The sequence below is a fragment of the Gossypium raimondii genome, chromosome 8 (assembly GCF_025698545.1).
Source record: "Gossypium raimondii isolate GPD5lz chromosome 8, ASM2569854v1, whole genome shotgun sequence".
NCBI lineage: Eukaryota > Viridiplantae > Streptophyta > Magnoliopsida > Malvales > Malvaceae > Gossypium > Gossypium raimondii.
This window is the reverse complement of record NC_068572.1, coordinates 44760465-44832241: the sequence shown is the minus strand read 5'-3', so window position 1 is coordinate 44832241 and position 71777 is coordinate 44760465. Positions and strand designations below refer to the sequence as shown.

The 71777-nt window shown below is 32.7% G+C and overlaps 5 protein-coding genes and 1 long non-coding RNA gene across 8 annotated transcripts; 2 read left to right on the top strand and 4 right to left on the bottom strand.

The window, feature by feature from the left end:
* Positions 1-911: 911 nt before the first annotated feature.
* LOC105791594 (transcription factor MYB17) lies at positions 912-3391 on the bottom strand. Its single transcript, XM_012619719.2, has 3 exons — positions 2531-3391; positions 2130-2259; positions 912-1741 (listed from the first exon to the last, which is right to left on the bottom strand). The coding sequence occupies exons 1-3, from the start codon at positions 2661-2663 to the stop codon at positions 1114-1116; spliced, it is 891 nt and encodes a 296-aa protein (XP_012475173.1). The 5' UTR covers positions 2664-3391; the 3' UTR covers positions 912-1113.
* Positions 3392-23814: 20423 nt separating this feature from the next.
* Positions 23815-25616, top strand: LOC105793657 (uncharacterized). Its single transcript, XR_001133532.2, has 4 exons — positions 23815-24004; positions 24318-24436; positions 24738-24821; positions 24962-25616. It is a non-coding gene; the product is annotated as an uncharacterized LOC105793657 (long non-coding RNA).
* A 2372-nt stretch (positions 25617-27988) lies between these two features.
* On the bottom strand, positions 27989-32827 carry LOC105791593 (DEAD-box ATP-dependent RNA helicase 8). The gene is made up of 10 exons (XM_012619717.2): positions 32183-32827; positions 31900-31960; positions 31139-31373; positions 30383-30621; positions 29360-29611; positions 29095-29275; positions 28835-28923; positions 28674-28747; positions 28454-28578; positions 27989-28327 (listed from the first exon to the last, which is right to left on the bottom strand). The coding sequence occupies exons 1-9, from the start codon at positions 32461-32463 to the stop codon at positions 28500-28502; spliced, it is 1491 nt and encodes a 496-aa protein (XP_012475171.1). The 5' UTR covers positions 32464-32827; the 3' UTR covers positions 27989-28327; positions 28454-28499.
* A 2908-nt stretch (positions 32828-35735) lies between these two features.
* LOC105791592 (LIM domain-containing protein PLIM2b) lies at positions 35736-37356 on the bottom strand. Its single transcript, XM_012619716.2, has 5 exons — positions 37100-37356; positions 36908-37007; positions 36743-36765; positions 36567-36656; positions 35736-36101 (listed from the first exon to the last, which is right to left on the bottom strand). Exons 1-5 carry the CDS (start codon positions 37232-37234, stop codon positions 35826-35828), a joined length of 624 nt encoding a protein of 207 aa, XP_012475170.1. The 5' UTR covers positions 37235-37356; the 3' UTR covers positions 35736-35825.
* A 9562-nt stretch (positions 37357-46918) lies between these two features.
* On the top strand, positions 46919-55991 carry LOC105791589 (K(+) efflux antiporter 2, chloroplastic). The gene is made up of 21 exons (XM_012619708.2): positions 46919-47230; positions 47403-49056; positions 49410-49581; positions 49680-49770; positions 50069-50205; positions 50303-50362; positions 50441-50560; positions 50926-50994; positions 51394-51459; positions 52032-52121; positions 52535-52639; positions 52743-52871; positions 53307-53516; positions 53835-53984; positions 54354-54407; positions 54541-54599; positions 54911-54977; positions 55050-55226; positions 55318-55374; positions 55482-55556; positions 55648-55991. The coding sequence occupies exons 2-21, from the start codon at positions 47456-47458 to the stop codon at positions 55774-55776; spliced, it is 3618 nt and encodes a 1205-aa protein (XP_012475162.1). The 5' UTR covers positions 46919-47230; positions 47403-47455; the 3' UTR covers positions 55777-55991.
* A 43-nt stretch (positions 55992-56034) lies between these two features.
* LOC105791590 (phosphomannomutase) lies at positions 56035-58924 on the bottom strand. 3 transcript variants are annotated; one of them, XM_012619710.2, is made up of 12 exons: positions 58608-58924; positions 58393-58486; positions 58210-58254; positions 58055-58121; positions 57812-57888; positions 57597-57632; positions 57210-57265; positions 57004-57103; positions 56818-56913; positions 56633-56722; positions 56420-56471; positions 56035-56303 (listed from the first exon to the last, which is right to left on the bottom strand). In XM_012619710.2, the coding sequence occupies exons 2-12, from the start codon at positions 58459-58461 to the stop codon at positions 56248-56250; spliced, it is 744 nt and encodes a 247-aa protein (XP_012475164.1). In that variant the 5' UTR covers positions 58462-58486; positions 58608-58924; the 3' UTR covers positions 56035-56247. The 3 variants fall into 3 exon arrangements, with proteins under 3 accessions (XP_012475164.1, XP_012475168.1, XP_012475163.1); XM_012619714.2 differs by having other exon boundaries at positions 58393-58519; positions 58622-58924; XM_012619709.2 differs by having other exon boundaries at positions 58622-58923.
* Positions 58925-71777: the final 12853 nt, after the last annotated feature.

Sequence of the window (71777 nt, the reverse complement as noted above, 5' to 3'; positions counted from 1 at the left end):
ATTTTTAAAAATGTATAACATGAAATAGAAAACAATTTAAAAGAAAAAGAAAAATCCATTATCTAGAAACTATTTTTTAAATTGGTTGTACAAAAATAAAAAAATATTAATTCCTGAAAGAAAACAAATATAATTTTAAAATTAATTATTTTAAGCACTTTAATTAAAGTTAAATTAAATTGGAAAAGATAGTAAATATAGATGAGTGTATAATAATACTTTATTATCTTTAAAATTAAATGATGTGATACTATTTTATTGGTGCCTAAAAATTATATTTTTTATTCAAATTAATTTTTATGTAAAAATATAAATAAGTTTGATTACTATTTTTAAAAAGGTAAAGATTTATTTTCCGTTAAGTCACTTCAGACGCTAAATGATGAGTTAGGTTTTCACTCCAATTGTTGTGCTCGTTGACTTGAATTTGAGGTTAAGGAAACAGAGAAAAAATTAAATGAAACTGTGATTCAACGTAATCCTTATCTCTTTCTAATAAGAGAACGACAAATCAAATTTTTCCTCCTAAAAAAATTCAAATTCAACTAAAAATGCTAAAAGATCAGGAGAAAAAAGTTGATTTGTTATTCTCTCATTAGAAAGAGATAAAAATGACATGAAATTACAATTAATCCCTTCTCTTATGAAACTGTAATTTTACGTCATCCCTATCTCTTTTCAATAGGAGAATGATAAATTAATTTTTTCTCCTAAATTTTAATTTTTCCTCTAAATAAATTTAAATTCAACTAAAAATGCAAAAACTAAGAAAGAAAAGATTAATTTATCATTCTCCTATTAAAAGAAGATAACATAAAATCATAATTTCATAGCAGAACATTTAGTAAGTATTTTTATACGGGGTGAACGTCATTGGATACAGTTACGTGTAATGCACGCACTGAAATAACTTAAGGAAAAAAGCATCATTTGGCTTTCATAATAATATTCATATTTACTACTACCATATATAATATTAATAAACTGTCTTCAATGGTTTAATCACCTAGCATACCAAAAAAGTTGAGCCACTAGGCAATAACCTACCTTTGGCACTATAAGCCAAACCAAAATTCAGGCAAACATTCTATCAATCATATCATGCCTTCACTATCAACAATTTTCCAAGAAACTCATGTCATTGTTAATGGGGAAATCCAACAGCAATTGCAGTGCAGTGTCGGATGAATCTTCGGACTCGCTCGAACACGACGAATCCGATGGTTCCTCAATGCAAGACTTGATGAAGCTCTTGCACTCTGTTTCCTCGATTGGATTGCTTGCAGGGTTCAATGACCCTGCTATGTTGGGGCAAACATCCATCGTGACGGCCGAAACCGATCCACATTTTGTTGATGAAGATGTCTGCGATATTGGGCTTGGACAAGGATACACAGTTTTATATTCCGTATTTATCTTCCGGAACGATTCACCGACTTCCGAATTCCATAACCGTAGAAAATGATCAGAGTCCGGTTTTGCAATTGGTGTCGAATTTGTTTGCAATGACTCCTTAGAAAGGCGAGCCTCCGCTTCGAGCCTAGCGCTCTCCCATTGAGCCATGTGGCGAGTGGCGGGAGACGTCGGGGCAGCTACGGTTGGACCGCCGCAAGGGGTAAAGGGCTTGTGAGTTTGTGGATCGAGACCCATACAAAGCAGTCGTTTCTTGAGGTGAGTGTTCCATAGGTTCTTAATCTCATTATCCGTTCTTCTCGGTAACTGAGCAGCAATGGCCGCCCACCTGAAATTCATCATGTGCTATTCAGTTAAAAAGCCACAAATTCACCACCCGTCTTGCATAGATTTCATTATTTTTTTTGCTATATGTTATTAAAAAATCATATAACAAATACATATAAAATAATATTTTAGCTAAAATAATAAATGTATTTTTTTTAGATTTTACATGAAATTATAAAATGATAAAATATGTAATAATATCTGGTATTTTATACAAAAATGAATCCGCAGTCATTTCTTAACTGAGTTGCCATCCATCTCTAAGTATGGATATTAATATTCGATTATCTGAATATCCCTAAGTATACTCAAATTTAACCCAATTTTACAAGTCTGTTTCGTATTCTAAAGAAGGCTGATAAAATCCCAACTATAAAAGAAAGAAATACCTATTTCCAAGAATGGCATGAAGCTGAATGACAAGCTTCTCCTCTTCAAGGGTAAAGGGACCCCGTTTTATGTCTGGTCTTAAATAGTTCGTCCATCGAAGCCTGCAACTCTTGCCGCACCGAAGAAGACCTGTAAACCCCCATGAGTTTAAACATAAGCCAACAGAGAAATAGCACACCAAGTTACACTTAGCTCTAAATCGAAACACGCCCATCAACTTGAAATATCAGTAAACTCAAAAAAAAAAAACGAAACCCAATTATATACTAGTGTATAGGAAATCCGAATGAACTCCCCTTTGGTCCTGAAGGAAAACTTCCAAAATGCTTTTAAAGAAGAAGAATAAAAAGGGTTTTCTTGGTACTCAAGTCATAAGGCCAAAAAGGTGAGCAAAAAAAACCTGCAAGTTTAGGAAGCGATCGCCAGCTTCCATGGCCATGTTTCTTGATGTAATTTGTAAGGATCTCATCTTCTTCAGGTGCCCATGGCCCTTTCTTTAACCCCTTCTTGTCACAACATGGTGTCCTCCCCATCTTTTTTTTTTTTTTTGTTCCTTTTATGAATACTGTTTTCAAGCCATAATCACCTTCACACTACACACTAAATTCAACATAATAAAACATAGGCATGATTTTTTTTTTTTAAAGTAACTTCACTGAGTTCGCTGAGTTTTTGTGATTTTTGAGTGACAAGTGTGTTGTGAAGTTAAATCATATAAAGAAATTGAACAAGAGAGAGAGAAAGAGAGATCTGCTTTAAATGCGAGTTTTGATCTTATCTAGGCAAATCGAAAGTGATTATCAAAGAAATAAATACGATATGAAGTGGGGATGCGATGCCATCATCAGTGAGTTTCAAGCTGGCTTCTGTTGCTAAAAAAACAACAGTGAAACTATTGATGGTTGACGAATACATCATAAACATTAAAGAAACCTGAACCTTGAAAAATCATCATTGAGACAGAAAAATAATGACAAAAAACAACAGTGAAGAGAGTAAATGAGGGTGGGGGGTTCCTTCTTTTGAGGTGTTTCTTTTATTAGTTGCATAGAACTGGAAAAAAAATGAAATTGAAAAAAAAACAAAACAAAACAAAGAGAGGGCAGTGAAGATGAAAAGGAAAAACCATTAATGGCAGATTCTATCAGACATAGGACATGGAAACATTTATGGGGAAAGAGAGGGAGTAATGGCTATGAAAAGGACATGCATCACCTTGAAATAATTCACCCCCACATTTTGTTTTTGTTTGTTTAGCGAGAAAATGAAGGAAGAACAAGTTGAACCAAGAATCTTAATACTGTTTACTGGGGGACTGAGATGCTAAATAGAAAAGGAATGGTAAGTCTTTTCAGCATTGAAGGAGAAATAAATGTGGTCAATGCAAAGTCAAACAACACATCATGTCAAGTGGGAAGAGAGATTTTGCTGTGCATGTTTGGACCTTGGACTTTGATTTATGGAAAATGGACGAAAGATGTTGTTACAGATAATGTCATGTGTCCATATCTAATATCTGTTGTTTATTGTCTATTTTCCCTTTACCTTTTCTTTCTATTTAGAGAGCATGGATTTTTTTTGACTTTAACAAGCGAATAATGGGGTGTATACTTTACTATTATTTATGCAATTATTTGTTTTTATAGGTTTATAATATAAAATTTAATATTATTTATTATTATGTGTATAAGAAATTTATTTTTCAGAATATGATTTTTATAATTATTTTGACACCCACAAATATCTAACTCAATGTTATATCAAATACATTAATCCATATCATGCATGTCACAAGTTAGTCCTATAATGTACATACAGATTTGAGTTCCCCAAAATTTCAGCCATGCTTAAAATTTCTATATTTTTTTTTTCTAACAACAGGAACAGAAATTCAGATTCAAAATTGAAACTCTAAGCTTTATTCCCGAACGAAAATTAAAATACCGAATATGAAAATGAAGCGTTTTAAGCAAAAGTTGCTTGTTTTATCTTTCTCTTTCTTTGTTGAGTAGGTTCTGTTGGTTATTTTAATATTATACCTATATATAAGACTAATGTGTATATTCTGCTATTATTATTAATTAATGGTGAGAGAGTGTATCAAAATGGAGTCACCCATAATATTTTTTAAATAGTTAATTGATACAAAAAATAGATGTTTCCCTTAGAATAAGGACATACATATCTTTTACTGTTATTTGTTCATGCATATAGTTAAAATTTTGATACATATGTAAACAAATATACTTATGTGACATTTGATTTTCTTGATTGTTTTACTGGCTGAAACGAATCTGTTCGTATACACAATAGATGAGTACTTCGGCGGTTGAAGTTAGTGATGAAAAAGTGAAAGCAATGTGGGATAAGAGATTGACTGAAATATTTTGTGATATTTGTATTAAAGAGGTATTGAAAAGCAATAGGCCTGGTACTCATTTCACAAACAAATGGATGGTTGAAAATAATGACCACCTTTGAGAAAGAAACGGGCAAGGGTTTTTCACAAAGACAACTTAAAAATAGGTGGGATGCCCTAAAAAAAGAATGGAAAGCTTGGAAGAAACTTAAAGGCGAAGATACTGGTCTAGGGTGGAATCCTATAAAAAGAACTGTTGATGCATCGGATGATTGGTGGGAGAGTAGGCTCCAGGTGCATTAATAATTCTTAATATTTTTTATTTTTTCCTTATTTATGAGGTTATTGATAATTACTATTACTAAACTATCATTTTATATGTAGGTTGTGCCTGAAGCTAAAAAATTTAGAACATCGGGCATTGATCCTGAATTCGAAGCGAAGTTGGACCAAATGTTCATGGGGATAGTTGCAACAGGTGATAAAGCATGGGCACCTTCTTTTGGTACACTCCGTAGTGATTTTTTTGAGGATGTTAACAACGAAATACCTGAAGAGAATGAAGAAGAAAATATGAGAAATGATGTTCACATTTTAAATGATGTTCACATTTCAAATGATGTTCACATCTCAAATGATGTTCAAATTGATGGAAACGATCAAAAAAGAAAAAACCCTGAGATATCAAGTTCACGTTTTAAAACTGGAAGAAAGAAATCCTCAAAGCAAATTGGAGGGGCTGCAAGATTGTCTAGTCAAATAGAAAAATTATGCAGTGCAGCTGACAATATGAGTCAAGCCACATCTAGACTCTTGTTATGGATCCATATGGTATTCCACAAGTAGTCAAAATGCTTGACAGCATGTCGGAAGAAGTTCCAGAAGCTAGTCCGCTATACTTTTTCGCACTTAAATTACTGCTCAATAAGGACAAGCGAATTATGTTTTTATCAATTAATCCCAAGATTAGAGCTTTGTGGCTTAAGACGGAAATGGAGGATAGTTGAAAATTTTTTGAACTTCTAGGGTTCAAAGATATCTATTATGTGACTAGCTAACAATGCTAAACTAGTTTTATCAATAGTTATTTATGTTTGGTTTTTGAATATTGAATTTATGTTCTACTTATTTATGTGTAATCTACTTCTATTAATAGTTGTTTATGTTTGGTCTTTAAATATTGAATTTATGTTCTACTTATTTTTATTAAATTAGTTTTATCAATAGTTGTTTATATATGATTTTACAACGTAAATTTATTCACAGGTGATGAGTATAGTTGACGATTACAGCGGTGATGAAAGTGATGAAGAAAGAGAAAAGAAAGAGATTTTACAACGCATAGAATGTTTTAAACGATTATTTGTTGTTGCATCTTCTTCCGTGCAATTATATTACGAGAAGTATATATTGAGGCAACCATGCATGGATTCAAAACAGTCAGGTGAGACATGGATTCGAGAGATCCTTGACGGTCACGAATCACGTTGTATGATTAATTTTAGGATGTCTAAAATGGTATTCACAAGTTTGTTAAGAGTTTTGGAGACAAGATACAACTTGCAAACTTCAAGAAACATATCTTCTAGTGAAATGTTGGGAATTTTTTTATACATCTTGGGCACCAGAGCAAAAGTTTCCCAATGTCGAGAAAGATTTCAAAGGTCTGGATCAACAATAAGTCGACACTTTGCAATTGTGCTTGAGAAAGTTTCAAGGATGGCCACTGATCTAATTGCACCTGAAGATCTTTTTTTTAGCTCAATACCCGAACAAATACGTAAAGATTCTAGATATATGCCGCATTTTAAGGTTAAAATTTAATTTTATATTATTATAGTTTGATATATTTGGTCAACTAAAAATATGCACGAGAGTAATATGATTATTTGTTCAGGATTGCATAGGTGCAATTGATGGTACTCACATTGCAGCTATTCTTCCACCAAATGAACAAATTCCCTATATTGGAAGAAAAGGTATCCCGACTCAAAATGTTATGGCAGTATGTGATTTTAATATGTTTCACATTTGTCATGGCTGGATGGGAAGGATCGGCACATGACACTAGAATATTTCTTGATGCAATTCGATATCCAAAATACAAATTTCCGCACCCACCAAATGGTTAGATATTTTATTTATATGTGATTTTTTAAATAATAAAGTATAAGTTCTTTAATTGATAATTTTTATAAAAAATTCTTGAATTAATTGTTTGTTATATTATTACTTGTAGGAAAATATTATCTTGTTGATTCTGGATATCCTCAAATGAAAGGTTATCTTGGACCATATAGAGGTCAGTGATATCATTTACCTGACTTTCGTAGAGGTAGACCAATATCTGGTAAAGAAGAGATATTCAATCATTCACATTCATCATTACGTAGTGTGATTGAACGAACTTTTGGTGTTTTGAAAAAAAATGGGTCTTTTTAAGGGATATGTCAAGTTATAGTTTTGAAAAGCAAACGATGATCGTTGTTGCTACAATGACGATACACAATTTTATCCGAAAATATGTCGGTCAAAATGATGCAGATTTTTTGGAATACGAAAATATTAACTGGGCATATGAGAATATTATTGATTCAGAAAATGCGCATGGTCGAGAAAATGATGATGATGACGACGACGATGATGATAGTGATGATGACGGTGAATCAAACAATTCAAGTGGTTTTGAAATGGAATTAACAAGAGATGCTATAGCTTCTAGTTTAATGAATTCACTTTAAATTGTAAACGCTGCTGTAAAATTTTTAGCACTTATAATTGGTATATAAATATTATCCCTTTTTAAAACTTTAATCCAAATATATGTAATATTTTAATTTGTTAGGTTTATGTTTTCTATATTATGTTAATATGTAATATGAGTTATATATTCAAATACATTTAAAAATAAAATAATACAAATATGTTAAAAGCATTAATTAAAAATAAAAATAATTTTTATAATAATACAATTGTGTCAATATCTAATTACAAATATTTAATTATTATATTTAAATATTTAAATATAGTTTATATATTCTAATTAAATTTAATAAATAATTAATATTAATTACTTAGAAATATTTAAAATTAATATTATATATTAAAATATTAACAATAAGTTATAATAAATTATTTTTTATATTTTTGCTAAAATATCATAATATTAACTAATTTGAACATTATTTAAATACATATTTGTTACTTTATAATATCATGTCTAAAATGGCATTTTATTCTTCAAAAGCACTTTTTGACAGCAATACCAAAACTCAAATTTTTTAAAAGCACTTCTCAAAAGTACTTTTCAAAAGCAATGAAAAACGGGCCCTAAATATAATGAAAGTCGATTTTCATGGTTGTCGACTTCCGTCCTATAAAAACTTAAATATTCCTCCTTTCTTTCCCCTCAAAATTTGTTCAAACCCTTCTAGAAAAACTTCTTTTTTTTTCTTTTTACTTTGTGTTTTTAAAAATAGCCAAACACATTGTCAATTACATCGTCAATATAGTGAAATCTTCAACTTAAATTTTTTATTTTTTTTGTGCTAAAATGTTTTTAAGATTTTGTAAAATTAATATTGTTCTTTTGTGATTTTTCTTAATAGTCGATAAGTTGAATTCTCTGGACCTGACATAATTTAAAATTCTTGGAGCCCGATCTTTGTATTGTAGAATGCCTGAAGGATGTCAATTCATATGTGGTATCATTAATGGCAAAGTTCAATATTATTCTAGAGTTGGTTACCACCATTGAAGGATGGAAACTGAAAACATTTGCATTTCATTTTTTATGTGAGTAGACGATCATTATGCTACAAGATACTACTTTAATAACCAACCTTCTAATTAATAAGGAGGCGGTATTCGCAACTAGTTGCATCAATCCGAAGTACGAGTGTAGTTGGTTGTTGGATGTCGTGCCATCAAGGGAGAAATAGAGAATGATTTAGACGAGTGTTGAGTGAAATATATACGGTTGGAAAAGCTTATCAAATTGAACCCTACACTACATGCCATTGTGGAGGAGATGGATTGATACACACAAACCTTAGATGTTCTATCTCTCAGAAAGGTCCATACCATGTATCTTCCTCTATTTGACTATTTTAAGGTTGTTGATAGATTAAGTCAAGGTTCTACTACTCTAGCATATTTTTATAGAGCGTTTTGTAAGACAATTTGTGAACTGATCGGCAAAGTAAATGGTTGTTGCTTGCTCTTGCTAACATGGACATGACTATATTCTATTGTATTGGATATTAAAATAGATTTAGAGATCGCTTGGACCATACTTGCTATAGGAGGGATTTGACATAGATGAGTCAAGAAAATGGTAGAAGAGTCAGTATAAAGATATGTTGATGTTGCATTCACATTCAATGAAATTTTGTATTCCTATTAATGAATATAAATGTATTTGTATATTTTTGCAATTCTATTAGATACCAAACTTGAACAACTTAGTGTTTGCCACCATATTAGAGATTGTTTTCCGACGATATGCTTTATTCAAGAAGTAGATGCCCATCACTTGTTATGTACATCGTGGAGTGGTAGCACCTTGATTAGGTAAATTGCCAATTTAGGTTCATCTAATAAATTTCGAAGCATCCCCAAGACATTGAGTAGTTTTAGATGATAAATCTTAAGGGGCAAAATCAATATTGGCCAAGAAGCATGTAGAGTGGGTCCAACTTTAGGTCGGCGAACTAAGCATATATGAGAAAATTATTTAGGATAGTAACTTTTAAGCCTGAAAGGTACATATGAAATGGTTCAATTGGACATGCCATAAGCAATTCTATTTGGCGAAGGAGTATAATGTAGTACAAGAATGTAGCAAACTATCAAGCCATCGATGAGTACATTAGCAAGGTTATTCCTGACCATCCTAAACTCTCCAGCCAAACTTAAAGCCATCAATGTAGTAGTTCAACTATTTTGCCTCTTCGACCTACTATCTTGGTTGGTCCTCCTATCATGTTGTCGAGGGATCCAGTCATGGCAATATATCTTTGTCAATATTCTTAACTTTAGAGATGAAAATGATATTGACAAATCTAGAGTTCCAAATAAGCTTGAACACACTTCAACTCTTGCATCTTAATATTATATTACTTCATTTATTCTATATAAAAACTAAATTACTTTATTTATTTTAAGAAAAATTAAATTAATCCTAATCTATAACCTCATTTATGCCTTAAAAGGCTTAGATTTTTAAAAAAAAAATTAGAACCATATGATACGTGACCACTTGGCCAGAGTAATGATATAAAAAAATAATTAAGAATTTTTTTATCATCCCTAAAACATTTAAATAAGAGTATTATTTACCTACTTAGGGCCGCAAGCCTAAGATGCAAAATATAGATCCCAAGCTTAGTTTCAAGTTTGATGTGTGTTGCGCTACTGACGTGAAAGCAAAGAATATTATTAAAGGCGCATGGCAATACAGTGATAACAACTTTGTGGATAAGCTTGATAATATGTGTTTGTCGATGGGTCCGTGGTAACGTGGTAAATATAATAAGATGAAGAAAGACATTCAAAAACTGAAATACAAGATTGATAGGATCATCGACTAGCCACAAGGAATTAACAGTACGTCAGTTTTGAAAGAAACCCGAAGTAGACTCAATCATCTCTATGCAAAGGAAGAGAAATATTGGTCCCAAAGAGCACGGTCTCTTTGGTTAAAAGAGGGTGACAAAAATACTCGTTACTTCCATGCGAGAGCTACTAGTCGACTGAAGAAAAACAATATTGAAAGGTTAAAAGACTCAAATGGAAACTGGGGGACGGATAATAAAGACATTTGCAATGTTGCTAAAAACTACTTCTGTAATTTGTTTCGGTCTAATAACCATGTTGATTATATCCATGTTTTGAATAATATCAAGGAGTGCGTTACCAAAGAATCCAATGATTGGCTTGCAGAGGTCTACACGAAGAGTGAAATCGTCCAAGCCATTAAGCAGATGGATCCTAGAAAGGCCTCTAGAGTGGATGGTCTCTAGGGGAACTTAATTAAGTACAACTGGAAAATTGTTGGCAGAGATACTATTCAGTTTTGCCTTGAGATTCTAAATGGGAATAAAGATGTTTCCCCTCTAAAAGAAACTATGATAATTCTTATTCCTAAAATTCGTGATCCTAACGACATTACTAATAACCATCCGATTAGCTTATGCAGGTTCATTTATAAGGTCTTCTCCAAAGTACTTGGCCACCGAATCAAAGTTGTTCTCCCTAATTGTATAAGCCCAAATCAGAGCGCGTTTGTCCCTAAGAGAATGATACATGACAATATTTTGATATGTCACGAATTACTGCACTATCTTCAAAGCTCCAAAAATGGTTCCAATGAAGGCCTCATTGTTAAGCTCGATATGAGTAAAGCTTACGACTGAGTGAAGTGGGACTTCTTGGAGGCGGTAATGTTGAAGATGGGGTTCGGTAATAGTTGGGCAAACCGTCCGCTATATTGTTAAGTGTAACAATATGTTGCCTGATGTTATTATTCTTGAGGAGGGACTTCGTCAAGGAGACCCCCTCTCCCCTTATTTGTTTTTATTTTGCATGGAAGCACTCTCGAGAATGTTTCTTCATCTCAGGAGAATAATGTCTTACGTGGTATCCGGGCTAGTATCAATGGCTCTAGAATTAACCACCTTTTTTTTTTGCAGACGATGCCCTTATTTTTGTTAAAAATAAAAATTATGATGTTGTTGCTTTACTTAATATTTTAAAATATTTTACTATTGTTTCTAGACAGGAGATAAATTTTAGTAATTCTATGGTTATTTTTAGCTAAAACACTTCAATTGAGCAAAGGTCTAGAGAATTGGTGAGTTACTAAAGATAGAAGTTATGGAGAAACTGGATAACTATTTAGGGCTCCCCCTACCTATTAGTAAGAAAAAAATCCTTGGCTTTTCATGAGATTAACAATCGATTGTCATGCAGAATTAATAGCTGGACAAAGAGGCTATTATCATTTGGAGGCAAAGAGATTTTTATTAAGGCAATTCTCCAGTCTTTACCAACATATGCAATGTCAATTTTTCTTTCTCTTAAGGGTGTTGTCGAAAATATGCAAACAAAAATGAGCAGAGTTTGTTAGTTTAGCAAAGATCGGGGTAAATTTTGGACAATGCTATCTTAGAAGAAGTTGTGTCACCCTAAGGGTATGGGAGGGCTCAGATTTCAGGATATCCACCTTTTTAATTTGACGCTTCTTGGTCTATAGGTTAGGAGGCTTATTAACAATAAAGATACTATTTGTTATAAAGTTCTCAGTTCCAAATATTTTCCTGCTAGGAATATTTTCAACTCTAAAAAAGTCGATAGATCCTCGTTTACTTGGAGAAGTATAGCTACTGCATCTAATACCCTCAAGGATGGATTCGAGTGGCAAGTTGGCTGTGGTGACCGTATTAATATTTGCACTGTTAATTGGGGGTTGGAAGGACTAAATGGGGAAGCTATTATGTCAAACATGTTAAACCATAATGAACACAGTGTTAGAGATCTTTGGCATGTTGAAAGTAGAAGCTGGAATACTTGTAAAGTGCGGGAGCTTTATGGCCAAAACTTAAGGGAGAAATTTTGTAACTTACCAATCGAGGGCGAGAATCACAACAATAGAATGGTGTGGTTTCACAATTCTTTAGGAGAATATACATTGAAGTATACTTACTCCTGGCTCCTTTTGAAGCAAATTGGGTTTGGTCCTCATAGGTTTTTTTTAGAGCGATTTGGAAACTTGACACTCTTCCTAAGATCCGTGTGTTCACTTAGCATGTAGGTAACGAGATCCTGCCTACTAACGTCAAAATTACTTCTATTCATAGTGGTTTTAGTCAAGCTTATCCCAGGTGTGGTGCCAAGTTTGAGACTCTCGTCCACGCCCTTAAAGACTATTCAAATTCGAGGGCCACTCTAATGTTTGACGGTCTGGACAACAGCATTTTTTCTAAGAGTATGATAGATGTATAGACTAGCTGGAAGATATGTTCAGAATTCTTGACAAAAAAACAATGGCAGACTTTATAACCATTCTGTGGAATTGCTGGAACAACAAAAACAATCAAGTTTTTAGGGGAAAAGAAGATGAGGCAAAGGACATATGGAATAAGGCCAGTATGCTCAGTAAAGAATTCTGAATCGATAACCTATTAAATGTGCCGATGTTATCTGCCCAGGTTGACGATAGAAAATGGGTCAAACCTCTAAAAAACTGCATTAAAATTAACTTTGACGCTTCTATTGGGAATAACAGAACTGGATATGGGGTTATTATAAAGGATGATGACGGGCTTTTTTTTGGGTGGAGGTGGTGGCTTCAAAGAAATAGAGTTGTCTATTGAGGAGGCTGAGTGGTATGCTTTTGACGAAAGTATTAAAATTGCGTGTCGTCTTAATATTCAAGGTGATGTGCTTTTTAAGTCAGACAGTGCAGGGTTGGTCAACAAAATAAATGGCCAGAAAAGGGATTTGACAATTATTGGCGAGCAGATTAAGGAAAGTATTAAGGCCTTTGTTAATTTTCGGTCTACTACCTGTATTTGGACTAATCAGCATTGTAACTCTGTGGCAGATCTTATTTGTATAAAAATGTTTGTGGATGCTTGTAATTGGTTCTTTGATATGGATTATCCATAATGATATAATCTGTGATGCTATTTGAATGAATTTGTCTTGACCTTTGTGTTCGTTTTTTACTCAAAAAAAAAAAGAGTATTATTTACCGATGAAAGCTTAGTTTTGTTAGCAAAAATCTTTAAGTATTGTTATAAGTTTTATTTAATTATACTCCGAGAATTCTTAAAATAAAAATCATAATAATTTTAAAATGAAAATTATGATAATCAAATTGTTTTTATCTTTAAATCAAATTAATTTTTTGTAAGTTACGGATTCATGATTTAACTTATTTTACTAAAAAAAAATCTTACAACCCATATTCCAATTTCAATTAATTCTCAACACTATTATGCAATTAATTGATATTAAAATTATTGAAATCGGGCTTTTACTTGTAACGCGAGGCTAGACTCCCTAAAATATAAAATTTTATTTTTAATTAATTTAGTAAAATGTAAAATTATACTTCTCTGAATGATAGAATTTTAATTTAGTCATTTAAAATTATAAAGATATAAGTTATTAAAAATCAATTTATATTTTAATTTATAAAAATATATAATTTAATTTTAATTTTGAGAGAACTTTTGACTCACCCCTACTTGTAACATCATAGTAAAATAAAAACAAAGTTGGGTGTTATGGTTTTTATTTTAGTAATATAGAAGAAGGATTTAATTCGATCTAATGATTAAAAACATTATAGTTCTCATTGTTCTTATTTTAAGAGTTTTCATTATGATTATCATATTATATTTCAATTTTTGTTCATTTGTAATTTATATTTATTTAATTTGATTTTATAATTATTTGTATTTATTATTGCTTACACTTATAAACTCTAAAAACATTTATTAACAAAATTTTAATATTAAAGAAAAGTAATTTAAGCCACTTATTAGCAAAATTTTAATACTTGAGGTAGTATGGAACAAAGGCTTTTCTAAAGTTTGCTTGGGTTGGTGCCAGAAGGGTGAAACTGAAGTTGAAAATTTTTTATTCTGATAGAAAATTTGTTGCATTTAAGTTTTCGGCTAAGTTGTACAGAATGGTTTCTTTCAATTGCCGACCAATAAATGAATGTAGACATTCTGACATGCCAAAACCAAGTCCCACAAAGCTTCAATTTCAGGGCCCACAAGCCTAGTACAATTTCAAGAGCATCCCAATGCTTCAATCACTTATAGCTTAGCTATGAGAAAATAGAAATTCTTAGTAATATTTTGTTATCCATAATTTCTAAAATGAGATATTATTATAGTGTAATTTTATGGGTTCATTTTAAATCTATAGTTGTAGTTAAAAGATAATAAAAAATAGGAAAATATAGTAGTTTGATCAAGTCACGTTAGAAATTAAGAAATTGTGTTGGTAACTTGAAACTTGTTAGACCAATTTTTGTTGCGTGAAGATAAAATAAACTTCCAAAAAAATTAACGAAGACATCAAGGCGTGTATCAATGCTACCTTTTTTAAGGTTTTATTCGCCTCACCTATATTATGGTGTGCAAAAGAATTATTGGCAAATAAACTTTAAGGATACAATAAAGCCCAATGACTGTTTACGTTTTACACTGGCGGAAACAATCTACTGAGCACCGAGTGGAGCATAGCAAGGATATCAATTTCTATAAAGAATTTCTATAATAATTCTTTATAAAACAACCTAGGAATATAAAATATGGTTGGAGAAATAGAAAGAAACTTTATTTCTATGCTTTTGGGATTGCTATACAAATGAAAATTCACTTATTTTTATAAGAGACCTCGTGTCTTTTCATAGGGATATAACTACCCAAATGGATAGTCATATCTTTAGCAATAACCATAATTACTTAATAGATATCTATTTGAATAATTATGACTATTTATTAATAATTGATCGTCGCCAGACGTGCAAACATCTAAATTAGAAATATTGCTACAAAAAGATATAAAATTAAGCAGCGGTGTTCGCAAGTATACAGGTCAAATTGTAATATAGATTTGTGTTACAACGAAACACTTCGGGAAACATTCCGAGTATTGTACCCAAAGAAGGTTGAATTAAAACTAAATTAACTCTTTACACAACTTTACTATCATTGTTGGGCTCAGTTGATTGATCCTGAAGAATAAATTATAATTAATCAAAATTCGATTAAAATGAAGCCATACAAATATAAGCACTGTAATGGTACCTTATCAAACTAATAATCATCGGATTAATGTCCAGTCTCACTTAATTCATTATCCGATATATTATAATTTGAATCACTTATTTCTGCAGTGGTTGAGGTTTTACTAACATCAACACCAAAGATTCGAAAAGTTCAAAAATTATATCTAAGTTTTCCACAACTTTAACAAGTATGACTTCTTTTCTTCTATTCCTCCTGTTTCTTTGGAATCTGGTTGTATTGCTTACAAAGGACTTCAACTCTTGCATTTTTACTCAAGCCTTTGTTTTTTTAATTTAGAAGAAGCAAAATAAGTTGCAATCATCTCAGCTCAAAATCTTCCAACTCTCTCAAAATCTTCTTAACTTTTTGAGGTAGAGTACAAAACATGATTGAAAAGAGAAATTAATGAACCTTCTCGCAGTTTCTCCATTGCATCACTTTCAATACCAGGATAGAAGGATGGCAAAGTGGCATCTCTTGCATTTTTTGTCCAACAATTCATTAAGCATAAATCTGATATTGACTCCATATGCTCAATTTTCATTACAAATATAGCATGTCTGAAAGGAAACCCTTCCATTTCAAACATTTGACATGAACATTTCATAGTGTCGTCCATTGAATTGTAACACAATTTTGTCTTTTTCTCAGGTCACAAATAACGTCTTAGCCTATAAACTCTTATATGCTAGTCCATTTCTATAACATTCCCTTTTTAGATGATCACGCCCTACCTACTTAGCTCTTTTTGGAATCACTTGAATGAATTTTGGGTATAAACTTCGGCGGCATGTTTCTCAACTAGTTGAATGAAGCTTATAGCCACAAGTTCACTTTGCCTCATATCAAAAAAATAAAATTCTACTTCCAATCTATGCATGGTTACTATTACACTATCAATCGAATATAAAAAGTGAAGCAATAAAGATCTACTTCTCTTAATATACTTCTTTCGGAATGAGTTGTACCCTTTACAACTAAATTCCATTTTCGTACATCTAAAGAATTTACCAGTCAAAAAAGTTAGCACCCACATCCATCTTGTGTTATATTTGTCTAAAATCCAAGGATTCTTATGTAGGTCATATGTCTCAATCATGTTTTTCCACTCTCGGTCAAATTTATCTTCGATCCACCATGAATACATGCATATTTTAAATGCCTTTAGAACTTCAACTTTGTAGATATGAGAGACAACATTCTTTTGTATGTGCTAGATGCAAAGTCTATGGTTAACTTTTGGCATTACTATTTTCAAGGTTAAAAGCATTGCCTAAACCCTATCCGTAACCACCGAGACTGGGTTTTTCATTCTCATGCAACGTAGAAACTCATTCAACACCCAAACAAAACTATCATATTTCTTATTTAACAAAGTTGCAAATGTAAATGTGATTGTTTAATTATGATTATTCACTCTAACAAATACCAAAATCGAGAGATTTTAGCCATTCTTCTTGTATGTTGTATCTTATGCAACAATGTAACACCCATAACCCAATCCAGTCGTCGGACCCAAGTTACAGAATGTTACAGTCATAACTGAAATAAAACACATTCAAATCACGTTGATTATCTCAAATAAACATTGAATACTTCATAAATGCATAATTATTGCTCAAATTTAGCAAAAATCATCCAAACATAGTCAATTCAATTTATGGTTAACAAATTCATCATTTCTCAAATCATATACGAGTTTATGTATGCTTCAATACCATCTAGAATTTAACTAGGATTAATTTGCAACATTTTTAAAATTTCAGTTCAATTATAAATCAAAACAATTCAGAGCTCAATTTAATCATCATAAATCAATAGTCAATCATTATTCATGGCATATATGTTAAAATGAAACTTAAGTCGAGTCCACGGGACCTTAAAATAGTTTAGAAACAAATAGAGACTAATTTGAAACAAAGCATAAAAAACGTGAAAAATTTGAAAATAGAGGTCACATGGCTGTGTGGCAAGACCATGTGACAAAGCCCAGGTCGTGTGGCCAAACCATGTACAGTTCGAAGTTAGGGGCACGCAACCGTGTCTCTAGGTCGTATAACAACTTGATGTCGTGTGGACTAAAAATCAATAAGGCACACGGCCGTGTGAAGAGGATGTGTGTGGCACACTGCTGTGTGGCAAACTGTACCCCAGGCCGTATGCAACCAAAATGACTTCAAAAATAAGTAATTTCAAACAGCATTTCTTAGGTATCAAACCCAACCATTTTCCAACCATTTCCACTTATTCAAAACATATTCAAACATGTCAAAAATGTCACATCTCGAAATCGGGTCTAGAAGTTTCGAGGGTAATTTTGAAATTTTGGCACAAAATGAGTTCAAAAATTCAAAATGTGGTAACCCGAAAATATATGTCTATGGCTTTAGAAAATTTAAACTAATTTATGAAAATTGTGTGAAATAGACTTTAAATTTTAAAAAAGAGGATCGCTTTGTAAAATGGTTTAATTTAGGAGTAGCTTTAAAGCAATTATACCAAGTTTTAAAATCAGCCCATATTTTCCCCCTTTCAACCTATTTTTGACGTGAAAGAAAGAAAAGAGAGAAACACCTCTTCACCCTTTTCTTTATGTCGTCCATTAGAGAGAAAAATCCCTAAACATCATTCTTCAGTCTTTGGTCTTCACCACACCAAACTTTATTTTCTATCATCCTCCAAACATGAAACCTCTTTTAAATAAAAGAAAAACACCAAAAATACCATCAATTGCATTGATATTCTCCGAGTGGGTTTTCTTGAATTTCAATCAATCATTTTTTTGTTTTCTTCAATCGGGGTAAGATTTGGTATTTTTAATAGTTTTTAATGTAGTCTAGCCATTTAAATTAAGTTTTAATCAATTAAATCAAAGATTTTCCATGTTAGCCGAAATTGGAGTTGTTAATGGCAGATTTTATATTTATAAACAAAACTATTGTTTCTATGTAATTTTCAACTTGTTTTGATGTGATTAGAAATTTTTTAAACTCTCCTTAAATTTTCGCTAAAGAATTTGAAGGTTATGTTGAGTTTTCTTTAAAAAAGACCATGTATGTCGAATTTTTGAAGCCATGAATCTGAGCCATTTAGGGTGGTTTGAAGGGTGAAAACTATTCTTATATGAGTAATTAGAGATTTAGAATCAATTTTAAGCAATTAGAATGAGTAAGGATTAAGATATATGAGTTTTGAGTTTGCTAGTCGAAATTTCAATTTTAATAGGAACTAACCTTGGACCAACATTTTTTGCTTATTGAGATGTGTTTATAGATATAAAATTAATTATGTATATTGTTTGGTTGTTATTTATGAAGCTTTGGAATCGTTAGGACCTTCTTCATGTAAGGCGAAAGGTAAGGAAAAACTAGTTTAAGCTTTTGGCAAATAGGTGAAAGCGTGAACGGTGAGTGTTTTAGAATCGCTGCTTGTAGACACGACTCATAGTGTTAATCGGGAGCTTAGTAATAGGCTAAACCCCTATCCTAAGTTCCAAGTGTAAGCCTTTCTTATACTTTTTGTCTTGTTATGAAAATAAGCACAATGTTTGTCGAATTGTGGAATGTGATGTTGATGTGACAAGTAATTGTGGAATGTGATATTGATGTGACAAGTAAAGTAAGTGAATATTGGTATGTGGTATGTGATAATTTAATTTTAATGCACTCATATTTGAATGGAGATGTGATGGCTCAATGACATAGTTGTGACATTTAAAGTACAATTAAATGTGAATCCGATAAGTGTCATTTGTGTACAAATTGTGATGTGAATTGATGTTTATGAACAAAGATTAAGTGCATAAGAATAATAATTAAATGTGTGTATTTGCGGATACTTTGGCCTTGTAATCTCGTGAAACAGTTGGATATAGTTGGCATGCCATAGGATTTTGTGAGTACTCAACCTTGTGTTTTGGGCAATGAGGCCCTAGGACAGATCGAAGAGATAAGAGAATGTCGAGCTAAGCTCCATTCACTGGGATATGTTGGTGTGTTGGAGAGTGTTTAGCTTTATGCTACACTTATAGGATATGTTAGACTCTTTGAGTCATTAGTGTGATGAAAATATGTGTATCCAATGTGTGGTGATAGAGCTCACTTTTATATTTCATGTTTCCAAGTTGCCAAATTATCATTAATTGATTAATATATGAAAGTGTTGTGTGTAAATGCATGTAAATATATAAGCTAGACTTGTGAGTTAGTAAAGTATGAATATGTTTTTTTTGTCTTGATGAATTATCGTAAAATGAATTGTTTATATATGAGTTGAGTGTAATTGCATGTGAGAGTATATGCTAGTTTTATGATTTAATGAAGTGTGAATATGTTATTTTGCTTGATTATAATATGGTTGTGAATGTGTTGTAGTATGCTCTTGCTTAACTTTTGATGTTGTGTATGCTTTGTGGTTATTCTGACATTCACTGAACTTGTTTAAGCTCACAAACTCCTTACTTAATCTTGCAGATAAGTAGTGTTTTCGATGTGAGCGGTGCGACTAAGGAAGTGATCCTAGAAAGGCAATAAACTTTTGATTATAATATGGTTATGAATGTGTTGTAGTATGCTCTTGCTTAACTTTTGATGTTGTGTATGCTTTGTGGTTATTCCGACATTCACTGAACTTGTTTAAGCTCACAAACTCCTTACTTAATCTTGCAGATAAGTAGTGTTTTCGATGTGAGCGGTGCAGCTAAGGAAGTGATCCTAGAAAGGCAATAAACTTTTGAGTATGTGGTTTTATAATTATTTTAGAATTACGCTTGATTATTATTTGTTTATTATGATTTTGGACTTTGGAGTTTTGGTATGGTTTGGAACTATATTTATGAATGTTTGATAATTGGTAATGTGTCTAATGATGCATGTTGAAAGGAATAATTGTTGAGCATGAGTGTGTCCCCTGTTTTGCTGTGTTCTTGTTGATTTGTACAGAGGTATCGATACTCGGGGCTTAAATATAGATACCTCGATGTTAAAATGTACAAGTAAGAAAACAGTAGCTTAATTTGGTATTGGTACTCATGAGTATCGATACCCTTTCATGCGTATCGATACTTGGGGTAAAAATATCGATACCTGTGATTATGTATCGATATAATGTTTTTGGTTCCAAAATGAGTTGGAAAAACAAAATGTTATAGTGGTATCAATTTTCTTATTAGTATTAATATATGACATACTAAAATATTAATATTTATGGTTGTGTTTGGATACCTATGTGGTTTTCTTAGGAATTTTATTAAATGGTCCTTAAGCATGTTTTTGTAATTGTTTCTAATGCCAATAAATGATTGTAAGGCAGTGAACACCTCTGTAATTGATTAAATTAATAAAATTTGACCTTGTTTGAATGTTATTTGTGTATGTGTAAGTTACGATGGTGGATGTGGCATCCTGATGCTCAGGTTCGGAGACCGGGCCGAGTGTAGGGTGTTACAAAAAACATACCAAAAAAATTTATCCTAAGAGTCTAATCAATGTACCCTCATTGGTACCACAATTCAAACACTTTGAATTCTAATCACATACATCATTTCTCAAACACAAAACATGTATCTATCGAGCATTTCATAACCTTAAACCACAATCAAAACCAAACTTGGAAATGTATGAATCTTACCACTTATATATATATGGTTAAAACATACCAAAAGAGCCAAATAAACACAACCACAACATCACATAATAAAGCATAGAACAACATGTCTAATAACAAGTGAATTTTAACTTCTAGTACATGCCACTTATAACCTAAATCAAAGCAATCACAATTTATACGTAGTCGATTAACGGATAGTGTGAGCTCCAACTTGAACTTCCAACTGACATAACTTCTAACGATCTACAAGAAAAACAATACAACAAATGTAAGCAAATTTTTGACCCACAATGAATCAAAATTTCTACTCTCGATAAAATTTTTCTTTAACCCACCATGAATTCTTGCATATTTTAAATGCCTTTAGAACTTCAACTTTGTAGATATAAGAGACAGCATTCCTTTGTATGTTCCAGATGCAAAGCCTATAATTAACTTTTGGCATTACTGTTTTCAAAGTCGAATGCATTGCCTGAACCCCATCCATAACTACCAAGACTGGTTTCTTCGTTCTCATATAACGTAGAAACTCATTCAACACCCAAACAAAACTATCATGTTTCTTATTTGACAAACTTGCAAATGTAAATGTAGTTGTTTGGTGATGATTTTTCACTCCAACAAATACCAAAATCGAGATATTGTAGTAATTTTTTCTTGTATGTTGTATTGAATAAAACGACATCTTTGAAGTATGTGTAATTTGTCCTGCTGCATGAGTCTACTAAAATTTTTTTTCGAAGTATGCAATGACATCTCTGAAGTATGCATAATCTATCCTTAGTATACATCATGTACAAACCAAGATCAGTTGTTCATTTCGACTCAAAATATTCTAAAGCAACATTTGTATCCCCACATTCTATTGCTTTCATAGAATCTGCTTGCAACAAGTAAATAAGATCTTTTTTTCCTGAAGCTCATCTTCTCATATCCCAACTTGCTCGGCGAAGAATGACATTATTTGGGAAGGTTGGATTCTAGCTCATCTCATTGCCAATGCTTCAACCTTTGCACTGGCTGGAACTTCACGAAACAATTTTATCAATTCTTTTATGCATGATGTACAACCAATTCATGATGGTACTCTTTAGCGAAGTTAGTAACAACCCATCTTTGTTTACACTTTTTGAGAGCCACTCGCATCTTCGCATCACATCCAGTTCTAGTTATATTTTAGGCTCTTGACTCATTTTCTTATTATTTAATCATTTCTTTAAATGCTCCTCTTCCTTATTACAGTATAAATACTTAGCAATAACATCTCTAGTTTTAGGGTTTGTCTTTGTTCTTCCAAGTCTAACACTGAATCCAAGAATATAACTATAGGTTAGATAATATGATTGGTCATCCTTTTAGCTACAAAATTCCATTCCATTTTAACTTCCTCTGCTATTAATTCAGTTACATCGTTAACATCAAAAAATTCAAGAACTCGACTCTTCTTGAAAGTATTTTCCATGCTCTGATTCATCATTTAAGTTCCTATTTTCTCAATTTTATCAAAAACCATCAACATTCCTAAATGCAATTATGGACTAACCACTAAACACTATGATCAATCCCTAAATACCAAATCCACAAATTGCAATAACAAAAAAAATTAGAATTTCGGAGTGAACTTTAATTTTTTTACATATATTTATGTAGAACCACAGAAATCACCGTACTCATTGATGAAGATGCTTGACAAACAATTTCAAAATTTTCCCTAATACATTGCCTTAAATCTCACTTAACCTCAGTTATCAATCATAAGAATTTGAAAATGGCCACTATTGAAGATGATACTTTTCTTCCTTGAAAATAGAGAAAGTTCATTTATGGTTTATATGAGTTTAGCATTAGCTCAAAATTTTCAGATTACTCTGCTTACTAAAAAGTTCCTTTATTTCTCTCACCAAATCAATTTTTATCTTTCGTTGGTGTTGGAACTGGTTGAATTGGTGGAAAGATAAAATCACATTTCTTTATGAAAATTCTACGTGGCATGATCATTGGTGAATTTTGGGATGGAAAAACCTGAACCACCCAATGGATTTCGAATCAACCTGCTTCGAATGGTGCACATTTTTTCTTTTGGAAGGTGGATGCAAGGTGGGATGGGGTGGATTTTTTCTCTCTTTTGGATTGTGAGTATGGAGTGGTTATGGTAACTGCTTGCCCCACCTCGACCCACTCCACTATATGAAATTACCAATTTATCATATTGTATTATAAACTATTAAAAGGGTAAAAATGCAATAACATAATATAGAAAAAATCATATAATTTATATTTAAATATTTTTTTGAAGAATTATTTTTGAATATTTACTTGACTTTTAAAAATTAACAATATTAAAGATAATTAGCAAAAATTTAATTGAAGCAGAGCGAGGTAAGGCAATGATGTATGTATCCAACATCCATGAATTTAGTAGTGCTTTTCAAAATTATATATACATAATGGAGCGAGTTGGGTGGTGAAGTAGAGCATGCCAATTGTGGAGTGGTGATGAATTTAGCAATATTCATCCCATCCTACTTCATTATTATCCCTAGGTGGATTAGTATTTCTTTCTCTCCTACTCGGGTGCTAACGACCACAATGCCGGCATAAAAAAACCCAAAAAAAATTAATTTTTTTTCAGTACCGGTCACCGAGACGCCATAACCTAATAAAAAAATTTTGAACCTAGAAATATTCATATTTTTCAAAAAATTTTACACCGTGATTGACTTGGGTGCCGGCACCGCCCGACACTATAAATTTTAGGTAATTTACGTCATAATTTTTCAAGTTAGGTCATTTTCGTAAATATATATTGGGGGGTTAGTTGGGTAAAAAAACCGGTACAACACTACTTTATTTGCTTTCTTCTTGCTCTCTGCTGAAGTCTATGATTTTTTACTGGAACTTGTACTGATTTGGGATGCATGGCACAAGTTATTTTTTCCTTTTGGTTCAACTCCAATTTGTATGCATCCAACCAAAATCCATTTATTTCTCAGTGCCGAAAGATTAAACCAAAATTTTATCCATTATTCAGGTTACTAACATCACATTTAAGGGCTTCCATCTAAACCCAGCCAAAAAGCTACCTTGAACAGAGGTATTACTATTTTCACCGTCTTCTTTGTCACACATATATATACCTAAAATATTTTTGCTCTGAAAATTGTTCTATTGCCTGGGCTTCTGTCATTGCCAAAATAATTTACATTTTGTTCCTAGCTTGATTGCTTCGTTGAACTTTCATTGATTACAGAATTAGGAAGTGAAAGGCTGGTTTTTTCCATGTATTTGCATGATTGATTCTTTTTTCTTCTTTCCTTAATTTAGGTAATTAACATGTGATGACCCTGTCTTTATGCTTTTTTTGCTGGATCTTTTAATTACAAAATAATTATTTACTTTTGTTGCAGACTAAAACTTCAAGCACAGTAGTTCCAATACAAATAAAGGGTAAAAAATAATTATAGTCATTAAGGGAACTATTGAAGAACTTTTGAAGTGCAAAGAGATGTAAATAACACTGATCCAAGTATCCTTCTCCGCAACTGCTTACTACTTTTTTTTATAATTGATTCCAATTCATGATTTCATTGGTATTGGTTCCTGGTATAATGCTAAACTAATATCATATTTTTTTTACAAGTAACTTTTAAATGAATGTTTACAGAACTTATAAGCTTAGCATTATACCAAGAACTATTCATTCACAGTCTCGCTATGTGTTTCTTAATTATATATAATTCTTATCATTCCTACCCTGTTGTTTTGCTAGATCTCTATCTTTTACTATCTTAGTAAGAAACTAAAACAGATTTTGACATGCTTTTTAGTGCAAGTGATGAAGAATGGTGTTGAAGTTCTAGTTTTGGCAAACCTTCAGTGACATTGATAAATTGATTGGATCAAATAAGGAGGTGAGATTAGTACATCTCCGACAGGAAATCTTGCTTAATGTTGAGAGGAGCTGTCTGTTTTCATGCTTTGTTTGATGCTATTGTTGTTGTTGTGTTGCTTCTATGCTTTTTGTTTTAAATGCGGTGTTTCCTATTTTTAGGTGTGTGTTACTTCATTTTCATCAATAAATGAACCATTCCTGGTGCCGTGTCATATGAGACCACTATGGGAATTGGATAATGGATTGCAAGAGGAACTTGGGGTCTGGTGGGTAAGACCCGCGGAGCTGTGGGGATGGCCAACAGCTTGCTTGGAACCTGGGGTATAGGAATGTGATAATGAGGAAGTTGTTAACATCCTTAATGGTGTTAATGCTAATGAAAGTGGCTCAGCACTGATTCGTACCATCTTCAAATTATTGAAGAACACTTGAGAGATTAGCTTGGTGCAGATTTGCAGAGTCACATGGCCAAGATGCAAACTGCAGAGGAGCTGAAATTCTATATTTTTCACTACCCTCCGTTTTATCGTTGTAGAATAAGGATGTGGTCTGAGCCTTTTATTTACCAAAAAGAATCCATTGGTTTGCAGGGGCCAACAGTGTAGTATATATAATATGAGAAGAAAGGCCTTGGAATGAGCACAAAATAATTGTAATGTCATTTTTAGAAGTCTAAGTGAAAAATAGGCTTTGATAAGTTTTATGGCTCACCTTGAAGATTTATACCTTTATTATTTGGTTAACAACTAAAGAAATACATTTGTAGCCTCTATGTTTTTTCAACACATAAATAGGAATATAATGCGCTTGAACGCACTCGAACCTACGTTTTCCTGCATTGCCAACAATGTCCATGCCAATCGAGTCAAGATTCTTTTTTTAATATCCTTTATTTATCCATGCATGACTTTTAATTTTTCTTGTTTATCTATATATAATATAAAACCAGCTCTTAAGGAGCCTTTAAGAATTAATAAGGATATTTTAGGTAGTACCAAAAAATCAATAAAAGCATTTAGGTAATATAAAAATTAATAGAAATATTTTAGGTAATAGGAGAATTTAGACATTAAAACTTAATAAGGGCTATTTATATATTTTTTAATTTTAATAAATAAAATTTAAATTTTAGTTAATTTTATTTAAGGTATATTCATGGGCTAAGTCAAAAATGGTTTGAGGGGAGCGAAATTAAATTATATATATTTTTATGATAGTAAAAATACAAATTTACCATTTTAATAGTCTATATCTTTATAACTTTTAAAGGATTAAATCAAATTTTATCATTTTAGGGGGCCAAAGTACAATTTTACCATTATAAATTTAAAATTTTGAAAGACCTAAATAGAAATTTTCATTTTCCCCTGAATATATTTACATGTATATATTAATAAGGGCATATAGTTTTAATTTGACTAACCCACAAATAGGAGGGCAACTTTCATAATTATGTTATTTATTATTTTATAACTACACATTGATAGTATTTTCAATTGTAAAAATTAAAATTGGAGTAAATAGGAACATCATCACCCTATAAAAAAATAGCAATTAAAGATTATGAATGTGATTGATTTGAGTGTTACAATTATGATTCATTTAGATATATTTTAGATTAAGTCAAGTATTTGTATTGAGCTTTAATTGTTATGGATAATAATAACACAACAGCTAAAGGTAAATGGAAGGAAGAAGAGAAGTAACATGTTTCGGAAGTCTATTTACATGCAAAACAGAATTGGTAAAGGCATCTTTTTGCTGATTTTCGCAAAAATAATTAAATAAAAAAATACTAATTGCAATGACTTTTATGATTAGATTATTTAGTAGTTCAAATTTTATATTAATGTTCATTTCCGACTTCACTTTATTTAATTATCTTCTCAACTTCAAATTTTCCATCTAATTACATACTGTTTCCTATGTAAATGGCTTCACTCCATCATTTTGCTACAAACCAACTATCACTCTTTTTACATTTAACTGGATGGGAGGTTATCACTAATTATCTCATAACTTAATTAATATTCCTATACATCTCATGTATCATTTCAACATTTTAAGATTTTATAACTTAACTATTAAGTAAGTTTCATTATTTAGCTTACAATTTTTTATTTAAAAATAAAATTATTTTTATATCTTAATTAAATAAAAACCAGACGAGGTTAGTGCTACCAACTTTTTAAGTTTGGGCCACGTAAATTAGAATTTGGACCAACCATAGTTGCCCTAATTTTGATATTCTGATGACAAGTAACTTATGTAATCTCCCAACCGTGTAAAATGTCTTTATATTTTTTTCAAAAAAAGTAATTAATTTTTTTTATTGTTGCAAATTATCAAAATACATCAAAAAAGCCTTTAACTGTTAAAGTTAATCACCCCTAATTTTCTTCAGTTAAAGTCATCACATGTCACAACCATGGCGTGAAATGTGGTAAAAAATAAATCAATAAAATCAATAAAAGTTATTAAAATTTAATAAAAAATATAAGAAAATTTTAATTTTATGAAGTCATAAGAAAATGATAAAAAATGTAAAGAAATATAAAATTCATAAAAGAATTATAAATATTATCATACCAAAAGAAGCATTTTATAATTTTTCTATAACATTTATTGATTTTTATTTTTATCACTTTTCATCACATGACACGTTGTGTTATGACACATTATGACTTTAACTAATCATTAATTTTAACGGTCAACAGTTAAAGTTAATGGTTAAAAGGTCTTTTAATTATTTTTATAAAATTTTATATTTTTTACAATTTTATATTTTTCTAATTTTAGTAAATTTTAAAACTTTTTATTAAAGTTTAATAATTTTTATTTTTATAATTTTTGTCACATGATGCAATGATTGTAACATGACTTTAGACACAATTAACTTTAACAATCAATTATGATTTTTGATGAAAAAAAACTTAATTGCTTCTTTTTAAAAATTTTAAGAGTCTTTTAATTACCCAATTAAGTAAAAAAATATGAGTTTATTTATTTCTTTGTATAAAATTTTGAGGACCTTTTTCACCCTTCTATGTAATTAACCAAATTTCAGCATAACGGGACTAAAACATTATATCAAGCTACCTAATGAAATTACAAAATAGCAATGTCCTAAACATAAAGAAAATGCGAATAAAATGCCTGGAATCAAAGATGCCACAAAGGGCGTCGTTTAATTTTAAATGTCAGATACTTTTATTTATTTAAATGACAGAGACGAGCAAACAAACTGCCAAGAACAAGGGGGAGCATAAATTTCTTGCGCAAGGCATAACCTTAAAATCGAGTCGACGATGATCAGACCAGACCAGGCCAGTATATAAGTAGGTACTACCCATTGGTATGTATACTAAATCGAAGCATGGCTCATATAATTTCTCTACTGCTATTCTGTTGAAATTATGAAATTTAAGAAATGAATAGAAGCATCCAAGGGGTACATAGATAAAGCACCAACTCGCTCTTCACCACCACTAAAGCACCTTGAATGATCAGCTTCATTAACATTACCTGACAAAAACATAAACAACTGTACATCAACTGACATTATATTTATATCGCACATCAAATACTAGAACATTCCGGAAAACGAGAAATGCATTTACTCTAAAACTGATCATGTGGGTCGTTGCTCACCATTTGTTATCACCTTTGGGCTAAAACAAGAAACACCCGCAATAAATCACCGGCAGTAAATAGCCTGATCAATATGAGGAGGGATTTGCTTAATTTCGGTCCCAAGTTCTTGTTCAATCCTATACCTGTTAGAGAAGATCATATGACATTGCAATGAATGAGGAGAACCTCAATGTATGTAGTGGTATAGTTTCAAAAGGTTAGAGAAGCAGTAATATACAAGTTAAAGCGGTCCTCGTAAGTGATCAAATTCACTGCTAATCCAAGATGACCAAACCTTCCTGATCGACCAACCTGTACAGTAAGAGGATTGGCAAATTAAAAAAAAAAAAAGAGATAATATTGCAACTTGAAAGAGCGAAAATAGGTTGATCAACATACCCTATGAAGGTATGTTTCTGAGTTCTTGGGGAAGTCAAAGTTTATAACAACATTCACAGCTTGGATATCTATACCCCTTGTGAAAAGATCTGCAACAAGTAGAAAGACATCATTAGGAACTTATTCTTCATATATTGACAGCCAAAGAATGCTTATGAAGAGAAGAACTGTTTAGTGCACTGGCATCGCTAATTAATTCCAAGGAAACTAAAATTTGAAGTATCTCATATCCCTCGAACACAAAGCATGGCACCACATACCAGTACAAACAAGGTTCCTGCATGCACCATTGCGGAAATCATGAAATACTCTGTTACGATGATCCTGAAGCATTTTTGCATGGATATAAAAGCATGAGTAGCCAAGCTCTGTAATTTTCTTGGCCAACAGTTCCACCCGATTCACAGAGTTGCAGAAAATGATTGATTGGTTTATTTGCAGCTGAAGATAAATAAATATCACAACTCATCCAAACAATGCAAAGAAGAGAAAACTTGATAAGGGTTTATATAAGGTCAGTCAAACCTTAGAGAAAAGAGTGTTTAGGCAGTGGACTTTCTGTCTTTCTTCCACAAAGGCATAATATTGTGTAATACCCTTCAGAGTAAGCTCATCCATAAGATTAATAATATAAGGTTTCTTTAGGTATCTGTCTTTAAAGTCCTTAACGGTAACAGGAAATGTGGCAGAAAACATCAAAATTTGACGATTTGGGGGAAGAAAACATAGCAGCTGCTCTAGAGAAGGTTGGAACTCTGGAGACAAAAGTTTATCCGCCTGAAAGAAACAGAATCACAAAATCAGATTTTGCAGATCATAAAGTTAAAATCAAGCATAAAGAAGACAAGGAAAAGAATTAAATACTTCTCCATTCCCCAAGTGTCTTGCTTCCTTTTGCAGACACTTGTAGGAATTATTATAATAATTATTCAATCACACTTCAGAGTTAGTTCCAAAACTAGCCTTTATATAAAGATAAGAAGTTAAAAAAGAAAACGGAAACAAGACGACAGAAGATAACCAGAAATGGGGACTCTGTGTCCTAGTGAAAGTGAATATAGACAGCAAACTGAGAAATAACCACAACCAACTTCAGAACTTCATAGCATATTGGCTTAATTTTCCAAACAAAGTTTTAAATTATGAATGATGGAGGTACAACCTTTAACTTACAAATAGGAACAAGTATTTGTAATAACATTAAATTCTTTAAGAAACAACCCAATAATTATGCAGCCAAAACAGTTGCTAGAATATGGACCTTTGAAAAGAAACCTGGAAACTGTAAAATCAAGATAACCAGTATTAATAATTGCCCTGCCAGTTCAATTTTAGCAAATATTTCCAAACTGTAAACCTGAGGTGACCAGAACCCACTTCTCATCCCACCCAAACAAAAATGACACAAACCATAAATTACCATGAAAGTTCTTTCCTCCATATCTATCAAAAATAATTCTAACAACATCATGTTCTCTCAAGTTTAACTTAAAAGGAAAAAACGTCAAACTAAAATAAAGATACAGAGAGAAACCATCCAATAATTACCTCATCCATGATGAGCATTGAACAATTTTTCAAAATGCAAACACCCTTTTTAGCAAGGTCTAGTATTCTGCCAGGGGTTCCAACCAGTAAATGGACCGGTTGATACAATCGCATAATATCATCCTTGAGGCTGGTACCTCCTGTTGTGACCATAACTTGAATTTGTAAATGCTTCCCGAGTTCCTTACAAACTTGTGATGTCTGAAGAGCAAGTTCTCGCGTTGGAACAAGTATAACAACTGTGCAAAAAATACACATTTGGTAAAAGCAAGAAACTAAGCAGATGATTAGTGTAAATAAAAAAGCCTGGTGTACTAATAACTTAATGAAATGGAGAAGGGAATATGAAATTAACTCATATTTCAAATTACAGCAAAAGGGTCAACAAAGAACTTAATTTGGAAGGTTTCAGAAAGATGAGTGAAAATTTCTGCTTGGACTGATGGAAAAAGTTGCACCAACTTACAAAATGGACGACCTAATGCACATGTTTAAGGAACTGCTACAAAGATTTGATCGTCAGTCAACTAAGTCCGTCCATGCCAAAGCCCATAAATATCAGTTAAAAGAAATGAAACAAATGACACTCACACTTCTCCAATATCAGATTGACAAGCAGATCAGACAACTAGAAGAACAATAAATAATTGAAATGGCCAAAGAATCCTACTTTCAGTACCCACTGCCATTTTATTGGGCTTGAATTGGTAACACAAACACACACAATCAAGAAATTAAATGTAGATGAAATCTAACCTTGAATAACATTGTTATCTTGGTCAATTTTTTCCAATGCAGGAATGCAAAATGCTGCAGTTTTCCCAGTTCCATTTTTGGCTCTAGCAAGAATATCACTTCCAGTTAAAGCAATGGGAATACTCTCTTCCTGAATAGGAGATGGTCTTTCAAAGCCCTTCTCATATATTCCCATAAGAAGTTCACGTTTCAGAAAGTAGTCTTCAAATTCATTTCCTTTGGTAGCTGTCACATCCTGGCACAAATTTAATAGGCAGATCAGTACATAAGCATCAAAATTAAAATTTTAAAAAATATCCAAATACCAACAAAAGCACTGCCATGCCCTGTGTGAAATTTATATCAGAGAAACAAGATGGAGTGCTATCGAGGATAAAGAAATGCAATTGCAGGCCTAAAAATGGCCCTTTGTTCAGAAGGCCTCAACATCAAGGAACTAGTATCAGTGTCCTTAAGTTATAATCTTTGGAAACTGTCCATTCAAAATCATATACCCTATAGGAAATTAATGAGTAATTCACCTGCATTGCCTAAATAACATAAGCCAGAAATTTTTCCTTCGAGAATTTTCATAGTTTAACGAAGGTATGGCAATTATATATAGCGAAATAAACAAAGCCAATGCTACAATTTCTTTAACCATAACTGGTAAAAGCAGAAACTTCAAGGAATTTTTAAAACGATAGATAAGCTATGCAATATTATTAAAAAGGTTGTATTAACTTCAATATCTACTCGATTAATATCATTAACAAAAATACCTCCGTTTTGTAGCGTGTATCTGATGGTGGCATCTTTAGCCTTGCCTTCCAATCTTGTGAACTGAAAGATGAAAAAGAATGTAAAACCGTGCACAATTCAATATGAAATACATAAAAGAAAATTCAATAAAAAATCAATAACTGTAAACAATGCACAAGAAATTTAATTTGTGAAAAAAAATATAATTATGAACATTCAATACGTAACATGTACAAGAAAATTAAATAAAAATTAATCACAAATGCAATTAAAAAGAAGAAAGGAGAAGAAACAAAAAAGAACCTTGAGTCGACGGCTTCAGATTGTACGGTCTTCTCGACCTCATCGGCGACAGTGGAGTCATTTCCGCCGGGCAATTGGTTTCGTCTGAGCCACTGCTGTTGATGTTGTTGCTGTTGCAGATGATGATGATGATGTTGCTGTTGTTGAAAATGATGATGATGATTCTGCACCAAATTTCTCTGCGCATACTGCGGTTGCTCCGGCCTCGATTGAAAGCTAGGGTTCGCGTTCGCTCCGCGGCCACGGCCGAGCACCGATGGATACCTCCCTCTATTATTCATAGCACGGCCCTAAACTCCCCAAAAAACAAACAAATTCTAAAACCTAGGAAAAAAACAGAAATCTATATATACAACCGCAAAAAAGGAAGTTAAAGAGTGGAGTTTCTTCCAATGGGTTAACGCCGTAAATAGTGGCAAAACCGAGGGTCGTCCTACGAAACAACGCTGCTAGGGTTGGTTAGATGAAGAAAAAAAAACCGGTTAGATGGGAAATTTGAAATGAAAATGGTGGGTGCTGCTGCGCAGATCTATTGAGAAAATAATAATACAAAAAATATATATATATAACTATCAAAGGGTTTTTGAAGAAATGGAATGATTTTAGATTTCTTTTCTTTTCTGTTTTTGTTTGTGGGAGAAAATTTCAGATTTTAAATATCTTTTTATTAAAAGGACAGCGTTAATTTAGAGTTATTCATCCTTCGGACATTTTTAAATCTAATGTCATTTAATATATAAAATTAAACTTTTGTTCATATTTATAAATTATTCAGTTCATTTCATTTTACACTCCTCTATATTTTTTAAATTTAATATTTAATATTTTAGATTGCTTTTATTAAAATTTTAAATTTAGATAATTTATTCTATGTTTTAATTCTTTATATTGTATTGTATTGTATTATTATCTATTTAATATATGCGATATAAATTACATAATATATAAAAATAAAATAAAATATATTACAAAAGTATAAAATGAGTAAGTCAAATCGAGTTCAACCTTAAATATTGAAATACAAATTCAAGTCATATTTTAAATGGATTTAATTTTTTCTAAACTCATTTTTGAACTTTATACTTTTATCTAACTCATCTTATATTTTAAGCGAATCATTGAGCAAATAGTTCAATTCATAAACAAATCTTACCAATTTATCTTTGATCCATCCATAGTTTAGGCTTATTCATTATTGGACTTGTGATTTGTCACATCAAGCACTTTAAATAATATTATGGATCACCTACAAGGGAGAAGCTAGAAAATTTTACAATTTTAATAATCTATATCTTTATAATTTTTAAAAGATTAAATTAAATTTTTATCACTTTTGGTGGGGCTAAAGTGTAATTTTTACTATTACATTAAAATTTCAAGAGGTCTAAATGAAAATTTTTCATTTTAGGGTGGTCAGTGCCTTGCAAACCCCGCTGGATTCGCCACTAGTCACCTAACTATGGGTTAAATTTTTTTCTGGTCTCTCAATTATGATTTTTTTTTTAATTTGGCCACTTAACTATGAATTTGTTTCTTTTTTGGTCACTTAACTATTTTTTTTAATTGGTCACGCAACTAATCTAGATTTTTTTTTGCCCATTTCCATTTATTGCATTCGCAGGAGGGTGATGTGGCAATAGAAAATTCGATATAATAATAAATATAGTCATAATTTAAAAAAATCAACCCTCAAAATTTACAAATGGTGGCAATTTAATCTTAATTTTAATTTTTTTATTAAATTTAATAGTAATATTAAATAAAGAAATAAATAAAAATAAACCACAACCCACCGTCCCCCCTCGCTTCCCTCTCTGCTATTGCTGGTGCTGCGGTAGAAATAGACCTGTCCATGGGCCGGGCCGGGCCGACCCGGAAAAAATTTCGGCCCGCCTCTTAGGCCCGTACCCGGCCCAGCCCGAAATATGAGCCTGAAATTTTGCCCAGGCCCGACTCGTGAAAAAATAATAAGCCAGGCCCAATTTTTAATAAACACAAAAAAAAATTTTAAAAATAAAAAAATAAAAATATTTTTAAAGTATTTTAAAATTAAAAAATAAAAATAAAAAATATATATTTATTATATTCGGGCCGGGCCAGGCCGGGCCAAAAAAGTTGAGCCCGAGCCCGGCCCATTTTTTAAACGGGCCTCATTTTTTTGCCCAAGCCCATATTTCGGGCCTATACTTTTACCCGAACCCTCCCATATTTTGGACGGGCCGTCGGGCTGGGCCGGACCGCCCGGCCCATGAACAGGTCTAGGTAGAAAACCAAATATTTTATCCCGCTAGAAATATGACTAAAATTTTCAATGGAATTGTTATGTTGATGTAATAGAACCTAAATTATTTGAATACCAAACCAAAGTGAAAGAAATTTTAGAAGCACAATTGACTTGGGAAATCTATTACCACACTAAGAATCACTTTTTGTAATTTTTTCCCATACATTTATTATTATATTTTTAAATATCTTTATGTAGTTTTATATATTTCTTTAATTTTTTAGAATTAAGAACAAATTGAGATCATTTATCAATTTTAAGAGTTAATTTTTAAAATACGACTAAATCGATATAATATGTAAAAGTTGAGGGCTAAATTTATTATTATACTAATTTTTAACTACCACATCACCCCGTTGGTGCAGTTAAAAAAATCATAATTAGGTGACAAAAAACCCATAATTGAATAACTTATGGTATAATTTATCCATTTTATTTTTATTACAATATTAAAGAAAGGAGAGTAACAGTATTTAAATCCATGTGATCTAAATTCTAATAAAATCTTAAACTCATTTTCACTCAAAATCTAAAAAACAACAAATTTGAACTTTCCCACTTTAAAACATGAAGGAGAATGTAAAGAAATTGTTGAAATCAAAGTTTCAAGAGGTAAAATAAAAGGATTATGTTTACTTTGTCATTTATTCATCCAACAACTCTTCAAATCTCCACTCCAAAAATCCAAGATTGAAATTTGATTTTTTTTATTTGTTTTTCAAACTTGTTTAAGTGGAAAATGTATTGAAAATTTAACTTACCAAATACAACTAATTGAATTGAAATCAATATTTGAGAGAAAATGGATGAAATTTTGGTGTAGAAACCAATGTACCTCCACAAATTTAAATATGAAAATTTTGCTAAAATGCCCTTGGGTAAATGACGACATAAGGACCTCTTTTCTAGCTAACTCTAATCTTCAGCTCTAAGACATTGACTCATACAATTTAGTCCAAAAACCAAAATTCTAATTAATCACTTCCATCTATTAATGCAACTTATTAGCTCTACTAACGTGAAAATCTAAAATCATGCTCATTCTCAGAAATTCCTGGAAATGATTTGGTTGGAAATTTCGAAACTAAATCAAATTCCAGTCACAAAAAAATTGAAATCACTAAAAAAAAGAATGCATTGCAAATATCATTACATATATATATGAAACAAGTCAATACAAAAACAAAACGTGAACAAATCGAACAAAATGTTCAACTTTAATGATCAGATGATCTATCACCCATTCAAACAATATCAAAAGTTAAAAAAAAAATAGAACTCTAAAATATTAATAATAAAAAGAACAATGTTGGGATGTTATATATAAACCATGGTGGTGTATTAAAAATTTGTAATTAATTAAGATTTGTCTTCAGAGTCATCTTCATCAGTGGCGGTTTCTCGTTGATCAGCTTGGTTTTCAGCTAATTTTGGAGATGCAGAGCTATTGTTTCTCTTGTGGGAAGCCGCTTGGAGGACATGGGCGTAGTTGCCTTTCACCATGAAAAGCTGCGCAAAATGGTGTTTACAATAGAGGACCCCATCCAGAGCAGCATAAGAAGAGTGTGTTAATGCGCACCCTCCATGGGCACACCTAAAGCATGTCTTGTGGAAACATTCCCCTTCCATTGTCACCTATCAATCGTTAAATTACATATTAATTTTATGCATCATTACATAAATAATTTTACAAGTGTTGATAAATAAATATCAACTGCCACACTTAGAGATTAAAAATCGTATAAAAAATAAGGGTTGAAAGTTTCAGAGTGGGAGAGAGGAGCTCCCTCTCTTTTCTCTTAGCTTCCTATTGTGTTGAGAATGAGTGTCCTCAACTAAGTCATGGGGAAATGTTTATATAACCCTAAGGCTCATGGGACAAGTTTGGGGCTTATAAGGGTTATGTGTCAATTGCATATAGTGCACGCGTTTGTAGTCATGTTGCATTTGATGAGGTGAGATGTTGATGAGAATATTTTCAAAGTTAACTGATCGAAATATTTATTTGTAATAATTAATTTAATGAGATCTTCCCATTACAATGAAGACATATAAGAAGGATAATTAATGAAATTACAATGAGTTGTTGAATTTACAAACCTTTTCCAATGGGTACACTGTCTTGTGGCATGCAGCACACTTGTCTTGGGTTCCACAAAACAAGGATGAAAGTTTGTTTGGAGTCTTCACCTAACAAAGAGATATCGAGTATTGGTCATCAAAATACTAAATGAGTCTAATCAAAGTGTAAAATGTAGAAAGGCAGGAAAATATACCTGATCAATTTGCCTTTCCTTTGCTGCAAAAGTGATAATCAAGAAAATTAAAGTTGTTAGCTACAGTAGGGTCAAAAACGAATTTGTGCAAAGAAAAAAAAAAGCTTTCCAATTATGGTCATCAACAGAGAAAGAGAGAAAAAAAAATGGGTATTAGTTATTTACATGTTTGGAAATTCTTGCTGAAATTGCCAGATTCCTTAAATAATTGCTCAAAATGAGGCTTGCAGTAAAGAACTCCATCCATAGAAGAATAAGTACTCATCTGAGAAGGACAAAATACATATTTTACGTGAATTAAGGAAAAGAAAAGAAAAAGACAAAATTTCAAAAGGGTTTAAAAATCAAGAAATATACCACAAGGTTTCCCTTGCAATGGCTGCATTTGAAGCAAGTTTTATGGTAAGGAACTCCTTCAAGAGTTAACATATCCACAACATGAACGGTCTTGTCACAAGCCTTGCATTTGTCCAATGTTCCGGTGAATGCCATTTTCGTTTGAATTTGAGAAACTCTTTTGAAGATGTTTAAAAAAAAAGAAAAAGAAAAAACTAAGCACTGAAACAACAGGTCCGAGGAACAAGGAACAAGGAACAAGAAAAGCAAGCTTGCCCTGTTGTCGTCTGTGTAAAAAATAAAACCCTCTCGCTCTGTTTATAAAAACACTTATATATATCAGATTATAATGGAATTTTCATGCATTTGAGGTGGCGATTGGAGGACACGTGATTGGATATCCCGACATTTATGTGGGAAATTTGGGATGTTAATGTCTTAAACGTGGATGGAAACCCTGTTGAACTGGAGAGAAACAAGGCTCCTGCTTTTTGACCGCCAAATTTGGATGAAACAACATATGAGCTAGCTATTTTTTGCTAGCATAGCAATCTATTTTTTTATTGAATTAAATAAATTTATCTTTTAATTTTAACAAATGTATTGCAATGTTGAGTAAATCAACAATACAGAAATTTTAACCATTGAGTTCTTGTTTTGTTGAAGAATTGATTCACAAAATAAATAATTGGTTGAGCTGTTAAAAGAGCCATTGAAATTTTGGTACATGCCTTTTAAATAGTTTATTTTAAGTAAGATTCTTTTTTTTTTATTTGTATTTGATTTAGTTATTATTTCAGATGAAATTATGTTTATGTTAAGAGTTTTATTTAACTATAAATTAGAAGGTAAATTTGACTAGAATGCCTCCTTTCTAGTGACATATGTATGCTATTGGTTGGGAATTTAAATTTTACTATAGATAAAAGAAAATTATTTTTTTAGGCGATCATGTGCTTTATACTGTCCAATTCAACGAGACACTCATACTGTGAGAATCTACATTCTAAATAGCTTTTTCAAGCACTCGGGCTCTTCACAAATTTAGGAGACAAAACGTGAGTTCAACTCAAAGACAATTTTATTGGAAAAATCAATTTAGAAGACACTATTTTTTAAGCTGAGCGGAACTTTAAAAATTTTCTTAAAACCAAGCCATCGTAACATTTATAACAATAAACCATTTACTTAAATTATACCTGTGTTTTTGAAATAAGCAAACTTGGTCGTTCCCAACTTTCAACGTCTTGATCTTCTCCGCTAATCTCGACCTCAGTTTGCTAAAGTGTGGACTCTATTCGCAAATTAACAAAAACTTTATGAAAACATTCTAGGCTAGAAACTGGTTACTCAAAGAAAAAAAAAGAAATATTTCAGTAGGAAAATAAATTCACTTTTTAATTCAACTAAATAACTACGTAGGTGAATGGTTTATTTTTGCCTAGCCAATTATCTTTATTTATAGACAAAAATACAAGAATCTCAGTTGAAAAAGGTCTAAATAAATAATAGTATTTTAATAGAAAAATACATATAGTCCTACTAAGACAAATAGAGGTGGGCGGCACACCACTAAGATTACCTAAGGTTGCTTTCAATGTTTTTTAAACTAAACCAATGGTTGAATCGGTCAAGCCACCAATACGCCGATCCAATTGAACCCATTAAAGAATTATTAAAATTAAAAAATTTAGTTCAACTTGTTCAACCACCGATTCAGCTAGATACTATAGTACGACAAGCCATTCAAGAGTTTGATTATACTAACTAACTAAAATTTGCAAAGGACTAAATTGTAAAGAAAACAAATTACACAACTATCAAATACGAATAATTACAATAAATAAGAGTGGTTGATTGATTTCCATGTGGTTGGTTGAATTCCGAATTAGGGGTCTAAATTGCTATTACTCCTAAATTGGCTCCTCTAGGCCTAAACTTTACCAATTTTGACAAATTAGGCTGATTTATCTCTCGACCTCACTGACTAACCCTAGACTTATCAAATTTTTGCCCAATAAGATCTTCTCTCGACCTCACTTATTTTGATTTTCCCTTAGGGCTGTCAATCCTAAGTTTTTAAGTCTATTCAATTTAGTCTAGTTTTGCAATTTATTCCCCGAACTCAAAAATCAATTAACCAACATTTCCATCAACCAAACCCTAAATATTTAGCCACTCATACTCATATTGAAACTTGTAATCAACAAGAAATCAAATAAAAATAACATTAACTTAAACCCTAAGCAAATAAATAAAAACCCAAGCTTTCTCGCAAAAGCTTGGATACAACAACAATGGCAGTAAGAAAAGTAAACAAGAACATTAAAGGAGTGATTTTTAGCAGAAAAATGTAAAAAAACGAAATGACATTCGATTAATGGATTAGATTATAATTGCAAGAGAGTTTGAAGGACTAAACAAGCAAATAGATCCTAACTACAATGTAACTAACTTAACTAACTACAAGAAACTAAGAAACACTAGAAAAATAAGCAAGAAATGAAACCCTAGACTATGGAGAAGAAAACTAAACCCTAAGAAATGAACAGAATAATCCTAAAAACCTACAATTGTGAAGTGTGTCCTTTGTTTCACCAAATTTGACCTATTTCAATAGAGTTCATGTACAAAAATATTGACCAATTTGCCCTTAAATGTCTAATTTTGGTTTTGGGACATGTTAGACAAGGACTGCCCCTATGGTCATTTTTTGTCTCCCTCGACAATGATATCGCAATACCTAGAACCAAGTATCACGATATCAGTTCTAATCTTGAAATGGGGTCCTTGGGAGTCTTGGGTGTCGCGATACCACTGTAGGTGGCTCGAGCTTTCTTGTTCCAACACTGTTAAGGGTATCACGACTTTCATGCTTCGATATTGTGATACCCCCCTTCTTGGTGATGTTCTCACTCTATTTGGGCCATCGTGGGCTCCCTAAATCACCCACCAACCTCGTTAGATATCCTGGATGCCAATTGGTCATCTTAGGTATCAAAATAGCATAAAACATATAAATTGCTCAGAAACAAGCTTTTTAAGCATACTAAGGAGCCTAATTTGATATATCAAATTACGACAGATCAAACCCCCCACACTCAAGTATTTGCTTGTCTTCAAGCAAACATAAAAAAACATGCAAAAGACGACCCTTGGACTAAAAAAACAAAAAGGCAACCTGATGGTAAAATACTAAACTAGTATAAGGACTATTTCACATGCAACCTAAGACTGATATTTAGCTAACTCAATTATTTTTAAAACAAACAAAATTAGTTCAACAAATTGAAAAGGCTAACAAATCTAGAGGCAATCTAAATGAATGTGTGTACAGTAATATATCCTTCAAAATAGACCATGTAGACACATTATAGACATTTAAAGTGAATCAAAGGCATTCATCTGAATAAATGTAGACAAGTCAAGAGAATTGTGTTAATGAAATATTCAGGTCGTAAAGGTCTTTTAGGCTTGTAATGTTTTGAGGCTTAGGATGGTTTAGAGTTCAAATAAAAAAGTAGCTCAAAATGGTTTCAAACACTAGAAACAGTGAATCACACGACATTGTTCCCTATTCGCCCCCAATTAATCGTAAAGCTCACCTCCTTATTTCTCCTTCTCTCACCTTCTTTATTTCTCCAAAAACTTAGAAGATACCATTTAATATCAATGCATACAGAAAGCTAGAAAACACTTATACATTATGAATCGAAAGGTTTCCTTTTAACCTCGAATTTGATTTTTCGTTTAAGATATTTTTCCTACATCTTTCATTCTTTCACTCACAATGCTTTTAATACTCATCATGCTTTTAACTCTCACAATATTTTGATTTTCTCAATTTTTTTTTGATTTCACCTAATAAGAGTCTATATACATTATATCAAACAACCTCTTCTTTTCTCTCTTAAGAATATAACGAAGTCACCAAAATATCTCCATCTACCCCCAATATCCGTGGCTCGACTTCCATTTCATAGTGTGTAACACTCGATTACCATTAGTGACCCGAAACTAGGGAAAGCGATGATTGAATTAAAAGGATTAGTAAATTGCTGAAACCCATTGGGGAAATTCGAAAGTTTTAGTGGTTTAAATATGATTAATTGGATTCCAATTTCAGTTTAGTTAGATTAGAACCTACTGATTCCATAGTGGGAGACAACATGATTAAGGAATGGATGGTTGAAATGACAGGTGATGACTGTACCTAAGGAGTGTATATATAGGCGTAAGTAGAGATAGAATTTTCTCAATTCTGTTTACAAATCTTTTTCTCTCCATAACATCATCATCTCTAGTCGTTTTGAACAAAAAAAGGGATGCAACTGAAGGAAGCTCTGCATGTCGCAGCAGACGCGTGAATTGAAGTCTGGTAGTAGAAAAATTGAGGAACTGGTAAGCTTCCTTATCATTTTGCATGTGTGAATTGAAGAATGAGGTAGAGTAAGAACTCTTACGAGTTTCTGCATAATCATGGATTCTGGGTTTTAAGGGTTGAACACATTTATTTTAACCAATAAATGGTTGTCATGCTTGGTTGCCTAAACAAACAAGGCTCTAATGTTCGGACAAGCTAAGTTAACAAGGATAAGGAAACGAGGTGAGTTTTTGTACCTTGCTAGTTGTTTGTTGAATGTTGATAATGAATAGTTGTTGATGGGTTATCTAGCGTAGTGAATGTATAACGATAAATGTTATGATATACTTGCTTATTGTATGCAGGGTGTGGAAGGGAAATTATTGATGAGGTAGATGAACTTAGGAATTGGGAACGTAAATTTTTATTAGATAGCGCCATACGGTATTACTGTGTGCAAACTGTGATGTACGAAGCTCTGAGCTTTGCAAAGGGAACACTACAGTATTTGAGCATTAATGTTAAGAAAGATGAAATGGAGGAATGGACGAAAGAATCGAGAAATTGGAATTTCGTTAAGATTCCACCATCCAAGATTGCTGGGAGCGAACCACGATGTGCAAAGCTTTGGGCCTTGCCGGGGGGATACTTCGATGTTCGAGCATCAATATAAAATGTGAAACGGGTCCTTCGGGATAACACCGTGACGAAGGTTATTAGGTTTCATAGAGCAACACTTCAATGACGATCAATAGGCTTTATGGGGCGATACCTCAACAGAGGTCTAATGTGTAAAACCATAGTTAGGCTATGACAACCGATGTAGTCTGCTGGGACAACAAACATGGGGTAGTCTGCCAAGACAATAAACACAGGATAGTTCGCTGAGACAGTAAACTCAGGAAGACCGCCTAGACGTCAAACATAGGGGTCACAATTGGAAAGTCTATAGCTAGGAGGAATTCCAAGAGATTTAAGTAGAGTTAGCGTTGTGATTGAGGGCGATAAGTCACCAAAATAAATGAGCTTGGTAGGTTTGAGAAACATAGACCACCGGGATAGTCAGAGAATTCGCCATAGACATAGATGAATTGGGCTTGGGAAACGTCTCGATCCCCAGTTAGAGTGGAAAGAAAAAAAGGCTCCTTAAACAATAAGGTTACGTAGTACACACAAATATTGTTGGAAAAAGCCTGGTTTGAAAACGGTTTTCTTGTACAGCAAAAAATTAAAATTTTGAAAATTGACTCGATTTGTGATATTTAGAGCAAAAATTTTAACCGGATTTGTACCTATGTTTTTGGCTTAGTGAACGTTGGTTGTTCCCAGCTTCCAACCAAATGATCTTCTTTACTATTCTCGTATAACGAACTGCTTCGAGTGTGGGCTCGAACCAATTAAATCAAAACACAAAACTAGAAAAAGTTTTATCTCTTTTTGGGGTGAAAACGAAAGTTTTCTATTCTCAATAGAAACCAGTAGAATTGTTATTTTGAAAAAATATATGTAATAGTTGATAATAAACTATCTCTATTTTTTGGTAGAATAACAATCTCTCAAAGTTGTGTTAATAGCTCTACCGGTGCCATCTATTTATAAGAAGAGAAGGTAGAACCCTTTCCGAATTGTAGTGGTTTATTTCAAATAGAAAAACAACATTTTACTTAGAATAGAACTAAGGTGGAAGGCACACCCTAGTATTCCTGCTAGGGTTGTCGCCACCTTTATATCTATAAGGGGTTTTTGGGCTTGTAACGCCCCAAACCCAATCCGATGAACCAGATCCAAGTCTAGGGTGTCAAGTACATATGTAGCTCACTCAATTCCACAAATTTTACTTTTGATTACTGTTTAATTATAAATTCCTCTAAGAAATACATAAGTATGAAAAATACGAGAATTCAATTGGTATACTCAGAAAGTTTATTTACAACTTTGATTGAATTGATGTCCTGGTCTATCATAACTATTCCGTGTAAAAGAATTCTATAAGACAACTTAAACTCGAACACGCCTACAACCTTGCTTTATATGCATAATAGCCCAATACACCGCTTCTTCAACGTAGCCTAAGCGTCGTCCCTCTAGGCGAAGACCTTTAAAACCCACATAAAACATAACACATAAAGATAAGTTCAGCGAAACTTAGTGAGGCAAATACCATTTACCTAAATCATATTTGCATGCCACATTTAATGTTTCAATATCATCTTGCTGCTCTTGTTCTTCCTCGAGTCTCTAACAAAAATTGCCTCCATTTTTATTTCTTTATTCACGATCGTTACCATACCTTACCTTGAGACCATTTGCTTCTATTCAATGCCCTTGAGACCTTACCTATATTATCCGTTTACCGAACCATAACTTTCTCAAACTTTAGGAAGAAACCCATACACAGGTGTTCGATGTTTCATTTCGAGCGTATCATGTTTATGTTCATTTTTAAAATACATTCTCATTTACCAAGCTATATTGTATTAGGAAAAATAAGAAATACGCCTATCACTCAGTATAGAGTACACCATAAGGAGCGTCCTTCATGGTTTATTCATAGGAGTATTCCTAGAACATGCCATAGGAGTAGCCCATCCTGTATGTACCGTGAGAACTTATTCTATAGGATCCGCCATAGAGAATATTCCTTCATAACCCACCGCAAGAGTATATCCTTTATTCTTTACCACGAAGGCTTTAAGTCCAGAATCTGCCTTTCATATTGTTCCTTCCTTATTCGACAAGAATCCTATCCCTTCAGGATATGTCAAAGAATTCATTTCTTTCTTTCAGGGTTCGCCAAAGAGGCGTTTCCTTTAGAAGGTTGCCATAAAGGTCATTCTTTAAAGTGCGCCACAAAGGCCTTCTTTACAAGATTTGCCATAAAGGCTTCCATCTCTTAAATCGCCACAAGGGCTTCTATTTCTCTAGTGTGTTTACAACGGGGATCATCTAGACTCATATTTGGTAAGGTTTCCCCTCATCATTTCGGGTCACACAAAGAACCCCATTAGGTAATGATTTTTTTTTGGTTCTTCTCATATGATGCTAGAGCTGACCATCTATGGCCTTACACTATATAGTCTTTCCATATGATGCCATAGCCTAGCTATGGTCTTACACAATATGGTGCTATGACCACTGGCTTTCCTTTCAAAGATCGTGATTAAAGTCCAGACGAACCCTTTTTAGACTCTACCACAGTGAACAAACACAGACTCACAAATAGACCTTTCATGCATTTGCCCAAACTTAACATACATCTTAGACATTCTCTTATAGTTATACTTTCGACTCTAAATTTCCCATTATATACCTTATACTTGTCAGGTTCATACCAACTATACATGTAAGTATTTTCTAACATTCATATATCAACATATTCATCATACCGTCCCTTTTAGTTTTAGATCACAGTTTATATGATCTTTCGCAGAAGTATCTAGAATATACAATATACAACATACAAAAGTCGGCTTTGATGCTAAATGGAAGTTATATTGAATTGATTGGATTGAAATGGTTAAATGGATTGTTTTGGCATGCGTTGGGAATGTGTTAGTGTAGATGAAATGGCAAATGATGTTGGGTTGATGAATTTGTTTGGGAGTTATGAAATAGGTACCAAATGACCTATATTTTACCAAAAACTAAGTCCACGTCCCGACAAGCAATCTTCCTCGTCGCAATATCAGTTGACAGTATGTGATGTCGCGACATCGAGTGGTCTAACGTTGTGATGTTAAAAACTGTTTGGTAACATCATGACGCGGAGCAAATGATGTCATGAAGTCAGTCCTGAAAATTTAAAACTTTACAATTTGGTCCCATTTCATGCTCGGGTCAACAAAAGAGCTTTTATAAGCTCGATTTAGGCTCAGATTTAATTGTGTATCATAATGTGAATGTGTCTATGATATGATTGAATGTTTGAATGATTTATTTATGGTATATTTGACAGTAGTTACTCCGAAAATGGATGTGGTTGTAGCTCACACCCGGTGATCGAGTCGGGTGAGAGGTGTTGCAAATAGCAGGTCAACATTTTTATTTTAAATAAACCTAAGTACCACGTGGCACATTTTAATTGGCACCACGTGGCAACCAGTTTTTAACACTATTACAAAAAGGGGTTGAACCGGGTTACAGAATGATAGTACAAGTATCAATTTAGACAAAAAAAAGTATAGGTACCAAAGTGGGAAAACAAGCATTGTTCAGAGGCCTAAATTGAGAATTAAGTCTAAATAATCCCTACATTTAAAAATATTACTTGTTTATTTTTTATAATTTTAATCGATATGTTAATTAAAATTTAAAGCATGGTTTAGGATTGTGAATTGATTCTTATATTGTATATAAGTTGTGAATTTAGTTCATATACTCTAATTTGGTCATTCTTAGTCTATTTACTTTCTAAATTTTAAATTTAAGTCCTTACCTAAACAGTAACAGTTAAATTTTACTATTTTAAAATTTATGAAGTAAACATATTATTCCATGTTTAATGTCATGCCAATTTATCATTTCTACATAATAACACAAAGAAAGTTATGTTAGTTTAGTTAAGGCACAATGACTTATTTAGTCCTCTAATTTTACACAAAAAGTCATTTTAGCCCTCTATTTTATTTTTCGCCTCTTTATCCATTGAACTTGTGTTGTTTGTTATGTTTGTCATGTTACTTCAAAATGGATTGAAAAGTTAACATTTGTTAACTTTCTTGATGTGACATCTACGTATATACCACATTAACAATTAATTAATTTTAAAAAATGTTAAAATATAAAAATATATCAAATAAATTTTTTGTTAATGTATACCACTTCAAAATAAATTTTTGTAAAGGTGGAATATCAAATAAGTCATTATGCCTTTAGTTAATGTATTTAACGACTATCATTTGAGTCATTATCATAATTTCAAAATTAAAAAGTATAGAGACTAAAATGATCAAATCGAGAATAAGCATTAAATCTACAACTTACGCATAGTACTATACCAATACCAAAATTTGACCTAACAAATTTCACTGTTACTGTTTGGGTAAGGGTTAAAATTTGAAAATTTTAAAAAATTAAGATTAATCAAATTAAATTATAAGAACTAAATATGTAACTTATGCATAGTATAATAGCTAATAGCAAAATTTAACAAAAAAATAGTAATAAGAACTTGGGGGACTTGGATCATAAATATTTAAAAATTCAAGATTCGGCACATTTTATAAATAATAATTCTTTTTATCCAAATTGAAGTTTAAAAATTTTATATCGTTTTACCCGCCATATGAAACAGAATCAGTTTAAAAAACTAAAAAGAAACAGAATCAGTTAGCTCCCACGCGCCCCAAACACAACTGCTTAGCGCTTACGATTCTGTAGTCTTTCCAAGGGTATATTAGTCAGTAAAACCTATAAAATCTCATTCTCCACACAAATAAAAGGCCGTTTTAGTAAATTCAAGTACTTCGCGGAAAAACAAAACAAATTATCCACCAATCACCTAATTTCCCCCTGCAAGTTTTCCCATCTTTTTTTCTCAGTTCCCAAACAGAGGGGAAAAAGAAGAAGAAAAGAAAAATAGTGAGGAATTCTTTAATTTCTACCATTTCTAATCTCGCAAAGTTTGAGGGAAAGAACCGAAAGAGAACGAATATACAAAATCTTTCAACTTTACAATTGAAAGAATATAAAGACGCTGATTTTTCATCACTTGTGTCATTTCTGCTTTAGTTTTTACTTTCTCTGAAGAAACTGCGCCTTTCTCAAACATTTCTTCTCTTCTTTGATCAGTAAGTTTACTCTCTCTTCGCTTTTATTTGTTGATTCTTTTGCAGAATATGTGCTTAACTTCTTTGCTTACATATACGTAGACGTAGGCGTTCTTGCATGAGTATAAATGATATTTGGATTTGCTGTTCTAGGACTGCTAGTGCGTATTCATTAATACTTTAATCTTGCCAGGTATTTGAATAGAAAGTCAATGAGAGTTCTTGAAACGCTTGTCAAGAATAAAGATGGATTTTGCTTGTAGTTTTAAGCGTTCTACTAGCTTTCACGGTAGTGAAGGTACTAGTTATAGGATACTGGATCCCTTATGCCATAGGTTTAGATGCAAAAATTTAGGTTACAATGTTTTTGATTCCAAGATTGGATTGAAAACTCGGTCCTTGAATAAAACGAGGAAATGTCTGGTGTATAGTGGCTGTTTAAGTTCAAATTTGGTTTTCAGAGGGAAATTTGATAGTCATTTGTGCTGTGCGTATTCAAGTACATCGTTTTATGGTTTACGTGATGTCTTGAAAGTAAGAGGAGTTAGGTCGCGTCGTCAAGGTAATGATTCTTTGGCATTTTCCGTTGGGAAGGGTGAGAATGTGGAGTTTGTGGAGAATAATGATGAGAACTCGAGTGGTACTGTCTCAAATGGTTTGGGAGAAGAAGAAAGAAATGAAAGTAATGAAGTGGAAACACCAACTGTGGATGAGTTGAGGGAATTGTTGCAGAAGGCAATGAGGAAATTGGAAGTGGCACGTCTTAATAGTAGAATGTTTGAGGAAAAGGCTCAGAGAATATCAGAAGCTGCGATAGCCTTGAAGGACGAAGCAGCTCATGCTCGGATTGATGTTAATAGAAGGCTTGATATGATTCAAGATATTTTGAATGAAGAGCGTGTTGCTAAAGAGGCTGTTCTAGAAGCAACAATGGCACTATCTTTAACCAAGGCAAGGCATCAGGTGGCAGTAGAGTCTCAGAAAGAGGGAAATGATTTCCCAGAAAGATCTTGGGAAATTGATGTGGAAATTGATGTTAGGGAAGATAATGGACCACTATTGGCTGCACAAGATGAGATTATAAAATGCCAGGAGACGCTCGAGAATTGTGAAGCAGAGTTATCGCACTTGCGGAGTAAAAAATATGAGTTGCACAATGAAGCACATCGATTGGATGAGGTTGCAGAGAAAGCAGAGATGGATGCCTTTAAAGCTGAGGAAGATGTGGCCCATATCATGCTTTTAGCAGAGCAAGCTGTTGCTTTTGAGTTGGAGGCTACACAGTGTATGCATGATGCTGAGATGGCCCTACAAAAAGCCGAAAAATCTCTTTCTACTTCAACTGGTGAAGCTGTCCATGGGAAGGTTTTGGGTAAAGAGGCTGTTGTCGAGGAGGGAGAGATCACTCAAGGGGCCTCTGATGCTGTTACTGTTGAAAGAGAAAAGGATGGTACGGTAGTTGTTGAACTTGAACCTAAGGAAGACATCTTATCAGAGAAGGCGAGAAAAAGTTCTGAAGATCTCGAACTAGTTGATGAGGAGAGTGATCGTGAGAATGGAATGCTGGGTTTATTATCTCTTAAAGAAGCTGAAATTGAAGCAGAGAAGTCAAAAAATGTTCAACCAAATAAGCCTGAAACTCCAAAGGATCTGACAAGGGAGAGTTCACCTACTAGTACCCCAAAGTCATTGTTGAATAAATCTTCCCGTTTCTTCTCTGCGTCATTCTTTTCCTTCAGCATTGATGGGACAGAATTCACACCAGCATCAGCTGCCCAGGATCTTGTGGAGTCTGCAAGGAAACAAATCCCTAAGCTGGTTGTAGGAATACTGCTCTTTGGAGCCGGGTATGTTTTGAATTCTACTACCTTGTTTCATTAACTAATTTAAATATATCACTCTTCTGGAAATTCCTGTATATGTCTTTACTGAACATTGTTGATTTCTTGCTTTATGACTCAAATAGTGTTTCCTGTATGTCTTCTGGAAATTAACTTTAGTTTTTGATAGAAGCTGTAGAAACAAGATGTGTTTCCTTTGCAATGGTATGCCATTTCTTGTTTAATTAAAAGTTTAGATCTAGAAAAGCACTGCTTGATTATAGAGCAACACTGAGTCAAATCTTCTGAGAGGGGCTATTCAATCGAGTCCGTGTTTTATCAGTTTGTTGCTACTTAATGATTCCCACCTTCAATTACAGGGCTGCCTTCTATGCTAATCGGGCAGAGAGGAATTCTCATCTGCTGCAGCAGCCAGATGTCATTGCCACTAGTATAGAAGAAGTTTCCGCAAATGCAAAGCCTCTGATCCGACAAATACAGAAAATTCCCAAAAGACTCAAGAAACTAGTTGCTACGTTTCCTCATCAAGAGGTATGTGATTCTTTATTAATTATCTATTTTTTATTTTTAAGCTTAATCCTCTTTTATGCAGCTTGTCATCATCTCATTTCAATGTTTAAATTTCACAGATGAACGAGGAGGAGGCCTCCCTCCTTGATGTTTTGTGGTTACTGCTTGCAAGTGTAATTTTTGTGCCTGTCTTTCAGAAACTTCCTGGAGGTGACTAAAATACTGTATTATTTATTTCAAATCTGAGCATGTTGCATGCATGGAGGTGACGTTCTTAGAAAAACACATGAGTATTCTTTTCATTCATGAATTTTTGGGATAGCATTTGTAGTTCATGCTTGATTATTTTTTTTTCTTTTTATGATGTTTCCTATAGTCCTAACTACACTAATTTCTGTTTGGAGCTTTTCTTCTCCTTATTATTACTATTCCTTGCTCTATTTTTCCTTTTCTCTTCCTGGAATTTTGTATTAGTTGATGTTTCTATTCTATCTGCCCCAAATTTTAGGCAGCCCCGTTCTTGGATATTTGGCTGCTGGCATCTTGATTGGACCTTATGGTCTATCGATAATCCGTCATGTACATGGAACCAAAGCAATTGCTGAATTTGGAGTTGTTTTCTTGCTATTCAATATTGGCCTTGAGGTGGAGTATATTATCGTATCCACGGTTCCAGCTTTACATTTGAACTCCATCATCATGAGAAGATAATAAACTTGTACCCTCATTTTGCTTTTTGCAGCTATCTGTTGAAAGGTTAAGTTCCATGAAGAAATATGTTTTTGGACTAGGCACTGCCCAGGTGATTGAGAAAATAAACTTTCTATCACTTTCACTCGTATTTTACTAAGTTCTTTTAACTTAATTTTATGTGATACAGGTCTTGGTGACAGCAGTTGCAGTTGGTCTAGTTGCTCATTTTGTTGCTGGGCATCCCGGTCCAGCTGCGATAGTGATTGGCAATGGCCTGGCATTGTCTTCAACTGCTGTTGTCCTGCAGGTAATTAACACAGACTGATTTTTCTTCAGATTTCATTTATTTTAACATGATATTATCATTATTCTTGTGCTATATGAAGAAAGGCAAAAAAAGGTAATTAGACAAGCTTCCTAGAGCAAAATATTTTAATGTTCTTGTTGATTATGTTCCCTGTTATACTCTTCTGCAATATCGAGAAATCTTTGAAAATTAGAATATAACTTAGGATCTTGCCATGTCTTTACAAATCCACCTAATAGTTTTGATATATTTATCGTATGACTATAATCTGATTGCATCAGACTTTATCATTTTCCTTTTTATTTGTGTGTATATATAAAGGTTCGATTTGATGGACATATAATTGATGTTGTCTTCATTTGCAGGTATTACAGGAGCGAGGTGAGAGTACATCACGCCATGGACGCGCAACATTTTCTGTCTTACTCTTCCAGGTTATCCTATGATCTCGAGAAAAGTGACTGGCTCCAGGATGCATTTTGTTATGAATTGAGTTTAGCGGTCAGGGACGAAAGTTCAGTGTTTTTAATCATTTTTCCTGTTCTTCATGTTTTGAACTGTCATCTTTACCCTTCAAATGTGCAAAAGACAAAACTAGATATCTACTCAACATGATATGGTAATTGGCTATGTACTTGAGCCATCTAGCTCCAGTATTGCTTAAGATACTTTATGAATGATTAGACTAAACTAGCAATTATGGAAAATACAATTCCTACATATGATATGCTTGGATTCCTCCTTGTTAGTCTTTCGAGTTCTGCTTGGACATTTAGTTAATTTAGATGTCATGGTTGCAAGCCATTTTATTGCTTGTTATCTATTCTTTCCAGGACTTGGCTGTTGTTGTTTTGCTTATACTCATACCTCTTATCTCGCCAAATTCATCAAAAGGAGGGGTAAGGTTTTCTAAATTCTAATAATCCGTCTTTGCTTTTCCTATTTGCTCTGCATTTGACATTGAAGGTTCAGAATTTGTCTTGCTATGATGGCATGTCATTTACATACATCCGGTTTTTTTTGTTCTAATGCTTGCATAAAAACCTTAAAAGGTTACTTGGGGCTCAGGTTTTGATGAATGGTTTTCCTAAACTTTTATTAATAAAAGACTGCTTGTGCCTTCATCTCCTTGAGATATCTTAGTAGCTATTTACGCTCTTGGAAACTTATTCCATTAATTTGCTTAAAGGGAGCATGTGCTTTCCCCAACATCATGCCTTTTGTGTTAGTTGATTTTGCTTCCATAAAATGCTTCTAATGAACTCCCAAGAAAGTAGTCTGAATAAATATTTGCTAGTGTAAATTTAAGGGAAGAAACTTGAAGAATTTTGATGGTCAAGGCAAGTTAAGAAAAAGCGAAAATTTCCCCTCAGTCTGGTTTATATGACTGCCGTATTACTGTTATCTTTGCTGTTGTTGCTTCACCAACTGATATTGGCAATTTGGGTGATGTATTTTTTCTGGTTTCCAGGTTGGTTTTGGAGCCATTGCAGAAGCTCTTGGAGTAGCTGCTGTTAAGGCTGCAGTTGCCATCACTGCAATTATTGCTGGTGGAAGATTGGTAAGTTTTATATCTAAGACATTCATAAATTATGACCTCAGGTTTGCCCAATAATTTTCTATTCTGTTACTGCCGTTTTTATCTTAATTTATCCTGTAATGTTGACTGATGACAAACTTCAAAGACTATATATATTAAGAGTGTTCAAATATAACCAGGTTGGTGTATGTGATATCATTCAAGTGGAGATGAGTGATCATTTATTTAATGCACATAATAATGTATCTAATAGATTGATACTACTGACTCAGTAGCATTTTTTTTTTGCCAGACTTGACTCAGTAGCATTTAGTCCAGTCTTCTGAACTTCTACTTAATATTGTCCATTCCTGAGCCCAATTCTGGAAAACCACTCTAGTGCTTCAGACACACAGCATCTGCTGATTCTTATAACCTTTTCTTATTTCTTGCAGCTGCTTCGGCCAATTTATAAGCAAATAGCAGAAAATAAAAATGCAGAAATATTCTCTGCCAATACCCTCCTTGTTATTTTAGGGACAAGTGTCCTAACTGCAAGGGTATGAAAACTTTACATTCTTGTTCTTGACTTGTTTTTTTCCCCTGCTGTAGAAGTTATACTACCTTAGAGCCTCCCCTTTTCTTTCTCTTCTTGTTGAACAGGCTGGACTTTCCATGGCATTGGGAGCATTTCTAGCTGGGTTGCTTCTTGCAGAGACTGAATTCGCTTTGCAGGTTGAATCAGATATTGCTCCATATCGAGGCCTCTTATTGGGTCTCTTTTTCATGACGGTTGGTATTTTTGGCATCTCGACAATCTGCATATGAGTAGATGTTTGTTTCGTTGAATAGCGTTGTTGCTTCAGTTGTAAAACATGCCTGGTGATCATTTTATGGGGCCATAAGGTCATGTTTGGTAGGATGAAATAGATTTTTTATGCCACTAGTGTAATATTATAAAATTGTCATATCGCCCAATTTCATTATTTCAACAGTAGAGGATTTTATAAAAAAACAACAGTAGAGCATTATTTTATCCCATAGTCCGGAGGGGGGAAAAGGTTGGGGGATGTGGTTGGATAAAGTCTTCGTATCATTTATATACACCACTGAGTTTGGAGAATCTTGGCTCTTGCTTAGGCTTGTATTTCTTTTAGGTTATTGGTACTGCCATAGATTGATTATCAAGTATGTGCAACTGATGACTTTTGCTGACTGAGTTTTCAGGTTGGCATGTCCATTGACCCGAAACTTCTTCTTTCAAATTTTCCTGTCATTGCGGGGGCATTGGGACTCTTAATTGGTGGCAAGACTATATTGGTGGCACTTGTTGGTAAACTTTGTGGTATTTCAATCATATCTGCCATAAGGGTTGGTCTTCTTCTTGCACCAGGTGGAGAATTTGCATTTGTGGCTTTTGGTGAAGCTGTTAATCAGGTTTCTGTCCCTATTAACTAGAGTTTAGTCATGAGGTTATTTCATTCACATGTAACGGTTAATCCTGCATTTGCCAAACTTTTAGTTAATCTCTTGCGCTTTAGATTCTACTTTTGATTTTCTTCCGGCTTAGGGTGATTTGAGAAAAAAAGATTTTGATAACATACTTGTGACATTAATTATAGTTGTGTCAATCTTTTTAGGTAAATGACCACTTTTTTTTACCTAATCGCCTGGGATCATTGTTCTTTTAAATATGATTGCTAATCCAACTTCTAACTGTTAAGCTTATTCAAGTATAAATGGTGTTGTTGGCAGGGTATAATGTCTTCTCAGCTATCCTCATTGTTGTTCCTTGTTGTGGGGATCTCAATGGCCCTCACACCATGGCTTGCTGCTGGAGGCCAGTTAATTGCTTCTCGTTTTGAGCTTGTTGATGTTCGAAGTTTATTGCCTGTTGAGAGTGAGGTAATGTTTCCAACTTACAGCTCCATCGAGGTTGTGATTACGTTTTCCCTCTCAGCAGTTTCTGAATAACTAAAGCAACCTTGCTATGGTTCTTTGAAATCCATGTTTTGTTGCATGAGGTAGTAATAATTAGATACGGAAAGTCCAAGGCATCCGAGTGATTATCAATCCCCTGTAGGAAGAAAGCTTCATTGGTTTTGCAATAAAAGTACTGAACATTAAAGTTCAATTAATGTGTGTACATTATTAAAGTTTGAGGGAATATAAAGTATCTGTATGTAGTACAGCTATTTTCAATACATTAAAGACCTGAGTTATGAGGTCGCTGATGGTTACTAATCTGCTTTTATGACTTGGTTTTATTTCCAGACTGATGATTTGCATGATCATATTATCATTTGTGGCTTTGGACGTGTTGGGCAGGTATTTAATATTTAAACCCTTTAATTGCGAGATTAGTCTAAAAATGTTAATCTGATGAACCTGCTCTCAAAATATTAATGTGAACATGTATATAACAATGGCAATTATTCTCTTTTCTTTTGACTACGCTCAGATCATAGCTCAGCTTCTTTCAGAACGCCTAATTCCATTTGTTGCTCTTGACGTAAGGAGGTATCCTCAAATTATTTTTTGAAGGAATTATTTGCATATTTTTTTATGATTGTCAATTGTAATTGTTATGATTTTGCAAACATCTATCTCCATCTTAAGCTTAGGGGTAGCCCTATTTCATGGCACGTTTTTTCTTCAATGCAAAGTAATTGACATTTTTGTTGAAGAAGCTAAAAAACATACACGTAGATAAGGCTGAGGCATTCTGCAATGATCATAAATTTTGTTGTACTTTCAACATCTATACCTGTGATAGAAATAATATGTAGCCAGATATCTCAAGCTCCTCAATAAAAGCTTTGCTCTTTCAGTGATCGGGTGGCTATGGGGCGTGCACTGGATCTTCCCGTTTATTTCGGAGATTCCGGTAGTCCAGAGGTAAAGCAAAACTAGTTTGAACTAAGCTAACCTTGTAGATCAATGTTGAACATTTTTTATACTGGGTGCTAGGTGCTTCATAATGTTGGTGCTGAAAGAGCATGTGCTGCAGCAATAACCTTGGATTCTCCTGGTGGCAATTATAGAACTGTTTGGGCTCTGAGCAAGCATTTCCCTAATGTGAAGACTTTCGTCCGTGCTCACGATGTTGATCATGGCCTTAATTTAGAAAAGGCTGGTGCTACGGCTGTAATATTCTGATACCGTCATACCAAAATTTCCTCCCATCATCCTGTTTGCTTCCCTCTAATTCTCTTCTTGCTTCGTGGACTGACTACAGGTTGTACCGGAGACCGTGGAACCAAGTCTGCAGTTGGCAGCCGCTGTTCTTTCACAGGTATGATGGATGATTGTTCCTTAACAATAGATGGATCTGGATATGCAACCTTTGCATCCGCAACATGTTATCTAAGCCTTCTTACTTTTTGCCATTTCTTTATGCAGGCTAAAATTCCCTCATCGGAGATTGCGGCAACGATCAACGAATTTAGATCCCGCCATCTTAGGGAGCTAACAGAGGTATTCTCAACTCCCCTCTTTTGAATTCCAGCGATATTAAACTTTGCATTCGAACATCAAACCCGATATATGTGTGCGTTCTTATCCACAGCTGTACCAAGATGATGGAATTCCTCTTAACTATGGATTTGGAGTCATGAGTAAATCCAAAGCTCAGCAATCAGATTCTTCGGATGATAACAATGTCACCCTTGGCAACATTAAAGATTCTCAAGAGTAAAAAGGGGGAAAAAAACGTATAGAAGATTACTTGCCCCCATTGTTGTAAAGTGTAAAAAGGGGAGAAGGGAAGGAAATGACAAAACTTTTGAGATTGACTACAACTTTTCAAAGTGATTGATTCCTTTGAGTGCATTTAAAAATGTGTTTTTCATTAAATACATATGTATAGAGAAAACACAAGTAAATATACATTCATTGTTATTTTTCCCAAAATCATTTCATCTCCTAAAAAATGTTTCTGGTTTCTGTAAACAAATTGCTGTAACCCAAAAAGATTTTATTATGGTAAAAGAATGGTGATAAAGTAATAATTCCTGGTACATACAAATTCTCTTAATAGGCAAATTTTAACAATGACTCGTATAAAATTACATACATATATATATGCTAGGGCCAAGCATTGGCTTTGGCACTTATTCTTCCATAAACTAAGAGATACAAATTGAAATGGTATACCAAGAGGGAAGTTTCAATTGCTCATGAAAAGAGCTTTGCACTGCTCCACTGTATCCTCAGGGCTGGTAACTGCAATAACAATAACAGTTACAGTAAGCCTGAAGCTTTCATTGGCACAAAATTTTCTGTCAATGGAAATTAGATGATTGCATTGTGATTGTGAATAATGTGAACTTGAAATGCACCTGTGTGTCCCTCTGTTCTCTCTGATTCATAAATTTCATGATCATTCCCTCCCTGATCACAAAACACCCGGCCAAGATCATTAGCCACATGAAAGTGCGGAAAATTAAACAAACATAAGGTATAAATTGAAAGAAAGCCAAAAAGCAAAGGGTAGTGACAATAAATCTATAATGTAGTTTGGCCATAAGATTTGAATCAAATAAGAATCCAACCTTGTAAGTTTTGTCACCAAAGAAATGAATCTCTTGAAATTCTTCAAGGTATCTCAAGCAGTATGTTTTGTCCCAACCCTGAGGAAAAACCTATTACAACAAACATAAAGCAATGATTAATCCAATGAATCTCTATACTCCTTGTACTTAAAATGGTTAAACCGCAAATCATATGTGTCACTCACATCAAAGCTTATTTGTCCTCCAATTGAGAATGTCAAGTTAAGGTGAGCAAACTTTTCTCGAAGCACCGAAACCATTTTTGGGCGTATGTTGTGAACCTGGAACCCCAAGTGTTTTATATGTATGTAAAGCATACATCTATAAACTCTACACTATAAAAGTACAAATTCTATAAGGTATATATTTACCTTGTCATACTTTTCAAATTCATCCCTTTCTTCTTGGCTGCAGTTTCGTCCAATTGGAGATACGTTGAGCATCCCACTTCGGAATTCTATGAATGTACCCCTAAACAGAATGTTGATAAAGGATTGGTCTTATTCAGCTCGAATGATAAAGGAATATGCACAGGGTTGAACTAGACTTTAAAAAATGAACTCTTCAATGATCTTACCTTTTTATCGGGATATCCAAGTCAGCAATATAATGCAGTGTGAAGTTTATAAATTCCTGCACAATCATTTGCAATCTATGAACAAAAAGAGTTGAGAACATGCAATGCAGTATTTCTACATATCATTCAATCACCACTTAACTCTGTGCAAGTTGGATACTCTAGCCATCCCACATTTATTTTTTGAAATAGAAGAGTATAAAGATTGAAGAGATTCTCGAAATCATCGATAATCAGACATGCTGGTAGACATCTCTAGCGCAAATCAGAAATTGCTAATGAATGCCAATGGAGTCATAACAACACCACATATGAACCTTTTTTGTTATGCAATACCTTCTAGATTTTTAATAGAATAGGATCACATTTAAGAAGGAAAAATCATACCTTGACCTTTTCTTCTCCCAGAAATGACTTCAAGCTCTGAAAAACGGAAAAAAGAGACCCGCTAAAGAAAAGCAAATAAGCTTAAACAAACCGAGGAAAAAAAAAGATTAAAGAACATATCATTAGCTCAAGCAAATACTGTCCTTGCAAGTATTTGGAGAAAGTGTCTTAAAATTAGCATTTAAACACCTAGAAAATGCAGGTTATGAGTATACCTGGGTGCCAATGAGTTTTCCATCTTTATGAGCAACAAGCCCATTTTCAGAAAATACATAATCATAGTCATTGATAACTGCATTGAAAAATGTAAGCTATGGTTAATATTTCATAAAAATTTTAATCTATAATTATAGAAAGAGATATAATTGGCCACAAATTCTTCATTAATAGTTATAGAGAAACAATGAAAAGAACAACATTTCATAATTAGAAGTATAATGTCAAGAGCTGAAGCTAACCTGATTTCCCAAGTTGCTCAGATATCTTACTGAGATCAGATCCACCCACCACTCCAACAGTAACAACCTACAATTGAAAATAAAACTAGATAAATTCCCAAAAATTAAAAATTAAAAAAAGAAGAAGCCATTTTTATGTTCCAAAAAAGATTTACCTTCTTCAGTTCCTTCATGAACTCCAACATCTTGGGTGTAGCCACCTATATACCATTTTAAATGAATGATACATTCAACAAAAAAAGAAGAAATGAAGAAAATAAAGGTCAAAATCCCACTTAAATTCAAAAACCCAAAATCATGTCACTCAAATTTATAGGATTAAAAAAGAGATTAAATACCTTTCTTGGAGCTGTAAGAGTGCCATCAACATCAAATAAAGCAATCAAACCTGGTTTTCTGATAGCCATTGAAGTTTATTTGTTTTTCCTGCTTCTGCCATAAAAATTACAAAAGCTTCAAGTAAAACTGCAAAGTAAAATTAAAATTAAAATTCAAAAAAATGCATTATTATGATAAGAAGTGGAAATTTAGAGCCAGAGAAATGGGGATTAACTGAGAATTTTTAACCTTGAGTTTTGATGGGATTTCGAGAGAGAAAAAAGAGTTAAAAAAGGTGAAACAAAAGCTTAGGGGATTTAAAGTATAGATCTTTAATGGCGGAACGAGGAATTCCCGGGGATTAAACAATTCGCTCAGAAGGTTTTGGTTGAGATAGAGAGCTGCTTTAGCTCTGGGAGTTGCTTAGGTAAGAGAATGCATGTCAACGGTGTAGTAGCCCATCTAAGTGCTGCTTCAGTTGTCATTTATACTCGTGTTATGAACGTAAAGCTTTCACGAAAATCAAAGGGTGAGAAAAACTCGACCGGTAAAGGATAATGCTTAATGACATATTCCAAGTAGAAATGGACAAGTTTTGAAAATGGTTGAAAGATAATGGGCCAATGAGCCTAACCAACAAAACTTGGCCTGGAGTTTAACTGATTTGCTTATCTCACATCTGTTTTTCTCTAGGCCTAATTCTACTATTTCTCCTATATTATCGATTTCTTTTATTATTTATATCCTTTTTACATTCAACTTCTTCGGGATTCAAGCTACTTTTCTTAATAATGTCATCTTAAGGTTTGAATTCATGTCTTCTCTTATGTTTGCAATGTGCTTTATCCAATGATGTTTGAATTGGACTGAAAATCGACTGCGTACCAATTTAGAAAATGATGATGAACCGGTATAAACTGATTGAACCAAATTTTTCTTAAATTTTTAATAATTTTTTTTATTTTTTTAAATTTTTAATGATTTTTTAATCGAATTGATCAAATTGATAAACCGATGACCCCAGTTCGACCACTAGCCTTGTTCTAAAAGTATTGGCCTTACAACTATACCCAACACTAGTTGATCTATATTATTGGTATTTATAATCCTTGTACTTTTAAAATTTTAAAATTTCAATAATCATCAAATTGTATCGTTAAATTCTGCCATTTTCAAAATCTTTTGCAGCAAACATATTATCACATAAATCATTGTAACACCCCCACATCGACCCAATCACCGGATTCAAAAGTATGATGTCACATTACGTTACGTTTGCACAAATTTAACTTATTAATATCGTTCATATCAAATCAAACATCATTTATATCCATATACATACATTATTATCGTCAAAGGCTTTTAATTAACATGCCTTGGGGTTACATGGGTTCAAATATGGAGTTGGGTTTCAAATCCAAACTCTAATATCAAAATTCAACAATATGTCTCAAGGCAATGAGATTTTATCTCGAGACTAACCTCTCCTGTTTACTATTTTTGCTTTGATGTAATTATGTCTCGAGAAATTGGGGTTCATGTCTTAAGATTGGGCCTTTTGTGTCTCGAAATTGGTCTTGAGACACCTTTGTTTTCTTAATTTAGTTTCGATGTTTGGATGTTTCAAGACAAAAGGAATTATTGTCTCAAGACCTAAAACAAGGCAAAACTAATTTAAGTTCAATATTTACTTTTCGAAGCATGTCATTTTATATTTCGAGATGCTCTCAACATGTCTTGGGACCTAAGTACATAATTGCATGAAATTATCATGTTTACATCTTGATGACTCGAGACTAAATGATCAATTTACCTAAATTGTACAACATATGTCTATTAAATGACTTCCAAATCAAGTTTAACCTATACCAACAAAAATATCAATCCATCATTCACCAAATTAATCACATACGTATTTACACCATTTCATGCATCAACTTTGAGCATAATTAAACAAGCTATCAAATATGCAAAACTATGCATATTAATAAAAAAATTAGCTAACCAAACTTAACTTCAAATTACTTAAAAGGCAAATTAGAAAACAAAACATACCAAATCATCCAAAAATGATACTTAAACACAATACTCAATCTCGGAATATGTCATTAAATAAATTTATAGAAATAGATATTAAATTTGACCGAGGTGAGTTAAACTATCTTCGATCTACTAAAGAACCTACTCTAAACCTGTGCATGAAAATAAACAAAACCGGACACTGAATATTATATACCTAGTGGTGCTAATATAATTCAAACTCAAGAGATTTAAATAAATAACAAGTATATACATATGTAGTATTGATAATTGTAGCTTCATTTAGTCTACCATCAATGTATGCAACCATATACAAATGTATTTCAATCTTTCATTGAATTCACTAGTCCACAATTACTATATTTCAATAATCGGTATTCATTTCAACATATCATAGATTCATGTCATTTCATTTTCAATACAAAATATACCAAACCAATATCACATATATTTCTTATTAAATTTGACCCTTATTAATCAATAATAGACATTATAATGGATACTCAAATCTTTATATATATCAAAATAACTCCACAACCCTTGGGGAATTGGAACTACTCAATCTGCATATCAATGTATGTCCACGACCCTCTGAAAATTAGAACTAAATAATATCACCTATAATGACCCTATGACATATTAACTATACCTAAGTTACGTGTAACATCGTTTAATAGCACAATCATCATTATTTACTATCAATGCAAATGTCAATAGCTATCATCGTAATACCATTAATATATTAAATATTATAATTCAATTATGTATAACATATTATCATGGCATCGAAATTTTATCACCACATTTACATAATCAATTCATATAAATCATATTATGCATATATTATCAATTTTCATCATATTATCATCATTCATGCATAGTCTTATATATGTATAATATCGTATCACACATCTAGAAGGGTTTCAAGTTTAGAATCGATTAACTTGACATTTATTTCACATTTGACTATTTCACTAGCTATTCAATAAAATAAGTAATTGAAAGTGAATTATAGCAGCACAAACCGATTTTGTTATCTACCGCCCACCTACGAATTAACTCTCAACGTTTCAACTTTGTCATTAACTATGTACGATATGTTTGATTATGAAGTTGAAATTAGTTCCACATATAACGTATAGAAATACATCAATTAAACATGAAATGTAATTCATTCATTTTAGTCATTGAAAACCATAATATAAAAAAATGTCGTATCTTTTGATATTCCATATTGAATCAGAATATGACTTCATATTCACACTCTAGCAACTACATACTTTCAATCTATAACAAAATTTTCCATTAGCTTTCATTCTATTTAATTTGAATCCTAGTATCACAAAATCAATTATAAAATCTAACTAAATTTCTAACTTAATCCAACACTTTCTACTACATTCTAACATGATACATACATAATCTAAACATATCATCCATAATTTCATCACAGTCAAGCTTCAACCTCACTTAAACTCATTAATAGCAATTTAATAAAAAACAATAAGAAAATCGAATTCATGGGTTACTTAGATTAAGCTCAAATGATTAAGAATCCATCAAAAATCAAATGAAAAACCACCTTTACCTCATGAATTAGCCACGGCAAGAAGGAAGAAAAGCTAAGAAAATTTGCCTTTCTCCTCCTTAATGGTTCGGCTAATAATGAGGAAAAAAAGAGAATTTTCTTTCTTATCTCTCCCATCATCACCTTTATACGTGTAATTAGTTTTATTATCAGTATTTTTTAATTTCATTTAATGCCAATCTAATGGCTAATAACTTACATGGAAAAGCTTAATGGAATTGGATGGCTTGGATCAAGTGTATTTATTAAGCTTAATTTGGCCACGGTTTAATTACCATGCACGACCATGATCAATTGCTACGTAAGTCCCTCTCATTTACTTTATCATTTGTTAGCTTTCTCAATTTAGTCTCTGCACTAGTTTTTGGGGGTGAATTGAACAATTATCTAAAATAAACTATCATACTCGAGAATTTGCTATTCTATCAATCTCAAAAATAGGTACTAGCTCTTCAAGAATGTCTTCAAAGATCTTCATATTAGTACTCCTTATTGTAGCTAACTTCGCAAGATGGTCAATGACTTGATTCCTCTCTCTTGGAACATGCTTTATCTTCCAATGTTGTATAGCTTGTAGACTCATGTGGATTTTACGTAATAAAGTTGAGCATGAATCTGTCAAATGGGCATCTTGAATAAATTAGACTACTTTCAAATTATCCTTATGAATCATAACTTTTTGATATCCCCTTTCATGGATGAGTGTTATGCCATCTAGAACACCCCATAGTTCAGCATCGAAGACTGTGCATAATCCCAAATAACGATTGAACCCAACGATCCACTCCCCTTCTTGCTTACAAGCCATCCCTCCTGAAGCCACAAGACCTGCATCAAACTTAATAGTTCCATTAGTGATCAAATGGATCCAATTACCTGTCATCAAAAAATCGTGATCCGCTTCAATTTGATTAGGCATGACCCACTTATGAGTAGAAAAATATTGTTTTTCCCAACACACAGAAAACTTAATAGTTTCAGTAAAGCTCCAAGATATTCCTTGGAAAATAAAAATGTTCATGTTCTTCTATAAATGCCAAACAATTAAACCAAAGAGACTTGACCAAAGACTTCTCACATTGGGCATCCATATAGAAGAGCAAAGATTTATCCCCATCCAAATCATTAGAGAAAAAATTACTTTGAAGTTCCAAGGGAATAACACGAAACCAAACCTCTCTAGCTACCGAACAATTCCTAACGACATGAATTAAATCCTCTTCGCCATGTCCACAAAGCGAACATGAACCATTTTATCCAATACCCTGTTTGATCCATTCCATATTCGTTAGAAGGCATTGCTTGAAAACAAGTCACAAGAATAATTGAACTCATTGAGGTCCCAAAAACTTCCAAGTAACCTTCCACCAGTTATCTTTAGAATACCAAGAACTTTCACGAAGAGACCTATAAGCACTTTTCACAGAAAAAGATCCAGTAGATGTGCCAATCCAATTAATTTTGTCATTACCTGTAGAAGGATATGGAGAAAGGATGCTAACAAGTCTTTTAATAATATCTTCTGACAACTGGACTCTAACTAAGTCCAAATTTCATGCCCCATCATTGGAAATCATGTCATACAGAAAACATTCTGACACAAGATTGCTTTGAGAAAGAATATAATTCATCAAAAGACCAACATTAGGAATCCAAGGATCCTTCCAACAACGGATGGAAATTCCTGTTCCCATAGACCAACATAAGTTTTCCCGCAAAAGAGGTCATACATTAGCAAGGGCTCTCTAGACAGCTGAGTAATTCTCTCGTATTATGCTTTCAGAAATTTTATCCTTCATCCAGTACTTTGCTTTCAGAACTCGAACCCATAAGGCATCATCTCTAGAAACAAGATTAAATTCTAACTTCAGCAAGAAGGGAAAATTTTGATCTTCTAAAAGATGGAAACCGAGACCTCCACGAGAGCGAGGTTGACAAATAGAACCCCAATCAACCTAGGATACATTTCTTGTCTCATTGATAGAACCCCAAATGAATTGTCTAGCCAAACGCTCGATTTCGTCACAAACACCTTTGGGAATACGCATAGATTGCATAAAATAATTTGGGATAGAAAGGACAGACTGGACAAGGGTGATTCTACCAGCCATCGAAAGTTGCTTAGCATCTCAATTATTCAATTCACGTACCTTATCCACAACGAACGTCAAAGTAGAGTAAGTAACTCTATCATGAAATAATGGCACTCCCAAATAGGTACCCAAATTGTGCACCTTCTGATATCCAAGTAAGCTATTCAAATTATCTTTAAGATTATCTTTTACTCCTCCAGAGAAAAACATAATAGCTTTTCGAACATTAACCCGATGACCTGAACTATTGCAAAATTTATCAAGAATTTCCTTAAGGACCTCAACATTTTTCAAGTCTTCCTTGGAGAAGATAACTAAGTCATTTGCAAAGAACATATGAGATAAATCAGGCCTCGTCCAAGATAATCTGATAGGTTTTCACTTACCACTAGAAATAGTTGATTGAATCCTATGTCCTAACCCTTCCATACAAAGCACAAAAAAGTATGGAGATAACATGCATCCCTGTTGAACACCTCTTAGGGGCTTAAACTTAAGAGTTGCCACCCCATTCCACAAAATCTGAATGGTGGAGTTCGAGATAGCTGACATGATTACTCTCCTAAGAAAACTTGGAATACCTACTGCTTGCAACAAAATATATATGAAATCCCATCGTAATCTGTCACAAGCCTTTTCTAGGTCAATTTTAACAGCCATTCATCTTTTGTTCTTAGCCTTCATAGAGTGTATGACCTCCTAGGCTATAAGGATATTATCCGAAATGTTTCTTCCCGCAATAAAACCAACCTGCTCATGAGAAATGATTTTAGGGAATACCACCCTAAATCTATTTGCAATTACCTTCATTACCCGCTTATAAAGGACGGAGTAGAGACTAATAGGACGAAATTGTGAGAATTCCTCAAGATTAGCAACTTTAGGGATGAGAACAAGAATATTATTGTTAAGTATTTGATCAATAGAGCAACCATTGAAAATAATTTTAACCTAGTTACAGATCGCCTCTCCTAGGTTATCGTATTGATTCTAAAATAAACTAGCATGAAAACCATCACTACTTGGAGCCTTTAAAGGGGTCATGTCGAACAGAGCTTTCTTAATTTCCTCATTCGAAATAACACTATCTAAAATATCCTTATCAGACTATTCAATTGGAGGAAAAGAGTTAGGAGGTAGAGACCCCCGTAAGTTGGATGTTCCCTATATAATTTTTGGAAGAAATTAATCACCTCTTGCTGAATAACATTAGGATCACAAATCCAATCCCCATTCTAATTACACAAACAAGTAATGCAATTAGCCTTCCTCTTTTGGATTGTACGGTGATAGAAAAATCTAGTATTTAGGTGCCCCAAGTTAAGTTAGTCACAACGGGATTTCTGTTTCCATAAAAATTCTTCATGCAAAAGAATCGATTCTATTGTCTCTTTAATCTTCATCTCCTTATGGACCAGAAATTCTAAATCCAAAAGTTTAAAGGCCTTCTGAACATTCGATAAGGAGTGAAGCTGTAACACCCCCTAACCCTAAACCGTCATCAACATAGGGTTACGAGGCATTACCAGACATATCAGACAATTTACAAATAATTCTTAAATAAATAACAAACATATTATAATATAATCATAAATTCATATAAATATTTGTTTTACTAATTGACTTCATCTTTATTATTTTTATTATTTTTTGAAAAAAACTTAATATAACCCATTTATAAATATTTAACCTTCCTACAATTTCAAATTGCAACCAATTCAAAACCAATATCGCAATTCATACAAATTTCATATGCTAATAACCTAAACATATCATAAACATCAACTTAGTAATTTACTAAATAAATATTCGCATATATTGTTAAATTAATAAACTTCATTCATTCTATTTCAGTTTTAGTACCAAACATACCATTTTATAACTTAACGTTTCATTTATCATTCAAACATTAGAGACCAACTCTTTACTGTAACACCCCTTACCCGAGACCGTTGCCGGAATCGAGCACGAAGCGTTACCTAACTTAACTTACTAAATCAGAGCATAAAAATTTTCTTTTAAAATTAGTTCACTCACGTTCAAATCAATATGTCTCTAAAAAGGATCATCAAGACCCTAAAACATGCAATGAAAACGGTTCGGGTCTAAACCGGGAACATTAAAAATTTTCCAAATACTTAAACAAATTAAAAATAATTTATTTCACTATTCATAATAAAATTGTCCAACTGCGCAACAGTCACTAAATTAATTATAAATCGAGTTAGGAAACTCAAATTTTAAATCCCTAAATTTTACCTAAAACTAGACTCGTATATCTTATTATCATAAAATTTTCAGAATTTTTGGGTTAGCCAATTAGTACAGTTTATTAGTTAAAGTCTCCCCTGTTTCACTGTTTGACAGTTCTGACCTCTCATCACTAAAAAATAATTATCTCATTGTACAGATTTCATATGGTGCTTACGCTTGTTTCTACTGAAAATAGACTCACCAAGGAATCAAGAAATATAAATTATAACTCATAATTGTTTCTGTACAATTTTTAATAATTTTCCAAATTCAGGACAGGGGATTCCAAAATCATTCTGACCCTGTCTCACTAAAATTCAAATATCTCATAATATAAAATTCATTTGCCTATACCGTTTCTTTCATATGAAAATAGACTCGATAAGCTTTAATTATATACCTTATTCACTCTCTAATTCCATTTCTAATATCCTCAGTGAATTTTTCAAAATCACATCACTGCTGCTGTCCAAGAAAAAAAAACTATTCCATTGCAAATTTTTTTACTCTTTCATAATTTCTTTGTATTAACTAGCATTTAGGCATACATAACACTAAACATATTCTTAATTAGCCATCTCAATAGCTAATCATTATCAAATAACTTTACTTCCCTATTTCAACCTTTTTCGAAACACAATCCAAACAATTAACCACGTTATTTAATCAAGCATGAAACCTTACATATCAAAATAAACAAGCCATTTTTGCATGGCTCATTATATATATACATCTTTCAAAATATATTCCAAAAAGTAGTATAGACTATACATGCCATAAGTTTAAATTTAACTTTTATAGATACCGATAACGGACGATAGTGATTGATTTCGTTGATGATCCCCGATCCCACAACTAACTTCCAAAATCTATAAAACCGAGGCAAACACATATGCACGGTAAGCTATCAAAGCTTAGTAAGTCATAAGCAAATAAACAATTCAATGTTATTAATAGTTCAAAATCACATAACCGAATTATTAAATTCATTTCATATATATATAAGCATAAAAAAAAACATAATTGTGATATCACATACCCTTACCATTTGGCCAAATATAGTCTTTAATACACACACACATACTTTCATTTGCATCATCTAATTTGTATCACAAATGAAATAACCAACTTACCTTGATATCATATATTATTTAACTATTACATACTTGTAATATAATGTACTTATATGTCACATTCATCATTCATTGGATCCACGCAATTTGTGCTAAATAATTTGTCGAAGCTATAATGATGTTGCACAATTAGTGCTCTCTCTTATTTAACCAAATTGATCTTGGTATCGCACACTTAGTGCCCGTTATTCGACATCGTCATTTTTGTTTCGCACACTTAGTGCCCGTTATTCAACATCGTCATTTTAATTTCGCACACTTAGTGCCATTCGTATAGCCATAGTTATTCCATACTCGCACACTCAGTGCTAAATATTAGTAAATCACATCCACGTCTATTTCTGTTACCCGAACTTAAACACATTCGGCTACATATATATATTTTCATGTTTTCATTTCAGCATATATATAACTAATATTTATTTAGAATTTATATCATCTATTTGCTTATAAACTTACCTCGGACAACGATAAACCGAAACGAAACGATTAATCAACGACTTTTGTTTTCCCCCGATCCAAGTCTGATTTCTTTAATTCTTGATCTAAACATATTCAAATTAAACTCATTCAAACATAATTTCATTCAATTCAGTCAAAAACGCATATATAAGTAAATTTCACTTTTGCCCCTAACATTTCACATTTTTTCACAATTTAGTCCCTATTTCACAAAATACAAAATATTCCAAATTTGACCACATTATAGCTTGGCCGAATATTCCCTAGACTCATATAAGTCCATACATTTTATTTATTTCACATATTTAACACCTATTTTATAACCTTTACAAAAAGGTCATTTTAGGTGTTTTCATGATAACACCTTTCATAAAAGTTGTTTATTTAACAACTAAGACTCATTTTCTTCCATAAAAATGCAGCAACCAACATAAAGGCTCACATGGAAAAACCCTAAACTTCCAACCATTTTACAAAATAGTCCCCTCATTAGCTAGCTCAAGCTACAAGGGTTTCAAAAGTATAAAAATTACCAAAGAATGGTCATCAAAACACTTACTTGTAAGGAGAAAAGCTTGCTGAAATTTTTGAGCTCTCAAACCCCTATTTTGCTGCTAATTTTCAGTGGTGAAGGTGGAGAAGAAAAGATGATATCACTCTTTTTTTTTATGATAAAAATCAATTTAGTCACCAAATTTTTACCTAACCAATTGACCAAATCTTTTCTTTGTCCCTACGGTTGTCCACCACCCTAAACAAGGCCTAGTTGAACATTAGTGACCTCCAATTAATATTCTATAGCTTTCAGACACCTTTAGCTTGTAAAATAGAACTTTTACACTTTATTCGATTTAGTCCTTTTATCAAATTAAGCACACAAACAGTAAAATTAAATCACAAAATTTTCACACATATTAATTCACAAAATATAAACACAGAAAATAATATTTAAAATTTTTTTGACTCGGATTTGTGGTTTCAAAACCACTATTCCGATTAGGATCGAAATCGGGCTGTTACATTTACAACCAAAACTTACAACACTCTTTAATAAGACCGAAGTACATGCCACATTTACCAAAGGAAAAATACATCACCAAAGTTATGCTGTAGTCGGGATTGATCTGGATGCTGAACCGAGACCTTTGACTTCTATCGACCTGCGCACGGAAACAACCGTACGTTGAGTATTTCATACTCAGTGGTATTACCATAATTCAAATTATAATAATAATAAACATGTAATGCATAAATCATACATACAAATTTAAACTCAAATTTCATATTTCAACAATAACAATTCTTCAATTGGTATCATATATCCACAATTTGAACTTGGACACATCATGAACCTTAGGTTCATTCCTCAATCTCATATAACATTTCAATTCACAATTCAACTTCTTCATCTCATTTCAGTAGCTCGATTTATCAACTCATTCAATTTATCGTTTCATTATTTACCCCTATTAACAAAACTTAGACCTTGGCGGATACATGGATCAGGCCAACCACTCCAGTATGACACCCATTGCCTCACCGGATAGTTCGAAGCAATAGTTTACACCCAGTGTCTCATCGGCAAAGCCGAAGAAAGTTGGTACCCAGTACCTCATCGAACCTATCCGAAGAAATATAGTGACACCCAGTGTCTCATCGACTCGAGGTCGAAGTATCCCTGAACTCTTCCAATCCTATGGCATGCCAACTATATCCGACTCAGCCCGATTAGTTAATAGGGTCTCCATATTCACATTTCAATTCAATTTCACTTTTTCACTTTCAATCACAATTCAATTCAAAATTAACTTTTCCATTTTCAAGTTAATATTCATTTCAATTCCACACATATATTCATCATTCAATTGAATTTCTTTCAACTTAATAATAATACTTACCTTATATTTCACTTACCATAGATATAAATTTAAACATAGCATTTAATAATAAGTAATTTGAATTGTAGTAATACAAACCGTAAATCTCCCTTTTTAGTCATCGATAGCTTTCTCCTTTCCTTTCGATACTGATGCCTCGGGTTATTTGTTAGCTACGAAAATAATAATAATAATTTATATTATTAATTATAGCACTAATTTACCATAATTAATTGAATTTTCTTTTCAATTTATACCCTAATTCCAATTTAATCCTAATTAACTCATTTGCTTTTCTAACTCAATTCACACTTCATTTCTACTTAATATCTAATGTTCATAATAAAACCCAAAATTTAAACTTCTTTCAATTTAATCTCTTCTATGTAAAACGTATAACCTAGTTTACAATTTAATCCTTTTATAAATTCTAACTAGAAATTCTATCAATCAAACCCTTAATTCAACAATTTGTTCAACATGAATCATGTTAAAAATCTAAGAACTTTCAATATTTTAACTTAAATTCAACAAAACTTTGTTCTAAGACTTCTAAAACATCAAAATTAAAAGAAAAGGAATAGATTGACTTACCAAATTAAAGCTTAAAGCCTCAAACCCTAGTTTTTCCTTCTATTTTTCTTTCTTTCTTTTCTTTCCCTGTTTCGAATGGTCTCTGTTATTTTTCTTCTTTGTTTCTTTTATTCTTTTACTTTATTTCTTTTATGTATTAGTTAATAATAATACATTATTATAATAATATAATAATATTTAATTTATAAAGACCTTTTACTTAAATTATAAGAAAATATTTTATTTTATTACAAGTGTGTTATTATATATTTTACACATGTTTAATTTAATCATCATACACTTGTCTTTAATTTAATTTGTTTACCTCATAAAAATCTTATAATTCAATTAATTATCTAGTAAACATCTTTCATTTAATAATAATAAATAATAAATAATAAATATCTATTGTATAATTAATCACATATACACATTTGTACACACATAATTTATTACATTTGTACATCATCTATGTCATGCATTTGTCTTTGTTTAACTTATTTCATAATATAATAATAATAATAATTAATATAATTTATGATTTAATATTAAACCTTAATGATTATTAATGAAATTTTAATAAAATATCACATAAAATCTTCAATCTTACCCAACTTATGCCGCCTCAATTAGGACAAATGACATAATTTCCATTTTGGTCCTTTATATTTTCTTTTAATCTATAATTAAACTTTTACCCTTTACTCAATTTAGTCCTTTTTGCTAATTACCCTAAATTAAGCTAAATTAACCTAATTAAAACCTAATTAAACACACTACTAAACTCATAGGTATATCTAATAATTATCTACAGGTTCAATTTTCTAAGACGAAGGCCTGATACTACACTTTTCCGATGTCCGTGAATTTTGAGTCATTACATTTCTCCCCTCCTTAATAAATTTCGTCCTCGAAATTTACTTGAGAAGAGATGAGGATATTGTGCTCTCATCGTCTCTTTCGGTTCCCAAGTCACTTCTTCCACACTATGACTTCTCTATAAAACTTTTACTAAGGGAATCTGTTTATTTCTTAATTCTTTCACTTCTCGAGCTAATATTTGAATCCGCTCTTCTTCATAAGTCAAATTAGATTGAATTTCAATGTCTCCAGTGGGAATAACATGAGAAGGATCTGATCAATATCTTTGAAACATTGAAACATGAAAAACATCGTGAATCTTTTGTAATTCTGGAGGTAGAGCTAACCGATAAGCGACCAGTCCGATTCTTTCTACAATCTCATATGGCCCGATATAATGAGGACTCAACTTTCCTTTTCGACCAAATCTCGATACTTTCTTCCCATGAGAGACTTCGAGAAATACTTTGTCCCCAACTGAATATTCAATGTCCTGATGTTTCAAATCAACATATGATTTCTGCC

What these genes read in the sequence shown, in the direction of transcription:
- LOC105791590 (XM_012619710.2), bottom strand. Translation starts at nt 58,461, where the DNA reads ATGGCTATCAGAAAACCAGGTTTGATTGCTTTATTTGATGTTGATGGC. An exon ending in TGGGAGAAGAAAAGGTCAAG is followed by an intron (nt 57,266 to 57,596) that starts GTATGATTTTTC and finishes ATGATTGTGCAG; the next exon opens with GAATTTATAAACTTCACACT. An exon ending in GAGAACAGAGGGACACACAG is followed by an intron (nt 56,304 to 56,419) that starts GTGCATTTCAAG and finishes TTGTTATTGCAG; the next exon opens with TTACCAGCCCTGAGGATACA.
- LOC105791589 (XM_012619708.2), top strand. Translation starts at nt 47,456, where the DNA reads ATGGATTTTGCTTGTAGTTTTAAGCGTTCTACTAGCTTTCACGGTAGT. An exon ending in GAGATTCCGGTAGTCCAGAG is followed by an intron (nt 54,978 to 55,049) that starts GTAAAGCAAAAC and finishes ACTGGGTGCTAG; the next exon opens with GTGCTTCATAATGTTGGTGC. An exon ending in ATCTTAGGGAGCTAACAGAG is followed by an intron (nt 55,557 to 55,647) that starts GTATTCTCAACT and finishes TCTTATCCACAG; the next exon opens with CTGTACCAAGATGATGGAAT.
- LOC105791594 (XM_012619719.2), bottom strand. Translation starts at nt 2,663, where the DNA reads ATGGGGAGGACACCATGTTGTGACAAGAAGGGGTTAAAGAAAGGGCCA. An exon ending in ATCGCTTCCTAAACTTGCAG is followed by an intron (nt 2,260 to 2,530) that starts GTTTTTTTTGCT and finishes GGGGGTTTACAG; the next exon opens with GTCTTCTTCGGTGCGGCAAG. An exon ending in CATGCCATTCTTGGAAATAG is followed by an intron (nt 1,742 to 2,129) that starts GTATTTCTTTCT and finishes GATGAATTTCAG; the next exon opens with GTGGGCGGCCATTGCTGCTC.
- LOC105791592 (XM_012619716.2), bottom strand. Translation starts at nt 37,234, where the DNA reads ATGGCATTCACCGGAACATTGGACAAATGCAAGGCTTGTGACAAGACC. An exon ending in ATTGCAAGGGAAACCTTGTG is followed by an intron (nt 37,008 to 37,099) that starts GTATATTTCTTG and finishes TGTCCTTCTCAG; the next exon opens with ATGAGTACTTATTCTTCTAT. An exon ending in CAGTGTACCCATTGGAAAAG is followed by an intron (nt 36,102 to 36,566) that starts GTTTGTAAATTC and finishes AACGATTGATAG; the next exon opens with GTGACAATGGAAGGGGAATG.
- LOC105791593 (XM_012619717.2), bottom strand. Translation starts at nt 32,463, where the DNA reads ATGAATAATAGAGGGAGGTATCCATCGGTGCTCGGCCGTGGCCGCGGA. An exon ending in CAATGCTCATCATGGATGAG is followed by an intron (nt 29,612 to 30,382) that starts GTAATTATTGGA and finishes TGTTTCTTTCAG; the next exon opens with GCGGATAAACTTTTGTCTCC. An exon ending in CAGAAACATACCTTCATAGG is followed by an intron (nt 28,748 to 28,834) that starts GTATGTTGATCA and finishes CTTACTGTACAG; the next exon opens with GTTGGTCGATCAGGAAGGTT.